Consider the following 72,089-nt stretch of genomic DNA (forward strand, 5'->3'; position numbering starts at 1 on the left):
TCATTTCTTTGGGATTGTGTAGTTTTTTTTATTATAGGTATGTGTAGCTCATTTATTGTTTAAGGACTCAATTTATGGGTATGTGATTATCTGTGACTTTTGGTGCATATATGTTGACAGTTTTGTAAAATAATTGATTTCAATGTTTTCTTTGGTGGGTTTTAAAGGTAGAATGAGAGAAAAGCTTGACACTATGATAGATTTTTGACCTAAACAGAAAGAGCGACTTTAATTTTTTTTTGTTCATAGTTATTTATTTATTTATTTTTTTAGAGGTCCGTAGTTATTGATTTTTTGTTTGTTTTCTTATTATTATGCTATCTACGTTAACCAAGAGGAGTTTGGTTGATGGAATTGCCTAATTTTAATTTTGGTGTCATTTTGAAAGGAAAAATGAGTAATATTGAATTTTCAAATTACTTTCCAATTAACTTTTTAGTTTTCTTCTAATCTCATTTTCTATCGGCTTTTATTTGTTGAGCAGTTTTTTAGCTATTGTGTTTGAGTGATCTAATGAAAATTACTGTTTTTGCTTAGGACAGCTTAATTGAGCATAGTCTATTGATTGCCTTTTTTTAGCAATTACAGTATTAATTTTTAATCATAATTATTTTCGAACTCATAACCCATTTGATATATTTATTTGAAATCATACAAACAATTCATGAGATACGGTATGCAAGAATTGATAGAAAGCATGCTTAGATATTTTTTTTCCCTTTCCTTTTGGAATGTTTTTAGGCACAAGTCATTCGCTAATTGTCTTATATGAAAATGAATTAAAATAGCGAATGACCCGTGCTTGATTGGGGATAAAAAGATCTTAGTGTCTTTGTAGAATTTTCACCAAGATTGCTTACGAAAATTGCAGGGTAAGTCATTTTTTTTATATTTTTATTTCTTCGCATCTTGATTGTAACCCATTAAGTATTTTCTATCCGTAACACTTAATTACTGGAATTAATTTCGGAAAAATTGCAAATCAGTGGTAAGACCAAAAAAAATTGCAAAATCATGGGAAACTTTATCACTTAAATTATTAAAGTTGATAAGCTTTACTATTGATTTGCAATTTTCCTATTAATTTTTAGATTTTATTATCGATTTTGCTATCAATGGTTTTATTTCGAAAAGTGGAGAGATGAGTTGACTTTTTGCTATTCGTTTTAAATTCTCAAAAGATGTACAAGTGATTTAGAAAAAAATATTTGACTGCTATGTATGGTTGCTACTTTTTGTAAGGTTTTTATTTTTTGTACACGTGATTTAATATTTTTCATGGATGTACAAGTGATTTAGTATTTTCACGGATGTACAAGTGATTTAGTATTTTCACGGATGTACAAGTGATTTAGTATTGCTCAAAAAATGTACAAGTGATTTAGTATTAATCAAAAAATATTGTTAATTGCTTAATGACCCAATGTCTAGCTTTATATTGAACTGCTTAGGTATATTAGTTGTTTCTCAACTTAATTAGTTATATCTGAAAGTTTTCATAACATTTGTAGGTTTTTGGTTGATGTCAGGTTGTGTGGGGAGTACATTTTTCTCATGTCACATTGTTTGTAGGCAAATTAAATTATTATTATTTTTCTTAGATTTTTCTTACGTAGTTTCAGGTTTATAATTTGCAATGAACTATTACAATGTGATTTGCAACAGTAGCACCAGCAGGTATAAATTGCTTGGTATTTAAATTATTTTTTTTAGATTGCAGAGCACTGGTTGGTGTGCATTTCAATTTTAATTTTCTTAGATTGCAGAGCAATAGCTGGTGTGCGTTGGTTGGTATTTAATTTTAATTTGTTTTTTTTTTTTTTTGAATTGGAAAATACTGGTTGGTGTGCATTGTTTGGTGTAATTTTTTTTGAATTATAGAGTGTTAACAAATGTACAATACCTTGGTTTGTATGTTTTGTTGTCTTTATAATTTTTTATTAACTTGCATAACAAGGGTGCTTTTATTTTTAATATTTGCATTGATATGAAGTTTACACTTTAGAGTCATAAAGTTTTTTTAATAAAAATAAAATATTTATGATTGCGTTACTTGCCGTACTTTAAATAGTTGATTGGGAAATATTTATTTTCAAAATATACAACCAAAAATATTTTCAAACTTTTTTAATAAAAAATCTTTTCAAAACTAACCAGACCTTCATTCATATTTTGACTTCAAATTTTTAGCAACAAATGGGATAAATTACCTTTTAACCCAATAATTTTATATTTAATTATATTTTGATCTCATCATTATTTGCACCGTGCCTTTAGGCACGAGCATACATTAGTATATATATATATTTAGGTCAAGTTCGGCATATTGCAAAAAAGCCAAAAAATTAAAAAGTTATACAAAAAGTTAAAAAGTTAACACTATTCACCAAAAGTCAACAATTGTGGCTGCATAACTCCCGATTCTAATTTTTCCCTACAAATCAATTTTTACAATTTTTTATTACACATTTTTTCATAAAAAGTTAAAAAGTTAACCCAAACATCCATATTTTCTTCCTCAATTTTTTAGTTAAAAAAGATAAAAAATGTACTTATTTAAGACAACCAAAAGAGTGAGTTGGGCCCATCAATCAAAGTTGCTTTTTGATTTTTTTTTTTTAATCTTTTTACAAGAGAAAGAAGTGGATTAAAAATTGAGAAATAATTTTTAACCCATTTTTCAAAATAATCCAAAACTATAGTGGCGCACCATAGTAGAAAAGTCACCTGGCCTATTTGGAAAATTCCACCATGATGTTCCACCATGCTTTTCGCAGTGTATTACTTTCTTTTATTTAAATTTTTTTGAGTTTAAGAAAATTTGAGAGTCCATAAAGCTCATTGGTTTTAATAATTTAATCATTTATTTTTTGTATAATTTTTAATGTATATTATATATTAAAAAATTAGTTTAATTTAATAACCATAATTTTTTATTTTATTATATTTATCTTTGAAAAAATAAACGACAAATATATTTTTAGAAAATGGATCATTTACTTTTCTGGAAATAAATATAATAAAATAAAAAGATTACAATTATCGAATCGATCTAATTTTTTTAATAAATAATATGCACGAAAGACCTTATAAAACGAATAATTCCGATCATCAAAACATATCTCATGATGGACTTTGTGGGTCCCTCGAGTTTAAACTTGGGCAATATTTGTCGTAAAAAGTTAAAAAATATATTTATTTAGATCATTCTAAACAATTTTTAAAAAAATCTAATCCTATTTTCTTTATGTCAAAGCATTTACAATTATTAAATTATTTTTAAAATTTATAGAAATTAAAATTCTAACAAAGAATCCTTAACCAACATTTTCCCCCATTTCCTGGAAGTATAGCCGAAAGATGCAGCTTTCAATTGCATATCAATTTTCAATGCTCGTGTTTTTGACTAATTTGTGAAGAAATTATTGACAAGGTTGAACTTTTGGATACCACACTGTTTGATTTGAATGGCAGTTCTTGGAACCCAAGTAAACTAGTTTTTGTAATTTTTTTATTATTATTTATATTTGTGAGATTTTTTATTTTTATTTATTTATTTTATGTTAAATTGTGTCTTTGTGGTTATCATCACACAATGTGGAGTCAACATCGTTATCAAAAGAGGAGTATTACATGCATTAATTAATATATTAATATATATTATGATATTATTATTTTTAAAATTATAAATCTTATATATTATATAAATTATAAAGACTCGAAATTTTTAAAATTATATTATTAATTGATATACTAAGGCCTTATTTGGAATGAGTGTTTGGGCTAAAATAGTTAGATAAGACAAAATAGACTATTTTAGTTAAATAAGATAAAATGTCACATCTAACCCATAATCATTTTATTTTTTATCTCATAAAAGTCAAGAAAATTAAAAAATATATTCCAAACGAGGTTTTTTAACTTCAAACTAAAAAAAAATTAAAAATTAACTCACATCCCAAACGAACCCTAATTAAGGCGTATAACTTTATTCTTATGAAAATGGTTGGGCATATTATTGCATTCATTGACTGTTTGGTTCTAAAAAAAAAGAAAAAAAAAAAGGAGTATATTACAAAATATTTAAGACTTTTACCCGGCAAAGAGTTTTCTATGATTTTTCCTTTTATTTTCCGAAAAACATTTTATCAGAAAAATAGCTTAAAGTTGATCATGATTCGTTTGGGGAGTGGGTTGGTTTTTTCTCTATTTTAACCTAGGGCTAAAAAATCTTATTTGGGAAGGACTTTTTGATTTTTTTAAACTTTTATGAGAGAAATAATGTAATGATTATGAGTTAGATATAGTATTTTATATTAGACTAAAAAGCTTACTTTATCTTTTTGTAACTAAAATAGTCCCGATCTTTCTTCCCAAACGAAGCCCATATTAGTCATAAACTTTTATGCATTTTGAAACAACACCAAAAACCTCAAATTGTTTTTCTCAAATCTCTGTTTTTGTTTCTACCCTCCAAACATAGTCTATATATATTATTATACAATCTATAATAACGAAGGCAAAATTGCAGGTTGAAACTAGTGACCATAAATGGTTGATAATTAATGGGTAAACAAATAAATATCAAAGTCTTTTGCATTAAGGAATTCAAAAAATTTGGGCGACAAGAGAGAGTAAATATTCAGTCCATGTGAAGCAGGTGATTATTTGGTAGTTGGGAGTATGGTCATGTGGTACTCTATGATAGTATGATTAGTAGAGAAGGTGGAGTATTGATTATTTATGTTGGGAGATTAAGGTACATAAATAAACATAATGAATGGTAGTTGGTGAGAAAGTATGACTACATGGTACTCTGAGACTATAGTATATTTTTTCACGTGAAGTAAGTACATAAGGTGTAGGGGTGTAAAAATGACCCGCGGCTCGGTTAGGCCCGGTTTCAAACCCAACCCGAGACCCTAGGCTGTCATTTTGAAACCCAGCTCGGCTCCTAAGCCCATCTCGTGGCCTAACCCATCAGCCTGCTCAAAACCTACTCAAAGCCCGACCCAAGGATCAGCCCACCTAGTTCATCCGAGGCTCAGTGTCATTTTTGGTGGAAAAGAATAAAAATTTGGTGAAAAAAATAAAAATAAAAAAGTTGAGGCCCACCCAGGCCTAGGCTAGCCCAAGTTCAAGCCCAGTCCGAGATTCGACCCTCCGACCTGCCCAAGACCTGAATACCTCCAAAGATTGGATCTAGGTCTAATTTTTTGACCCGTGGGCCGGCCAGAGCTTGGGTTTAGGTAGGCCGAGCTGGGCCAAATTTACAATATTGAGCTATTCTAATTTAATAGTTGTTTGTGTAAATAGTAAGTTTATTAATTTTGTGTTCTTATTTTAATAAATAATTGGTATAGAATATTGTTTTGGAAGTATTTAATAATTATTCAAGAAATCTTGTTTATGAAAATGAGAAGATAATTAATTTTTTCCTAGTTTTCCTACCTATATGTAGTTCCCCCACTTGTTAATTTAATGAGTAATTAAAATTAGAAACTTATCAACATCAAGGCAAATTAATATATCTTTAAATGCACTTTAACTAGTATCTTTGGGCTTGTTAGTATTAGCCTTTTAGCTAAGACTTTTGGTAACATATGTCCAAAGACCATATGTTAAGAAATGCATTTGTGGGGACATAATTTTTGAATGACAACACGTGGTCGAGGTGTCACCGAAGTGTCAGCCGAGGTGCCACGTGTCATGGTCATGATGCCGAGATAATCTCGGTTAGGCCGAGGTTATCTGCGAGAATACCGGAATCCGAGATAAGCGGATAAGGGACAAGAGTCCTAGAATGGGAGAAGACTACAGTTTGGGAAAAGATGAGACTCTTAGAGAGTTTATCCTAATTCTACTGGGAGTCCAAGATTAGCAGTAATCCTAAGTCCATTAGAGCTAGGTTTCTATTGGGACTAGGATTATGTTGACTATAAAAGGGAGGCACCCCCATGGGTCTAAGGTATGCTTTTGATATTCTGTCTAGTAAGTTAAGCACTATTAGTTATCTTTGAGAGATATTGAGTACTAACTTGATCGTCGGAGTGCCCCTGGGTGGACGAGCCACCGCCGGAAACTCTTCTTTCTGTAGCAGGTCGTTCAGGCTTAATCTATTCTACCGGTGCTCTCCAGCTGGGTACCTGTTTGGCAGTGTGGTCAGAAAATCACCCACACAACATTAATGAGTAAAATTATTTCAATTTGTATAGGAAGTGAGAAAAGTTTTTAAAGCTGTTATAATAAATGATTATTATTATTTTTTTGCATAGAGACCAAAATATGCTCTTTATATTTCCCTCAATTTTATTCATTAATTTGGCTTCTATTATTTTATTTTATTATTATTAATATATGTTCTTTAATTTGTAACACGTATAGTGATTATATAATTTTAAATAAAGTATTTTTATTTACTTGGTTAATTATTTTTTGGAATAAATTGAAAAGTATTTTTATTTTTTTGTTGTAATATTATAGCATCAATGGATTTTTTTTGGGGGGGTTCTAATAAACTTGTTTGATTTCAGTTTTCAAAATTCACCTTTTCAGAAAATTTTATTTTTTCATTTTTCGTAATTTTTTTGTTTTCACTAAACTTTTTTAATATTTTAAGAATTTTTATTTTATTTTTAGACACACCTTATTAAATACACTTAAAAAGTAATATTTGTGAAAAAAAATCTTAAAAAAATTCACTAAATACCAAAAATATTAAAATAAAATAAAATAAAATATGAAGTATATTTTTATATTTTTGTGTATTTATTAATTTTTAAAATATTTTTTCACAAATATTTTATTATTTAGATACATAGGTGCATCTAAAAAAGTAAAAAATTGCTTAAAATTTTAAAAATATTCATTAAAAATTAAAAATAAAAACACGTAAAATAAAAACTCAATTTTCAAAAAACTGAAACCAAGCACACTGAATGGATCAAAATCTAATTGTGAGTGAAATTCGTCAATCTGTTTGAAAGAATTGTTTCAAATTAAATGAGTTTCCAAATAAAGAAAACAATATTATTTTATGTGATTTATAAATTTATTTTTTATTTATAATGAAACATAATTTTTTTTTTTTTTTGTTGATGGTACTATCATTTTTTTCTTAGATTTTTTTATTATTTATAAATAAGTCAATTTCGTTATTTCAAATGGAAGGACATTTTCATCTTATGTACCAAAATATCTAAGTTTTTGAAATCATCATATTTATTTTTATTTATATTTTATATTCTCCTATACAAGTGAGATAATAACAATAATTAAATACATTCTTAAAGCAGACCCTTTAGGTAATATGGAAGTTGGTATGGTCATAGAAGGGCGTGTCTGGAATATAATATAAATAATACAAATTTAAAAATAAAAATTATAAATTATAAATTATAAAAAAATAAAAAGAACCATCAGCTAGAAAATTATTTTTAATTTTTCATTTTTAGTTCCAAAAAGATAAATTATAAATATACCTCTTAAGATTTATTTAAAATACAAATTGTTCTTTGTCGTTTTGGAAATTACATCTCATTCCTTTAAGTTTTTAATCCTATAAGTAATCATTTTTGTTAATAAATTCTCAAGTTAATTAACAATTTTAAATGATGTTATAAATATATTTCAATTAACAATTTAAATAATTTTATTATTGTATAGAAAAGTTGTTAAGAATTCTATTTTTTCTACTAATTTTGTTAAATAATAAGGGGTATTTTTATTTTCTAAAATCACTTGAGACAATTCGTATTTTAAGTAAATTTTAAAATATGTATTTATGATTTATCCAAAATAAAATAAAAATCACAAAAAATAAAAATAATAAAAAATTATTTAATTTTTTATTTTCAGTTCCTAAAACCGACAATAAAAAACGAAATCGTATTATGCAAGCCTTGAATCCAAGCAGAGTAACACATAAAAAGGTATTTTGAAATGATGATTAAAAGTCATCTTTTAGCTTTTAGCCTCCGTTTGAAAAGTGAGTTGACTTTTTGACTTTTTGACTTTTTGACTATTTTAACCTGTGTTAAAAAGTTTGGTTTGGGAATGATTTTTTGACTTTTTTGACTTTTTTTGTGAGAGAATAGTGTAATGATTATGGGTTTGATGCGATATTTTGTTTTTTGTAGCTAAAATAGCCTATTTTGTCTTTTGTGACTAAAATAGCTAAAAAAACCTAGAAAAGCTCTTCCCAAATAGCCAAATAATCATATCATCATTCTATTTTTTACACGTATTTTTAAAAAAATTCCAAAAAAATTAAAAAAAAGCCAACTTTTAATCATTTTTTCAAAACAATCCAAAGTGGACCAACTTAGGGTTGGTTTGGGAAGGATTTTTTTAATCTGCTTTTCAAATTTTTTTGACTAATTTACCTCTATTTAAGAACAATTTTTTGGACTTTTTTTATTTTTTTAAAAAAATAAATATAATAAGCCTCTGTTTGGCAAGTTGGTTCTTGGGCTTTTTTGGCTATTTTAGCCACAAAAGACAAAATAGGCTATTTTAGCCATAACAAACAAAACATCACATCCAACCCATAATCATTATATTCTTCTCTCACAAAAAAACTCAAAAAAGTCAAAAAGCCAAAAAGTCCTTCCCAAACCAAGCTTTTAAGCCCAGGCTAAAATAGCCAAAAAAGCCAAAAAGCCAAAAAGCCAACCCACTTCCCAAACGGAAGCTAATTATGATTTAAATGTGATATTTTATTTTATTAACTTATTTAGTTTATATATATATATATATATATTTTAGCCCCAATCTAAATTCAATACACTTGTCAGACGGAGACTAAAAGTGTAGACCATTTGATTTTTATTATTATTTTATGTGCATTAGTGATTTATTAACTGACCTTTCAATTTTATTATCTATATATATATAAGTATAAGACTTTTTTTAAGTGTGAAACTTACACCTTACGCTTACACCTTTCTGTTTGTTGTCTTGTTTTATGTTTATACCTCCCATTTACCCCTTTTGTATTAATTACATATTGCACACCATAACAGTACCCATATATATATATATGGTTGCAAAATAGGCTAATTGGTCACCTGGTCAATTAAGGAAGAGCAGAACATTGTCGCTGGTGATCAGAACACAATAGAGATGGTATTTGTAAACTGCACTTGTAAATAAAATAGAGCCTCTTTGGAAATAAGTTTTTTTTTAAGTAATGTTTTAGTTTTCTAAATAAAATATGATGTAAAAAAATTTATATATTTGAGATATTTTTTTAATTTTTTACAAAAAGATGTACAATAAAATAATATAAATAAAATAAAAAAGAGTAAATTAACATTTTAATCCTTCAATATTGCTGTTAATCCGTGACAATGTGACTTCACATAAAACAAAATGGAACACATATATAGGCTTAGGTAATATGGGGAAATAAACACATATTGTTATCTTGACTCATTTTTTTATGTAAAAAATATTTTTTAAAACAAAAAATCTACAAATTGGACTTTACCAATTTGTAATTTGAAAAAAAGTCATAAAAAAAAAAATTATTGCAATTTGACGTCTCGTTTGGCATGCATTTGTTTTAGCTTAAAAATTAAAAAGTTACTAAAAAAATCAAAGATTCTGGGTATGTTTGGTTTGTGTTTGAAAGATGTGTTTTAGAGATAAAAAGTACGAAAAGTTGTTTGGTTTGGTTTTTTTCAAAAGATGTTTTGGAAAATTATTTTGAAAGAGAGTTTTGAAAAAAGTAATTGATTTGATGTGTGTGAGAGAGAGATTTGTTTGGAAAACTTGTTTAGTTTACAAGTTTTGAGAATTTTTTTTGGAAAAATTTGTTTAGTTTGATTACTTTTAAAAACTTATTTGTAGAGAAAATTTCCCCAAAATTTTTTAGAAATACAAACCAAACGAACCCTCTATTTTTTTCTCTACTTTTTGTACATCTTTTTGTAAATAACAAAAAAGTCATTCCAAACATACTAATTTTTTTTACCTTATATTTTAACCAAAAAACTAAAAAATTACTAAAATAACATATTTTCAAACGAAGCCTCATGAAAATGTTTTGTTATATATTGTCTTTTGTAATAATTGTACTAATTTTTTTTTCAAAACTCATTACGAAACAAGTTTTACAACTTCGTTAATAATTATACATCTGTCTAAACTGTTTTCAAATCTTCATTAAAAACTCATGAACACATCAATACCAAAACAAATGCAAAACGCTATTTTCCCCCAAAAAATATATTAAAAGAAATCAAATATTAGACTTCACCAATTTGGTATTCCAACAAAAGTTCCCATAAGAAAAATAAATAAATAATTTATGAAAATATTATGTTGTAATTTGCAAAATGTAATCAGTTTGTTTGGTTTAGTTTTTCAAGATTCATTTATTAGAAAATTAGAATTAGAAGCATTCCGTACTTTTGTTTTGCACTGAATTATTTTCATATTGTAAGCAAAGTATTATATACATCTAACATAAAAACACTGAAAAAAAGAATATGTATGAAAAGAATTGTGAGAAAATAAAATAGCAACAATAAAAAAAATTTAATCAATACAGTACATTTTCTGTGTTGTTGTGTAATTATTATGTAATATATTTTGTTACAAATACTGTACTTTGTAGAAACATGTACAAAAACAGGTTTTTCAGAACAAAACATAAAATTTGTTAATTGTAAATGTATTCACTCAAAACCCAAAGGAGAAAAAAAAAAGAAAAAAAAAACATGGAAAATAAAAAACAAACTATATAAGGGCTATGTTTGGCATTGGTTTTTTTTGATTATTTTAGTTACAAAAAGATAAAATAAGTTAAAAAATTAATAAGATAAAATATCACATCTAAGTCATAATTATTTTATTTTTTTCTTTCACAAAAATCAAAATGTCCATTCCAAACGAGACTTTTTAGCCCTAGGTTAAAATATTCAAAAAATTAAAAAGTCAAAAAATTAATCCACATCCCAAACGAAAGCAAAATAATAATTACTCAAGCTATGTTGAGACAGCTTGAATCTTTGTGAGGACAAAACTCTTGCATTGCATTAACATTATTTGGTGAATTTTTATCTGATACTTGATTAGTCTATTTGGGTTGTTACTTATTGAGCCGAGACTTTAGAGCAAAATAATAATTACTCAAGCTATGTTGAGACAGCCTGAATCTTTGTGAGGACAAAACTCTTGCATTGCATTAACATTATTTGGTGAATTTTTTTTTTTTTTTTTTTGATCAGCAAAGAAAAATTTCATTAAATAGCATGAAATTAAAAGTATAGGAAGATGAGATGCATCAAGAGAGATTCGAAAGTATAAAAATATCCCTACTACTGCTATTCGCATCCATACAACCAACCCTAAACCTCTCGATTTTTTAAATTATAAGTTAAGAAGAACTTAACTAAGAAATTTAAATACATGAATCCCCACAAAAAACCCACACAAACACCCAAAACAAACTAAAGAAACAAGACAAGACCCACAACACAGCTGCTAAAACAAACTAAATAACAAGAACTAAACTAAAACACCCAAGCAGCCCGAAGCTCTCCAACCAACGTCCAATCAGCAACCCACGTCTAATCTGCCAAGACCCACGGCTTAGCTGCTACAACTCCCCATGCCTCACGCCTCTGCTGCATCAACTGCTACAACTCCCCACGTCTCAGCTACTACACCACCCCACGCCTCCCAACTCCCAATACCCACTCCGGCCGAGAAAACACCAGTGCCACCACCGGGAAGAAAACTTCAGCTCCACTGCTGCATCAACTCTACTGCCGCATGAAAACCTCACCTCCCCATGCCTCTGCTACATCAACTCCACTGCTTCATCAGGTCTTCACACCCAATACCCTCTGCCAAACTCCCAAAGCCCACACCAAGATGCTACTACTCCTCTCCCTATAACAAATCCTAACGGCTGAGGTTTAAAAATACCCCACGCCTCCCACTCCCAACGCCCACTCCGGCCGATAAAACACCAATGCCACCATCGGGAAGACTACACCTCCTCTGCTACATCAGGTCTCCTTCTAACTCACACCCAATACCCTCTGCGAAACTCCATAACCAACAGGTCTTCCAACTCACGCCGCGGATCCGCACACCCACCGAACACCGACCACCCACTGGGACACTTCCATACAAATGGTAGAACTTCACCACTCAAACTCTCACTCAAGGAAGAGCGCTCGAGTGACAACCGGACAGAACTGGACCGCCTACGATCCCCTCGTTACCGCCCAAAAAGCACACCCCTCAAACTCCTACTCGCCAAAGAGCGCGCGAGTGAAATACCAGGACGCCCCTGCTGAACCAGCTACTACGGCAAGGTGGAAACACATGAGTACAAACTGATGACAAAACCTGGATACACCAAAAACTCTCCCGCAACAACGAAACACTCCTAGGTGGGTAGAAACGGGGGACTCAAGTTTATTGAAAAGAAAACTAACAAGACAAAGGAAAACACGAGCTAGGCCAGCCGACCGCCATAGCCAAAGGCGGCGGCCAACCGGCCCAAAAAAGAGGCCGGAGAAGGAGGTTTTTAGAGAAGGAAAAGAGAGGTTTTTAGAGAGAGAAAATATAGAGGGAAGGAAAGGAGGTCTTTCCGTTCAAATTACCATCATTTGGTGAATTTTTATCTGATACTTGATTAGTCTATTTGGGTTGTTACTTATTGAGCCGAGACTTTAGATAATTTAGTTTTAGACTATGGGCTAAATTAACAAATGAACTTTGTGCATTCGCTTGTTTTGAATTTCAATTTGAAACCGTACCTACGCATTTGCATTTGAATGCAAAGATGTATCATTTGAATGAGCACAAGCTTAACCAATTCGTAACCATTGTAGTGCATTGCACATTTAACATAGGAATGGTGTGCTTGAATTAAGACAAATTAAGACAAATTAACTCAGTCTCGGTTAAAAGTTATTTTTTTGGCTTTTGAACCTTTTTTGTCATATCACATTTCTACTTTTTATACATTTTTTTAACAAAAATAAAAAAATTAATTTTTAACCAACTTTTCAAAACAAGCCAAAACAAAAAAAAAATGACAGTTATTTGCTCAAAAAGAAGACCTCCATGAAATGATTTATTGCAAACATTTTATAGATAAATAAGAAGAGTCAGAAGAGACAGGAGCCGTCCCCTCATCCATAGAAAACGAAAGGAAAGTACCAAGGAGTGAGAGTTTCAAAAAGACAATTAAAATTAATGATAAATTTTATAAATATTAATAATTAAAATAATAAAAAAATTTATGTATCTGTAAATATTGTTTGAAACGTACACTAATTTGTAATTCTTCCCATGAAAAAAAAAAAAGAAAAAAAAAAGAGAGGAAGATTCAATTGTTTTGACAGATGACACGTGGTGTGTTAAAGAGGTTTATCATTCAAGATGAAATCAATATTTGAATTTGGTTATGCACTATGTACAAGGATCCCTACTAAGCATTCATGACTGATGTAGGCCAAAAAATATTACATTGAGATCACTGAAATTATATTTTTAGTCTTTTAATATTATTTATTTAGTGAAGATGATGTGTTTTGTGCACTTATATACATTTGGCAGGTAACACACAAATTCGATCAAAAAATGCGAGACAGTAGATTCTCTAAGGGAGAAGTGAGAAATCCGAGCCGACCAGACCACCGCACGTGCGGCCAAGCCCCACTGCACGTGCGGCCAAGCCCCACTGCACGTGCGGCCCACCACCGCTCGAGCGGCCCACCTAGGGACATGTGCGCATAATTTTGGGTCTGTTTTGCTAAGAATAAAAGGAAGAAAAAGAGGCAAAATTAGGGTTCAAAATTTATTTTGAAGAAAAGGGAGACTAGGGTTTTAAAGAAGTGATTTCTTCTCAAGCTTAAAGGAGACTTTCATGGGGGCTTCTTCTTTCTCCTCTTCCTTTTCCTCTTCCCACTCCTCCATAAGTGGCTAGGTTATTCTTTTCTAGGGTTTTGATAAAACCCTAGCCATGTAATAAGATTTTTCATATGTTTTGATTGTGATTCGCTTTGAATCAATATATGGATATTTTAGAAGTTTTTAATAATCATTCTTTTTATCTCTTTCAGTATTTTACTCTCTGTGATTGTTTAATACTTTCCATACATTAGTTTTCTTTGTGTTTGTGCTCAAAGTACGAGACGAGTCATTCTACAAGAGACGGGTTGTGGTGCTACCGTAGTTTAAAGCAAACGCCTCGTGCTACTCAAGATGACTCGTGCTTGTACGTTGAATGCAACAACCCTCTTGATCAATATTTCAAACTTGTAGTTGTGAAATATTGAGTATTTCAAACCGAATTACAATTGATAGCCGATGTTTAATCTCGTTTATATGGTTAGTGGTGAATTCTATGCCCTAGGATTTTTCCCAAAAATTAATATCTCAAACCCTAATACTAATTATCAATTTAATTTCTTAATTTCATTTAATTCCTTTTTAGTCATAAAATCTCTCAATCTTTTTAATCAAAATTAATTTAAGAATTTGGTGATTAAATTAGTCTAATTTCATAATTGTCCATGTGGATCGATACCTAGACTTGCCATTATTCTAAAAGAATTTGGTATAGTTTAGTGTTTATTTTTGATGTGTGTAACGACCCATCAAATTTTGGCACCGTTGCCGGGGACTTCTGGTGAAATTAATTAATTTAAAGTTATATTCTTATTTTAATTTTTAGTTTAGGATTTTATGCTTTCGTGTTACTAAGTGTGCAGAGCGGAGCCAGCCGAGCTTTTAAAAAAATAAAAAAAAATAAAAAAAAAACCGCAATACTAAAGTGCTTAAAAAAGAAGCAAACACTCGCAAGCAAGGCACCAAAGTGCTACAAAGAAAGACAACGCTTAATTGGAGGTTGGAGACAACGTCTACACGTCAAGCACCAGCAAGACGAGTAAAGTATTTTCGTTAAATCGCTGTGAGTATTCTCTTCTTTGGTATTTTTGCTTACATAACTTAGTGCACATACTCAAAACTTAGTGTGTGTGAGTGAGTAGTGTATGCGCGGGCGCCATTTTTGTCGCCCTGAATTGTGGGGTTTGGACCTTGAACTAGAAAGGACCCTTAAGAAACTTAGAGCCTTTGCCCGTGTTCCTCGACTTGAATATTCATATCCATACTTTGAGCCATTAGAGATGGAAAATCCAAATGTCCCGAATGGGCCCAACCGGACCCTTAAGGATTATTTCACACCCACTGCATATACATCACCATCATGCATCCAATTAACCGATACCACTGCTGCTCATTATGAGATTAAGTCCAGTACCATACAAATGCTCCCATCATTCCATGGACTAGCTCATGATGATCTTTATAAACATTTGAATGAATTTCTGGAAATGTGCTCTACAGTGAGGATTCAGAATTTCACAAATGAGGCCTTAATGTTGTGATTGTTCCCATTCTCATTAAAGGATAAAGCCAAACACTGGCTGAACTCCTTGCCTACTAATTCAATCACAACTTGGGACCAATTACAACAATGGTTCTTGGAGAAGTACTTTTCCATCGGTAAAACCAACCAACTTAGGCGAGCCATCACCAATTTTGCTCAAATTGATGGCAAGCAATTTCACGAAACATGGGAGAGACTTTGTGACCTCCAACAGTGTCCCTACCACCAAGTGCCTGATTGGCAACTTGTTCAAACTTCTTACTATGGCTTAAATGGGCCTCACCGCCAAATGGTGGATTCATTCTGTGGTGGGACATTCATATCCAAAAATGACGTTGAGGCATGGCAATTATTTGAGAACTTAAGTGATAATTCCCTTCACCATGCCACCGTAGCCCGGTAAGTCTGGCAACCAGTAGTTGGAGCCCCAAAGAAAGGAGGCATTTATGAGGTCGAGAAGTTAGCCCAACAAGTAGAGGCATTGTCTTACAAAATGGTCCAATTATTAGCTGCGGGATATGCCCCTACACAAGATCAACCTCAATTTCACGAGGCGTGTGCTATTTGTGTGAGCTCTACTCATGACTTGAGTAAGTGCCCTTCGGCATTACAATTTTCGGAGTTAGTCCAAGAGCATGTGAATGCGGCTCAAGGATTCTCCAACCCGGGTAATGACCCATACTCCAACACATACAATCTAGGATGGAGAAATCACCCTAATTTTTCATGGAGACCTCATTCACAAGATAATTCTTACAACCCTCCACCGCCAAGCCAGAATTTTAATAATTTTGCCAACCAATCTTTCTACCAACCACCACAACCTTACCGACCCCCACAACCTTACCGGCAACCACAACCCCCACCTATTCCTCAAGGCAACTCTGCATTTGAGACTCAGGTGTTAAAAGTTCTCTTCGAACTTTAGGGGTTAGCACCATTAGTTCACTCCCACACTCACTCCATTGCGAAGCTAGAGGCCCAATTAGGTCAAATGGCTAACAACATGAATAGAAAAGATGAGGAAAAATTACCGAGTTAGACCGTGGCCAACCCTAAGGGTCAATACGAGGCAGAGGGTTCGGGTGGGAATGGAAAACACCATGAGCAAGTGCAAGCTGTGATTACCTTGAGAAGTGAGAGGGAGTTAGAGTCCCAGCCAGTTACGTCTGATGTAACTAGAGCTAAGAATGGTGACCACGGTGGTATACCCAATGAGAGCAAGGGTGAGGAGGAAACACCTAAGAGGGATGCCTTAGTCCCTAGCACTTCACATGAGCCTAAGGCACCCTTTCCGAAATGCCTTGATACACTGTCCCTTTTCAATAAGAAGACGACATCTATGGAAGCGATGATGAAGGTCTTTAAACAAGTAAAAATCAACTTCCCCCTGTTGGAGGCAATTAAGCAAGTACCCTCCTATGCTTAATTTCTGAAGGACCTTTGTACGCAAAAGCGTAAATCTTGGACACACGTATCCCAAAAGGTCATACTCACAGAGCAAGTAAGCTCTATCTTATCAAATGACACATCCCTTACGCTTAAAGACCTGGGTACCCCAACCATTGCATGCATTATAGGAGACCATTTTATTGATAGGGCCTTGTTAGATTTAGGGGCTAGTGTCAATTTGTTGCCGTACTCTGTGTACAAAAAATTTGGGCTTGGCGAGTTGAAGCCCATTACTGTTACTCTCCAGTTGGCTGACCGGTCCCTCAAAGTGTCACGTGGCATGATTGAGGATGTGCTATTGAAGGTCAATAGGTTTTACTTTCCTGTTAGTTTTTTGGTTTTAGATATGGAATCAGCAGTTAGTTCTAGGAAACAAATTCCGATGATCTTAGGTCGACCTTTCTTAGTTATGACCAATGCATGCATAAATTGTCATACTAGGTTTATGGAAGTTTCATTTGGAGATATGCAAGTGAAACTTAATGTTTTCCAAGCATCTCAACAACTCCATGAGAGAGAAGAGTGCTTATTTGTGGATGTTGTGGATGGCATTGTGGAGGAAACTTTACCCTTCATTCTTGTAGAGGACCTTCTAGAGGCTTGTTTAGCTCATTTTGGGTTTGAGAATTTTGATATTGACGGGTCGCTTGAGGAGGTGAACGCTTTACTTAATGCTTCTTCTACACGGGATTTTCCTCCGTGGAAATCCTGGTTTGAGTCACTTCCTCCTCTGTTAAGAGAGCCCACCATACCATCTTTGGTCACACCACTTACACTTGAGTTGAAGCCACTCCTGGCCACACTCAAGTATGCATTTTTAGGGCCCCATGATACTTTACCAGTCATCATTACATCTAACTTGACTGCAGAGTAGGAGAGTCAGTTAATGAGAGTTCTCGTAGCACATCAGAGTGCTATAGGGTGGTCGGTGGCTGATTTGAAAGGGATAGATCCCTTCGTATGCATGTATTATATACACCTAGAAGAGGACACCAAACATTCTCGTGAAATGCAATGGAGGCTTAATCCTAATATGAAAAAAGAGGTATTGAAACTGTTAGATGCGAGTATTATATACCCCATCTCAGATAGTAAGTGGGTGAGTCCCACACAAATGGTGCCCAAGAAATCGGGCATCACTGTTGTTGAGAATGAGAGAGGAGAGTTAGTCCCCACACGAACCACTACTGGATGGCGAGTGTGCATTGATTATAGGAGACTGAATTCCACAACTAGGAATGATCATTTTCCCTTACCTTTTATTGATCAGATCCTATAGCGGTTAGTGAGGCAGGGTTTTCATTGTTTTCTTGATGGCTACTTGGGGTATAATCAAGTCCCGTTGTACCCCGCTGACCAGGAAAAGACCACATTCACTTGCCCTTTTGGCACTTTTGCTTACAGGCGCATGCCCTTTGGGCTATGTAATGCACCGGTGACTTTTCAACAGTGTATGATAGCCATTTCTCTGACATGGTGGAGTAAGTTTTAGAGGTTTTCATGGATAACTTCTCCGTGTTTGAGCCATCTTTTGAGGAATGTCTCCAGAACTTAACCAAAGTCCTTATTCGTTGTGTGGAGACAAACCTGATTTTGAGTTTGAAAAAAAGCCATTTTATGGTTCGTGAGGGTATAGTGTTGGGACACATTGTGTCCCCTCAAGGCATAAAGGTTGACAAAGCTAAGGTTGACCTCATTACAGGCTTTCCTCCACCCAATTCTATGCGTCAAATTAGGTCTTTCCTAGGGCATGCAGGTTTTTACCATAGGTTCATCAAAGACTTTAGTAAAATATCACGTCCTTTGTGAAGTTTACTTGCTAAGGACGCGCCTTTTATCTTTGATGAGGCATGCTTGAAGGCTTTTGAAACACTGAGAATGACCCTTACCACTGCCCCAATCATGAAATCACCGGATTGGTCACTTCCCTTTAAAATCATGTGTGATACCTCAGATTATGCTGTTGGGGCTGTGTTGGGTCAAAGGGTCAATAGGGCACCATATGCTATATACTATGCTAGTCGTACTCTCTCGAATGCATAATTGAATTACACTACCACCGAGAAAGAGTTGCTAGCTGTGGTCTTTGCCTTAGATAAATTACGGTCCTATCTCTTAGGTTCTAAGGTTATAGTCTTCACTGATCATGCCGCTTTGTGGTATTTACTATCAAAAAAGAGACCAAACCTAGGTTAATTAGATGGATTTTGTTGCTCAGGAATTTGACCTAGAGATCCGAGATATGAAAGGATCTGAGAATGTGGTGGCAGATCACCTCTCCTGAATCCTTGTTGAGTATACTAGTGACCCTCTAATTTTGCATGATTCGTTTCGGACAAACAACTCTTTGTGGTGTCATGAGTGAGCCCCCCGAGGTTTGCACATGTTGTGAATTACTTGGTCATTGGGCAAATTCCTCAAAATTGGTCTAAGCAAGACATAGACCGATTCTTTTCGCAGGTCATGTATTATTTTTTGGAGTATCCGAAGTTGTTTAAATATTGCTCCAACCAAGTGATTCAACGGTGTGTGCCAGAGAGTGAGGCACAAAGCATTTTTGTCATTCTTCTGCATCTGGCGGTCATTTTAGTGGGCATAATACGACCGCCAAGATTTTACAAAGCGGGTTTTATTGGTCCACAATTTTTAAAGATGCCTATCAATTTTGTAAAACTTGTTTGCGCTGTCAGCAAATGGGTTCGATATCTCGGCGTGACATGATGCCAATGTCCCCTATTCTTGTGGTAGAGATCTTTGATGTTTTGGAGATTGATTTTATGGGCCCTTTTCCGTCGTTGTTCGGGTTGGAGTATATTCTCTTGGCAGTGGATTATGTGTCTAAGTGGGTGGAGTCGATAGCTGCTCGAACAAACGATCATAGAGTAGTAATCAAATTTTGCATGAAAACATCTTTAGTCATTTTGGGTTTCCTAGAGCCATAATAAGTGATCAGGGTACGCATTTTTGTAACCGGTTCTTTGAGTCGGTAGTCAAGAAATACTCTATCACTTATAAAGTTGGAACTTCATACGACCCTCAAACTAGTGACCAAGTGGAAGTCTCTAATAAGGAGGTGAAGCACATAATGGAGAAAATGGTGAGGCCAAATAGGATAGATTGGTCAAAACGTTTGATTGATGCATTATGGACCTACCGCACTGCTTATAGGACGCCCATTGGGATGTCACCATATAAGGCGGTGTTTGGCAAAGCTTGTCATCTCCCAGTTGAACTTGAGCATCGAGTGTTGTGGGCCATAAAAAAGTTTAACTTTGATATAGTTGCAGCTGGGCTCAACCGGAAATTGCAACTCAATGAGTTGAAGGAAATTCGGAATGATGCATATGAGAGTTCGAGAATTTGTAAAACTCGAACTAAGGAATTCCATGACAAGCACATTAATAGAAAATCCTTTGAAGCTAGCCAAAAGTATGGCTTTTTAACTCAAAATTGATACTCTTTCCGGGTAAGCTTAGATCAAGATGGGATGGTCCCTTTGTGGTTATTGAGGCATTTGTTCATAACGTCGTTGAGGTGCAAGATCCAAAGAATGGCCACACTTTCAAAGTGAATGGCCAAAGACTGAAGCCATACATAGAGGGGATTGGGAATGGGGATATGATTGAGCCTATTGCTTTGATGGACCCTTTTTACTTTGATTGAGAAATTGAAGTCTTAATCTCTTTTCTTTCCTTTCTATTCTTTTATATTTTTTTTTCTTTTTTTGTTGTGTATTACTTTGAGTCTAGGAGAGTTTAATTCATCTAAAGGTGTAATTCCTTTGGTGCTTGTCGTGCTTGAACGGCATCTGACGGTCTGGTATAACCACCTAACTGTGTTTGTAGTGAGTTCCTAGGAGACCAACTTAGACGGTGGAAACTAGAGTTCGAATGACAAAGCCTAGAACGCAAAGGTTTGGAATTTCCGAGACTAGAGTCTGGTTTAAATACCTAAGGGTGTGGAGATTGCTTCAAAACCAACCTGGCTTAAACTCTGTATGGCAGCCCCATAGGTCGAGTTACCTTTATGCGCTTCGATTCTGAATACCGAATTAACCTAGTCTGCCACCTTGTTGGAGAATAGGGAAAGTTACACACACAGTTAGAGAGAAAAGTAGAACTCGTGGTTTTCGCGTGAAGATTATACTTTTGTTGCGCATTTTGATATTTTTGATGTTCTATTTATTTATTTATTTTATTTCAAATGTGCATTAAAGATAGAAATTGTTTAAATTTTTATTTGGATGGTGATTGGGTTTTTATTAAAATATATATAATAATAAAAAAAACAAAAAACAAAAAAAAAAATTGGGCTGTCCTTGGGTTAGGGAAAAAAAAAAAAAAGAAGTGACAAACTGCACGTGCGGCCCACATTGGCGCACGAGTGGAGCCTTTAAAATGGACCTGCTCGTGGCTCGCACGAGCTTCCCAAGCGGCCCAATTCCGCTGCTAGAGCGGCCAAAAATAGGCGCTCTAGCGGCCCACTTGGGCGCATGAGCGGCTCAAGTAAAAATATAAAAAAATAAAACCACCGCACGAGCAAGACCCGCAGGAGTGGCCTACATGGGCATATGAGCGGCCTGATTTAAAAAAAAAAAATGAATATATATATATATATATCAAACTATAGATTTTGTTTATTTATGTTTATTTACTTATTTTTTATTTCATCAAAATATATATATATATATATTATGCAGTTTTATATATTTATTTATTTACTAATTTTATTCTACTTTATTCAAAAAAAAAAATTTATTGGCAAACCCTAGATCCACTCTTTTGACCATCACTTTCCAATACTCTCTCTCTCTTTACCTTTCATCATCTTCTTTGTTTTCTCTCTTTGTCTCTCTCTACCCCACAAACCCACACACCCACAAACTCCATCTACACCACCATCACCAACTTTTTCTTCCTCCTTCTTTCTTACCACCATCTCACCGCCGACGCTCTATTTCCTTCCCGTCCGTTGAATCTCCGACGACCACCATTTTTTCTGGCAAATCATCATTTCTTTCTCCCTCTTTCTCCACTTTTTCAAGGTAAACTTTCTTTTCTTGTTTAGATTTGTGGGTTTAGGAGTAGATAAATAGAGTTTTGTTTTTATTTTTGTTCCAATCATGATCTATGGTTCATCCTTTAAAAAAAAAAAATTATAGGCAAGCAACAAACAAATCCACCGCACGTGCGTCCCCCCCCCCCCCCCCCCAAAGAAAAAAAAACCTCAGAAATAAAGGTAATAATCATAATAATAATTTAGCTTATTTTTGTATACTGTAGTTGTTTAGTTTAAATTGTTTAGTTAGTGGTTCTTGTTAGTTTAATTGGGTAGTGGATTGTTTTTATTTTTATTTTTGTTTAATTGTTTAGTTAGTGATGTAGTTTTATTTTTATTTAGTGATTTAATTGTAGTTTAAATGTTTAGTTTTTATTTTTATTTTTTGCATTTTTATTTTATTTTCTTCTACTAACTTAGATTATTTTATTTTATTTTCTTATTTATTTATTCATTGTAGTTCATATGTGTGTTTGTAAATTTGTCTCATGCTAACTTAGTGTAAGTTAATTTTCTGTAGTTAATTTAATAACATATTAAATAAATAAATAATTTCCGGTGGTGTGATAACGATGAGGTTTTGAGTAATTTGTGCATACATGCTGTATTTGATAAGTGCTGATATAATGGTTCCACATTTTTGGTTGTGTTAGTTGAATTATTTTGTGTAGATATGTCTTCATCATCCTGCTGAGCACCCAAACGGCCTCGCAATGCCAACATTGCATTTAAAGATGTGCCAACCGACGCTTGGGCCAACAAACTAGTTGTCTGTGATACATCCTTTGATGTGGAATACTTCCGACCCCATCAGCCCACTGTGTGGAGTGTCTGGTAACTTGAAGATCGGGGCCTCTTGGGTGTCTACACCATCACTGAACCGGCGTATCCTCACATTGTGCAAGTCTTTTATCAAAATATGTACACCAGTGACGATGCCCCGGAAGCTCTTTTGTCCATTGTTGACGGGATGGAGTTAGCCGTCACACCAGCTTCCATTGCTGAGGTTCTCTACTGTTCCATGGACACTAACAATGCAGAACAGTTCCCGATATTCACTCGGGAACTCACCATCCTAGCACTGTTAACTAAAATTTATGAGAGGCGACAGGATGATGACAACCGTACTAGTATCTGGCGAGCTAACTTACCACGCCGCCTTCTCTTCCTCGATGTGGTTCTCAAAAAGAATATCATCCCTCTAGTCCACAAGGAAGAGCGGCGATGGGACTTTCTCCGTGCCTTGCATCGATTTGACTTCGGGTTTTGGGTTGACATCCTTACTTTGATCTACAACCAGATAAACCGAATCCTTAATGAAGTCAAAGTGCGCAACACTCAAGGCAGTTCTACATGGGCTCTCTTTTTCGCTAACCTCATCATTGCGCTTATAAAAGCGCAAGGGACATACTCTTTCGAATCCAATGAGGTTCAGCTTCTATCACCCATACATTATGGAAAAACCCACTGGCGCCAAACCACTTCTCCCTTGCCGCCTCCACTACTCCTCCCCAAAGCCCCGGCCAATCCTAATGATGCCCCGGTAAAGCCCGCCGCCGCACCAGTGCTAGTGCCAGTACCATTCCGTATGACGAGGGAACAATATCAGGCTCTTTTGGATAATCAAGCTGCTATTCAGCAATTGGTGGTTGATCCCCAAGCTGACTATTAGGCCTATCGAAATTACTCATAGGCGAGATTTGATGGGTATCAGCAGTCAGTTGCATCTCTGCAAACTGACTTCTACATATACCGGGACTCGAGTGAGCAACGGTTTGATCAGCTTGGCGCTATGGTTCATGATGAGGCGTTTGAGACTCAGACACTGATGCATGCCTTATTTGAGCAGTATTTCCCACCACCGCTGGATCCACCTCAGTAATATCTGTATATTTTCTTTGTTTTATTTCTTTATTTATTTTTGTTTGTTTTGTTTTATTTTATTTTTCTTTTCCTTTTATACTATATAGTTCAAAAAAAATAAAATGTGTGTGTGTGTTTGGGTGTCCTCGTCTCGCTGGATGTGTGCCCGTGCTATCTGGTAAGATCCTCTCTCTCATTTTACTATCTTATGTGCAATTGCTTACATTGAGGACAATGTTGTATTCTAGTTGGAGGGGTGAGGGTATTTATAATAACCATTTATGTTTGTACTTGTTGCACTTGGTTGCACCACTTCACTTAATGTTCACTTTGTGCCAGTATGGTAATGATATGAGCATATGTTAATTGGGGAACATAGTGGGCTTGTATGAAAAGGGTTTATTGGGTAAATATTCACATGTGATGTTTGCACTAGGATAGTTGTTTGTGTTTGTGGTATTAGTATGCTTAAATTCACATGAACATACTATCATAGCGATGACCTCTTTATTATAATCCCTAGTGTACATCATTGATAATGGCTAGGATTACAAAAAAGAATAAATGAGTAACCAAGATTCTTTAAAAAAAAAAAACACTTGACTTGTTTGGGTTCGTAACATTTTTAACTCGAGTTATTAAGCCCGTAGCTGTGTCTCTAGACCTAGTGCCCAAAAACCGTCTAGTTTGGGAGTCATTGGCCCAATACTTGCTACATGGGTTAATTAGAAAGCTTAAGGGACTTGGAGATTGCACAGTTAAGAAAAAAATAAGGAGAATGACTTGTTCGGATTTATAGCCTTGTCAACTTGAGTTATTAAGCCCGTAGGAGTGTCTTCACACCTAGTGCCCTAAAACCGTCTGGTTTGGGAGTCATTGGCCCAATGCTTGTTACATGACTTGATTAGAAAGCTTAATGGATCAGGATATTGCATAGTCATAAAAAAAAAATAAAAAAATAAAAAAATAAAATAATAATAATAATAATAATAATAATAATAATAATAATAATAATAATAATAATAATTTTGAGAATCTTGGCTGCAATAGTTTAGTTTTTCTGTATATGTTGGGTGTTATTATGAGTTACACTAGGCTATTATAGGGAACAGTTAACTAATATGGGGATTGCACTTTACACCGAGGGTACTGATGATGTGTCTACTATAATGCACAAGTGCAGGGGACTTTACTTTTGTATTAACTGAATTGTAATTTTGACTCAATAGATTCCTTCATGCTTGTCCATTGTGCCTTCAATAACTCATCATGTCTTAATATCACACTGTAGTGGCACATAAGTTGATTGTTAGGTGGAGTAGTATGGTTAATTGTTGTTGAGCGGATATGAATATGTTGATATTTGTGGGTATCATTTTTGAAAACCCTCATGAGACTGAACTCGTCCACTAGGGGTAATCGTATGGTTTAAAAGCTTGTTGCATATGGTAAATGCAATCGTGATCCCTACGAAAGTGGCTTAGAGTTATTTTACTTTTCTTATTTATTTTGTTTTGCTTAAGGACTAGCAAAATGTAAGTTGGGGGATGTAATGTAGGCCGAAAAGTACCACATTGAGGCCACTGAAATTACATTTTTAGTCTTTCAATATTGTTTATTTAGTGGAGATGATGTGTTTTGTGCTCTTGTACAGATTTGGCAGGTAATACACAAATTCAATCAAAAAGTGCGCGAAAGCAGATTCTTTGAGCGAGAAGCGAGAAATCTGAGTTAGCCAGACCACCGCACGGCCCACCACCGCTCTAGCAACTCACCTAGGGGCGCGTGCGCATAATTTTGGGTCTGTTTTGCTGAGAATAAAATGAAGAAAAAGAGGCAAAATTAGGGTTCGAAATTTATTCTGGAGAAAAGGGAGACTAGGGTTTTAAAGAAGTGATTTCTTCTCAAGCTTAAAGGAGACTTCTATGAGGGCTTCTTCTTCATCCTCTTCCTCTTCCCACTCTTCTATGAGTGGCAAAGTTATTCTTTTCTAGGATTTTGATAAAACCCTAGCCATGTAATAGGATTTTTCATATGTTTTGATTGTGATTCAGTTTGAATCAATGTATGGATATTTTAGAAGTTTTTAATATTCATTCTTTTCATCTCTTCAAGTATTTTACTCTCTGTGATTGTTTAATGCTTTCCATACACTAGTTTTCTTTGTGTTTGTGCTCAAAATACAAGACGAGTCATACTACGAGAGACGGGTTGTGCTACTACCGTAGTTTAGAGCAAACACCTCGTGCTACTCGGGATGCCTTGTGCTGTACATTAAATGCAACAACCCTCTTGATCAATGTTTCAAACTTGTAGTTATGAAATATTAGGTATTTCAAACGGGATTGCAATTAATAGCCGATGTTTAATCTCGTTCATATAGTTAGTGGCGAATTCTTTACCCAAAGATTTTTTTCAAAAATTAATATCTCAAACCCTAATATTAATTATCAATTTAATTTCTTAATTTCATTTAATTTCTTTTTAATCATAAAATCTCTCAATCTTTTTAATCAAAATTAATTTAGAAATTTAGCGATTAAATTAGTCTAATTTCACAATTGTTTCTGTAGATCGATACTTGAACTTGCCATTATTTTAAAAGAATTTGATATAATTTAGTACTTATTTTTTGTGTGTATAACGACCCATCAATGGCTGAATGATTAAAGTGCCCAACCCATAATTGGGAGTAATGTTATTTTCGCAAACAGAAGGCCACCATGAAATGGCTTTATTGCAAACATATTACACATAAATAAGACTACATTACCAAAATTTTACATAAACTTGTGCATCATTGCAGTAGATCCTGCATAGAATGTAAACTAACATATGACTTGGTTTTCCATGACCAGTTTTTCTAAAATAGTAGAACAATTAAATTAAAAAGGGATACTCAACCCTCTAGTGCAAAATGCGTCTGGGATGCTAAGCATTGCGTATTTTCTGTCATCATCATCGAAGCTCCGAGTTTAATGGTTCCCAATAAAGGTCTGACCTTCAACTGTTTGCCGACTTTTTGAAATTAGAATTTGACCTTGTACTTTACTCTGCAACAAGCTTCGCGAACGAGGATGACTTATTTTCAAGCAACTTTGTTGGAGAATCAAATTCCTCAATAAGTCCTGCACCACAACAAAAGAACAAAAATAAGAATGGTAAAAAATTAGGAAGATCTCAAAGCAAGAGTCTTTTTTTAGCAATAGATGGATAGGGTTTATAAGAACCGTGATCTAACAGTAGAACCATGTCACTATCAACCACAGATGTTATCCTATGTGCAATTGTTAACACTGTACAATCCGTGAAATGTTGCTTAAGCGTTTGCTGAATAAGATTGTCAGTCGCTGTATCAACTGACGCCGTAGCTTCATCAAGCACCAAGACCTTGCTCTTCTTGAGTAGCACCCGGCCGAGACAAACCAGCTGCCTCTGACCCATACTCCAATTCTCCCCATTCTCTGTAACTGCAAAAATTACCACACTAGGAGGTAAGAACTTGTCTGCCATATAAGTTAAAGATACATATATTTTTAAATTTATAATAACTGTGTGAGAATAGTGGATGAAAACCTGCTGAATCAAGCTTGCCTTCCTTCTTCCTGACTTCATCTCCAAGTTGGCACTTATCAAGAGCCTAAAGCAATGAAATAGATACTTTCAATGTAATCCAAACAAGAATTCAAATATACAGGAGAGAAAAAATTCCCTTTATCTTAGTGCCAAACAGCGAAAACATTTAGAGGAAAACAACCCACCTCCCAAATCTGTTCATCTGTGTGCTCTTCAAGTGGGTCCAGGTTGCTTCGAACTGTCCCCTCAAACATGGTCGGATCCTGTGGAATGATGCTTAATCTAGATCGTAAATCATGTAGCCCAATTGAGGAAATGACGATACCATCTATCAGAATCTGACCAGCTGCAGGTTCAACAATGCCAAAGAGTGTCTGTATGAGGGTTGATTTACCACTGCCCGTCCTCCCCACAATTCCAGTTTTCATTCCTCCGGGGAAAGTGCACATAAGGCCTCGTAGCACAAGTGGCATGTTTGGGGCATATCGGACCTACATTCATGTTCAAGGCATCCGGTATAAAATAACTCCACAAACATGAAACTCATTTGCTAATATGGAGGAGAGTGAAAATTGGCCTCACCTGTAGATCTTGGATATGAACATCTCCATCTGATGGCCACTGACTGCCTGGTCTATTTTCTTCTATCACAAGAGGGGACTCACTTTGGATAGATGTGTATTGAAATATTCTTTCAACTGATATGATTTTATTCTCCAGATTGCAAAGATTCCATATAACCGATACTTGTAACATGTTCAGATTAAGCCCGTATGTCACTGCTAACCCCGCAACACCTATAAATCAAAAAATGAATTGGTCATCAAACTTCGAACACTTGCAGGGGTGTGCAAAACAAGGATAGTGATAGGGAACGGAAAGGAGTTGGTTGCAAAAATAGGGTTTAACAATTAATTTTTGACAATATTTTTATTTTTTGGCAACTTTTTAATTAGGGTTTCTAGAATGCTTATAAATAGACCATCATGTAATATGTTAATTTAGCTTTGAATTAATGAGATATTGAGTAGGTTGCGACCATTGTGAGATTAGGGTGTTATTCTTCCTATGTTCTTATTGATTTTTTTTATCTTTCTCTTTTTGATCAATTCTCTCATATATTCCTGTTTTGGAATCAATTGAATAGTTGAAGGGATTTCTTAATAGCAGTTCAACATCAAGAAGTCAATAAAGACGGGGGGGAATAAATTTACTTGGATCAATTGCTCCTGTTGGCATAGAGATCAAGAAAACCAAAGAGAAAGCGAATGTAATAGAAGACAACACATCCAACCGGAAGCAAAGCCACTCCATTGCAGCAGCGGAGTAGAACTTTGGCCTAGAATGCGCATCTATCAGTTTCATACTCAACTCCTTGAATCTCAGTTCGTGATCAAAGCTCCTAATGGTTGTTGATCCTGAGATGGTTTCAGCAAAATGCTGTATAACTGGAGCTTTGCATACTCCAACTAATCGTGCCAGTTCTCGCGCTGAAGGTATGTAATATTGCTGCAATAAATTAGAACTTTCATTAATCTTACATGGATATGACATTTGTGTTTGTGTAACTCTGAAAATTGGAATAATAAAATTTGAATTATCTAGTAAAATAAAATCACAAAACTATTACACATCCAGAAATTTCTATGCTTTCCACTAATTTTCTCTACCTTGTTTTCCCCCTTATTCCAAGCAGCATTCTTGTAAATATAGTTATAATATAGAAAAGAACCTTAAAAACTCAACAAAAAAAGAATTTGGAAACAGATAGAAGAAAACCATTAAATTTCAAATGGTATGGAACAAAGATAGACATGAATCAAAAGCTTTAAAACCCTGAAGTTAGAGATTGTAGTAACAGACCAACACACAAGATTAAAAGACTGACAATCTTATTGACAACGCTTTGATATCCAAATTGAACACTATACTATGACAAAATGGATCAATTCTCTGTGCTTGAGATAGATAACTACCTGTAACCAAACACAGGTTGCAATCAAGGAATAAAAATTATGAAGACCTGCCACGCAACCTGCGACATTACTGCAATAATTCCAAGGAGCTGTATCATTGAGAAGGCAAATGACCCAACTTGAAACGGAATGTTCAAATCCTCTGCACTTTGATCTGTTGATGCCTGCAAGAGGAAAACAAATTGATCAACTAGAATTCCAAGTCATCTAACCACACAAAACCACCAATCGCACTCTATTCAATCAAAAGATGGAGGGAAAACTCTATTCATATATAAAATTCATACAAAAAACTTCACAAGAATGATGTGACAATGCCATTATTAATGATGTTTTGTTTTGAAGTGAAAGGTTCATAATAAGTCACCTCATTATAAATGGAAATTATGTATGAATTTTTTATTTGTATAGCATTACTCAAGATGGATACACTTACTCTATTTAAGATTCGACCACTTGGTGTGGCGTCAAAGAACGACATGGGAGCACGAAAAATGCATAAATGCATTTTATTGAAGAGTGTAGTGGCAGTCTTGTACCCAGCCGTTACGAGATGTACAGATCTGGCCAAAACACAGAAAGAACTTCCAATTGCCAAAGTCATGTAGACGATCGTGAGAGTAGAACCTCCAACTGGAGCCTCCATGTCCTTCAACACAGGCATTGCCCAAGCCATCCAATAGTTGCTTCCTATTTGAAGCACCTGAAATAAAATTTGTGCCAACAAAACGAAGGGCACGAGAGCTCCTCCGTATGCTGTTGTTATGTATTTCCAGTAGATCGAAAGTCCAACTCTGCCTTTCTCTCTTTCTTCTTCTTGAACAATCTGTCCTTTTTGTCCTGCTGTATCACCTGGTTTACCATTTTGACCATGTCGGGCTTCCTCTTTCTGGACAGACTTCTGAACACTCCCCAAACCACCGTCTTCCTCGCTGATAGTCAATTTTTCTGAGCATGACTCAGCCACCGTGGAATCTAGTGCTGATAAAGCTTCCTTATGTGCACAACAAGTTCCATAAAATCGCTCCCTGAATTGAGAATGTCATTGTATTTCCCGGGTTGAGTGATCCTTCCGTCTTTCATGACCTAATGACAAAGTTAATCCCTTGAGTTGTGAATTGCTAGCACAAAGAAATGGAAGAAACAAGAGATGAATAGCTCACCAGGATGAGATCTGCAGCTGGTAAGAACTCTACTTGATGAGTAACAAAAATCACTGTTTTTGAATCCAAAAGCCCCAATAAACATTGCTGCGATACAATGATTAGAAGAAGGCTTCAGTAAATAATTATCTAAAGAAAAGAATAAACAATTGAGAATGAAATAGAGCAGATGAAATTTATATGGCAAAGATACACAATGACCTTAAACCATGTTGCCTTTTCAAGGACAAGAATCTAGTATGCATATTGCAATATTAGTATAGATTTTGACCCAAAAAAATCTAGCCTTTTACTATAAATCTATGTTGTCAAACAATTTATTAAAAAACAAATAATAACAATGTACAGAAGGCAAATAGTTGGGAGTAGGGATAAAAGGTAGTCACCTTAAAGAGATGGCTGCTGGTATGAGCATCCACAGCACTAAATGGATCATCAAATAGATAAATATCCGCATCTTGGTATAGAGCGCGTGCAATCTGTATCCTCTGCTTCTGTCCCCCACTCAAATTGATTCCCCTCTCACCTATGACTGTCTGATCACCAAATGATAGAATTTCCAGGTCCTTCTTCAAAGAACATGCTTCAAGGACCTTCTCATACCTTTCCCGATCCGTCTCCTCGCCAAACAGTATATTCTCTTCTATCTTCCCGCTCTGTATAAATGGCGACTGAGCAACATAGGCCTTCGTTCCACAGAGCTTAACCGTGCCTGATATTTTTGGAACTTCTCCCAAAATACAGGAGAGCAAGCTCGACTTCCCCGAGCCAACTGTCCCACAAACAGCAACCCTCATGCCGCGAGACACTTTGATGTTTATATCTTTCAATGTTGGATTAGGAGAAGACATGTCCCAAGAGAAATTCCCATCAATTATCTCAATTGCAATGTCTGAACTACCTCTAGGAAGTTTCTCTAGAACATCATGTGGTAGGTCATCAAGGTGAAGGAACGAGGCGATCCTATCAAGGGAAACTTTAGTCTGAATCATCATTGAGATTGTTTCTGGTAGGCAATAGATTGGCAGTTGAAGGATTCTAAATGTTGTGAGCGCAGATAAGATCTTCCCCGATTCAAGTGGGATCCCCAGAAGCAAACAAGCCTCGAAAGTGATAACTGACACGAATGTAGGTGCTCCCCAGAAGGCAAAAGTTGTCATGGCTGCAGTGTACATGTATTTTCTTAACCACCCTTCTTCAGTGTTCCTGAGGTCAATAACTTTCGACAAAAACTTCATTTCCCAAGCCTGAAGCTTGAGAATCCTCATATTTCCTCAACATTTCAGATGTTGCCTTCATTCTTTTATCTTTCGATGCCATTAACTTCTCTTGAAACTTCTCCTGAAATCTCCCAATTGGGACATTCACCAACATCACCAACACGGTGGCAACTAATGCAGCAATGGATGCAACGCCAAGGTTTTTATACAAGATCACCAAGGCCAGACCAACTTGCAGGATCACCAACCATGGATCATGCATGTACCAACTGAAATCTGCAACCCTCTCAGCATCGACAGACATGAAATTGATGATCTCCCCACTTGTATGCCCCTTTTTCAACTGGCCCGAAATGGTCAAACCCTTTTTGTATATCATGGCAACAAGTACAACCCTGGCTCTAATTCCAGCCTTCTGCAACATAAAGGCCCAGTGCCTCTGCGACAAGCACTCAACAAGCTTCGCAATGAAAAATGCAGAAACCAAAGCCAACCCTTCGTTTTCAAAGGTTTGATGCCCATTAAGATACTGAACAAAGGTGTCAATGAGGTATGGACCAACATAAGAAGCAAATGCGTAGACAAGTGCTAAAAGAGCTGTTATCAGAATCTCCTTCCATGTTGTGAAGATCACAGCCTTCACAAGCTTGATTGTGGTGATTTTACTATCACTACCACTGTCAGACTCTGCTAGCTTAGTTCTAAAAATTTGAAAAGCCCCTTTGACACTGTCGACACCATCGAGTTGAGGAACATTGTCAAGGTCTAATGCTTTCTTGTAACCGGTTCCGATCAAACGACCCATCCAAGAGAATGTGAGGATACTAAAAATACTAGCATTGGAACAAGGGGCAACAATTCCACCTACACTAGACTTGTTTGACTCTCTGCCATTACTTGTTAGATTAGAACTAGCATTCAAAAGGGGTTCTTGAAGAAGGGTTTCTTCACTTGCCTTCTTCCCCAAAAGCCCACAAAGCAGAGGAACAGCCCAGAAACTGTGGAAATCACATCAGAGACCAACAACTGAGTTGGAAAAGACTGGTCTTCTTTCTTAAAGAAGAAGTCTATAACAAGGGAATAACAAAGATTAAGAAGTAAAAGCCCCACCAAATTCTTAACGAAATTGGGAGCTTTGGTTCACCCGAATTAACAAAATGGGTGTGTAAATAAACAGAGATTGATAACCAAGCGAGTGTTCTGAGTACTGAATCCAAAAGGGTTATAACCTTTTCATCAGACCAACCGTTTCTATACCAAAAAAAGTAATTCAAAAAACAAAGGACGAGATTGAAGATTGAAAAACCCAAACAACAAAACAAAATTGGATTATAATACGAAAATCTAGATTTCCTAGTACTCTGTTTCGGACCTTCATTGCGAGGACCCACCCTGATTTCCTGCAAACCCATGAGAGAAACAGAGAAAGCAACAAAACCAGGTGCAATAAACCAGAAAAGCCACGTAAAAAGATGGGTTGGAGGAGGAAATCAAAATCACTGGGTGTGTACATCAAAGAAGATGAGTGAGAAAGGAAAATCGACATACCCATCTTCGGTGATTTCAGAAGCTCCGTGTTTGTGGGGGTGTTTGGCTTCTGAGAAAGATGAGGTATGCCTGAATTTTTTGAGAAGGATTTTGATCTGATAGACTGATTTCAGGTGGCATAAATATAGCGATATATAAAGTTGAAGATGGTGTTGGAGGCAAATTCAATTATAATAGCATTTCTAACCGTCGTTTTATCTATTTAAATATTATTATAAAATATATATTTTATTTTATCTATCAATTATATCACGTTTTTATTTTAATTATGTTCTTTATTTTAATTATTTATCTATTTGTTATTAATTTTAATTTTATACAATGTCACGTGATGGAAAGAAATGATCTTAATGATTAAATGTATTTTACCTAATCATAAAGATTAGTTACATATAACTAGTAAATATAAATTAAATTAAATAATCTAATTATATACCTAATCATTGAAGTTAAAAAAAATAAATTATCCTAAATATTTTAACTAACAAGCGTGATACATATAGTGGTTATTATGCCCATTTTCGAAGTTTAGACAGATGAAGGGTCAGAGAGAGAGAGAGAGAGAGAAAAAAGGGGTTATGGTTTTCAATTGACTTTTAAAAAGTTTGTTGGTTATTAAAATTACAATTGTCCTATTTTATTTTTGGATTGTCCTATTTTATTTTTTGAAAGATAGTTAGGGGTTGGTTTGGAAGGTATATTTTTTGATTTTTTTTTTTTGTAAAAATAAGAATAAAAAAATAAATAAGAGATGGTGATTGATGTGATCTGAATAAATATACTTATGTAAAAAAATGTACTTATATAGTTTAATCCAAACCAAACTAAATACTAGTCATTTTAACTTAGGGGTTGTTTGGGGTGTCCTAAATAAGTATACTTTTTGTCTTTTTGGACTAAAAAGTTGAGAAAAAAAATATGGATGTTTGGATTTACTTTTTGACTTTTTATTAAAAAAAATGTATTAAAAAAGTATATAAATAAGTGTGCAGGAGAACATAGGGTAGGAGGCCGTACGGATTGGCGGTGGAGTCTGCCGAGTGAGTAGATAAGAAAATATTGTCTCTTTCTCGGGTTTTGATTGGAGGGTGTTGTTTGGCCTGTGGAGGCCCACGACGAGTCCCGTTTTTCTAATCGAAACCGTTCAATGTGTAGAACTCGTCGAGTACTATATGCTTATAAAAAATCACGTTGATTGGATATCGATAGCTATCTGATTGTGTTAGTTTTTTTTATTAACTGTTAACTAAAACACCATCCATTTTTATACAAAACTGATTTAATCATGTAGTTAGGAATATTCAATAGACGTGATTTTTTACAGAGATATAGTACTAGACGAGTTCTACAGATTAAACGATTCAAATTATCAAAACGGGACCCATGGTGGGTCCTCACGGGCCCAACTTTACCATCCAATTTAGTGAATATACACATAATTTTTTTTGGGGTCTCTGTCACTGACTAGTTCATCACGTCAGTACCAATCTTGAGCCATCTACTTTATATGTATTAATATTTGTATATTAATTTTTTGATATTTTTTTGGTGAATAGTGATAATTTTTTGACTTTTTAAGTAATTTTTTTGGCTTTTTGACTTTTTCTCAGGTTGTCACACCAGCCCTTAGGCCAAGTTTGGCATACACAAATAATCCATCTTTTTATCTTTTTTTCATCACATCACCTCTTTACTTTTATGCACATCTTTTCGTAAAAAGACAAAAGGTGCACTTATTTAAATCATCTTAGGTTTGACATCTCTTAAAAAAGTCAAAAGATCATTATCCTATTTAAGTCACAACATCTCTCTATCAGATCACTTCAAACCTAACTTATATTTCATAAAAAGTTAAAAAGTACATTTATTTAAAACATCTCAAACAATTCCTAATTATATTTAAAAAGTTTTGTGAAATTCTTTAAATCATTTATATAAGTAAATAACTAAAATAAAGAGTAATTTTAAAATATATAAATAAAAAAGTGATTAAAATAAAATAAAAGATATTTCTTTTTTATATTTTAACTAATGAAATATTTTAACTAATAAAAAAAATAAAGAATGGTGTTAAGAGTTGCTCTGCTTGCGTGGGCGTAGGATAACGTGGTGCGCAAGCTTCAGTTGGCCCAGAAAAACCAACGCCGCAAAAGTGGAGTGGAGTGGGGTGGGGTGGGGTGGGGTAGGGATCTTCTTGAAAAATGAGTGAGAGTACTAATTAGTGCTATCACTAATGATGTGGTAGTGGGTCTCATCATGAATGATTTGATATTTTGACTTTGGTGTTGTATTTTTTTTTTTTATTGAGTGTCATGTCATTAGTGCTCTTTTTAGAACTCCAAAATTAGTGGTCTCTATCATTATTGGATCTTCTTCCTTGGACAGGCGTTAAATTTTTGACAGAAATATATAGGCTTGGTTTGTGAAGTGGATAGGGTGTAATTTTGGTCCGGTCCGGTCCATATCGGGTTTTGTGGGTTCTCGTCAAAAATTGGGACGGGACGGGACGGGTCGTTTCGGCCCACGGGTCAGAAAACTAGACCCAGTCCCAAGGATATTCGGGTTTTAGGCAGGTTAGTGGGCCGAGCCCCTAGGCTTGGGCCTGGGTTCGGGCTTTGGGTGAGTTTGGGTGGGCCTAAACAATTTTTTTATTTTTTTTTATTTTTTCCACCAAAATTTTATTATCTTTCATTAAAAATAATCCTGGGCCTCGGGTGGGCCAAGCGGGCCTAGTTTTTGGGCGGGCCTTGAGCGGGCCGATGGGGCAGGTCACGGGCTGGGCCGATGGGCCGAACCGGAGCTTCAAAACGATGGGCCAGGCCTTGGTCCAAGGCCTTGGGTTGGGCTTGGGCCAGAGCTTTAATGGGCTGGGCCCACCTTAGGCCGCCCGCGAGCGACAAGCTAAAATTATACCCCTAGAAATGGGTTGATTTTTTGATTTTTTTAGTTATTTTAACTTGAGGCTAAAAAGTTTGATTTTAAAAGGGTTTTTAGTTTTTTGAACTTTTTTTGGAAGAAATAATGTAATAATTATGAATTGAATGTGATGTTTTGTCTTATTGAACTAAAAAACTTATTTTTTTTTTATGACTATTTTAACCAAAAAAAACCTCCAAACCCAGTTCCAAAACAGGCACATAAAATGCTATAAAACAATTAGTTTCCAGGGATACACATAATTAACATAAGATTTAATCATTAAAAAATTATTTTAGAGTTCGTTTGGGATGTGAGTTGACTTTTTAATTTGTTGGCTTTTTTATTATTTTAACTGAGGACTAAAAAGTTTCGTTTGAGATAGGCTTTTTTGACTTTTGTGAGAGAAAAAATGAAATGATTATGGGTCAGATGTGATATTTATAAAATAGCTTATTTTGTCTTATATGTCTATTTTAGCCCAAATCTTCATCCCAAATGAGCTCTTAGTGAAGTCATATGGATAAGAGCTTTTTTGGAAAGATGACTAAAAATTAAATTTTGATTTTTAATTTATTTTAAATCATATCATTTCTTTATATTTTACACATTTTTAAAAAAAGTTTAAAAAATTAACTTTTAACTAACTTTTCAAGGATAATATTATATGCACTAATTAGTATACTAATTAGTATACCAATTAATAATAGAGAGCTTTTTTGATAAATTATTTTTTTAAGAGTTTTATTCCATCCAACCCATATTCTTTTTTACTATTCCATTAGGTCCTATTTGAGGTAAGAAGACCAAAATATTATTTTCATCTACTTATGTTTCATTTAGTCCACATTATTTTCTTATGTTTTAATAAGTCCTATGGGTGACATAATTACCAAAATACCCCTAATGTGAATGTTCACATCGTCAATGTGAATGTTCACACCGTCAATGTGAATATTCCTATTTGAGGTAAGAAGACCAAAATACCATTTTTATCTACTTATGTTCCATTTAGTCCACATTATTTTCTTATGTTTCAATAAGTCCTATGGGTGACATAATTACCAAAATACCCCTAATGTGAATGTTCACATCGTCAATGTGAATGTTCACACTGTCAATGTAAATGTTCACACTGTCAATGTGTAGGGGCTCAGCCCAACCCGGGCTGGGGCTAACCCATATAAAGCCTCGTGAGTGCTTTCCAAAATTCGGGCCGAGCCGAACCGGCCCACGGGCCAAAAAATTAAGCCTAGGCCTTAGCCCTAACACAAAGGTATTCAGCTTTTGGGTGCCCCGGTGGGTTGAGCCAAGGGGCTTAGGCCTAGACTTAGGCTTGGGTCGGGCTTGGGTGAGCCTCACCATTTTTTTTAATTCTTTTTAATTTTTTCTCCCAAAATTTTATTATTTTTCACAAAAAAGACACCGGGCCTCTGGCGGGTCGAGCCTTAAATGGGCCTTATGCGGGTCGAGCTTCAAAGTGATGGCCTAGGTCCTATTCTAAGTTCTCGAGCTGGGCTCGGGCCCGGGCCCAAACGAGCTGGCCCCGGGCCACGGGAGGGCTTCGGGTGCCCCACGGGCCGCGGACCAATTTTACACTCCTATCAATGTGAATATTAACATGTTAATGTGAATATTCACATTGTCAACAAGTCGAACTCGTTCCGGGCCGCGGGCCAATTTCACACTCCTATCAATGTTAATGTTAACATGTCATTGTGAATATTCACATTGTAAACGGGCCGGGCCGAGCCGGACCTGCGGGCTGGTTTCGGACCGCCTACAGGCCGCGGGTCAATTTTACACTCCTATCAACGTGAATGTGAATATGTTAATGTGAATATTCACATTGTCAACGGGCTGGGCCAGGCCTGTCCCAGGCAACCCACGGGCCGCGGGCCAATTTTACACTTCTATCAATGTGAATATTCATATTGTCAACGGACCGGGCGCGCTCCGGCCCAGGGGAGAGCTTTGGACCACCTATGAGCCACGGGCCAATTTTACATTCTTACCAATGTAAATGTTAAAATATGAATATTTACAGCTCGCCCTGCCCCGAGCAACGGGCTGGCTTCGGGCCGCCCACGGGCCGCGGGCCAATTTTACACTCCTATCAATGTGAATGTTAACATGTCAATGTCAATATTCACATTATAAACGGGGCGGACCGGGCCCGCGGGCGGATTTCGGGCAGCCTACGGGCCATGGGTCAATTTTACACTCCTATCAACATGAATGCTAATATATTAATGTGAATATTCATATTGTCAACGGGCCGGGCCGGGCCCGCCCCGGGCAACCCACGGGCAGCGGGCGGGTTTCGGGCCGCCCACAGGCCGCGGGCCAATTTTACACTTCTATTAATGTGAATATTCACATTGTCAATGGACTAGGCTCGCCTCGGCTCGGGGGCGAGCTTCGGACAGCCTACGGGCCACAACCAATTTTGCATTCTTACCAATGTGAATGTTAAAATATGAATATTTACAGCCCGCCCCGCCCCGGGCAACGGGCTGTCTTTGGGCCGCCCACGGGCTGCGGGCCAATTTTACATTCCTATCAATGTGAATGTTAACATGTCAATGTGAATATTCACATTATAAACGGGCCGGACCAGGTCCGCGGGCGGGTTTCGGGTCGCCTACGGGCCGCGAGTCAATTTTACACTCCTATCAACGTGAATGTTACTATGTTAATGTGAATATTCACATTGTCAACGGGCCGGACCGGGCTCGCCCCGGGTAGCACACGCGCCATGGATGGGTTTTCGGGCCGCCCACGGGCGGTGGGCCAATTTTACACTTCTATCAATGTGAATGTTAACAAGTCAATGTGAATATTCACATTGTCAACGGACTGGGCCCGCCCCGGCCCGGGGGCGATCTTCGAACCGCCCACGGGCCATGGGTCAATTTTACATTCTTACCAATGTGAATGTTAAAATATAAATATTTACATCATAAAATTGCTAACCGTTCAAAAAATATTTGTAAGGGTATCAAAATTAAATATAAGAGGATAAGAGTCTAAAAAAAGAGTGTAAATTAAGAAAAATGACTTTATAGAATAAAACTATACATACATGGGACCAAATGAGTTAATAAATTTCTTCATGGACTTTTTAGATTAAAACACTTCTAAATGAGATTTATCAATAAAAATCCCTTAATAATATGATACAATTTAACAAATTTTTAGTATTTGTAACGTTATTAATAAATGAATTCAATGATAAAGTTATAATTTGTATATGTAATACTATTGAACTTTCCGAACAATTCTAAATTTATGTACAGTCATACTAAGAAATAACTATTTATGTTCTATTATATTTAATGTGTTTTGAAATTTGTTAAAATATTATTTTTATATATAAAAAGTTTAAATATTAATTACAAGGGTTTTGTCACTTTTTAAAGATGCATTAACTCATCTTAATCAATCACACTATCCTCGAAACTTAAATTAAAATACAAAAATGCTAGAGGTCCCAAAAATTCTACCAAAAGTTTTACCAAATGTCTCACATGGGTGTGGGACCCACATGGGACCCACATTGTGTGGGTTCCACACCCATGTGAGACATTTGGTAAAACTTTTGGTAGAATATTTGGGATCTCTAGCATTACTCATTAAAATATTGTATTCACTACAAGAAAAGGGGTCAAACAACACGGAAGCAATAGTGACGGCGCGCCTCCCGTTGCAAAAAATGGTTTTTTGCGACAGCAACTTATACCGTCGCAAATAAAGGATTTAGCGACGGCGTTTGTCCCATCGGTAATAAAACCACGCGGATAGTTAGTAAATGCAGAATTATTAGCGACGGCGTTTTTTACCGTCGCAAAAAAAAAAAAAAGTTTTGAGATAGCATATGTTTGCTGTCGCAAACAGTGGCCATTTGCGACGGCAAACTTCTGTCGCAAAAAGGGGTTTATTAAAACGGCGCCGTTTTATGATGTAATTAGTAACCATCGGCGACGGTGTAAAACGAACCGTCGCAAAAAGTTAAAAAAAAATAATTACGCCCTTCCCTTTCATCTTCCCGCTCGATGATTTCAGCCAAATCCCTAAATCTTCGAAACATTTTTTTTTTACCCAAATTCCTCAAACGAGCTACGGTGGTGCGGTGGTGCGGCGGCGACGACAACGGCTCTGGTTGGTCCGACGACGACGACAACGGCTCTCTCTGTGTATGCTCTCTCTCTCTCTCTCTGTATATATATATATAGATGAATGTATATTCGACAACGACTCTCTCTGCGTATGCTCTCTCTCTCTCTCTCTCTCTCTCACATAATGTATGGATTTCTTCAGTTTACATGTTGCAGGCCTCATAAGAATTCATTACTCAGTGTTGTGTTAATTTCTTCTGGTATGAAAATTTGAAAAAGACTTGATACAGCTAACAATCATAGGTTGAGACCTAAATGAGGTTATACATTATTTTCTTTGGGCTAAGAGTAATGGTAACTTAAGTACTAATGAGATGAAGTTATGTATATTCGGCAATCTATACATTGTGTAAATCAGTAATATTGCAAAAAATTATAAATTAGTGATAAGAAGATTTTATTTATAAATTTTGTTGGTGATAAGTAGATTTTATAGTGATGTTTGTCTATTTATCTGGTTTAACTGACAAATTTTAATTTACTTTGCGCTAAAGTTATATAGACTGTTATGGAAAATTAGTGAGAAAATAAAAACAAAACATGAAAAATCTATTAACAGCTAATAAAGAATTCAAAGTTTTTCTCTTTAAATTTGAAGTTTTCAAATCTGGGGAAAGAATTTGAAACTTGGAATCTTATGACAGGTTGGGTGAGCCTCTGTTGGATTCAAATATTCTTCTTTTTCTCCCAACTTGTAATATGCCAGTTTCTATTCATATTATTTTGATTCATGCTAACAGAATATATATCTATATATTTTCAACTTTTTGTTGAAGATCAGTATTGGGTTTATTTGATTGTGGTCATTAGGTAAGGATCTAGTGTTTGATACTTGTCATGTGGAGTTGGATTTGTGATGTAGCTCCTGAAGCTTGAAATACTTTGTTTAGTATATGGTTGTTCAAGTTCAAGTTCAACTTTTTGATTTTCTAGATAAAAAATAGCATCTTGGTGAAATGGTTAGAAGCACAATCTTGTTCCTTGCAGTTCTGTGCTTGTATTTTAGGATTGAATAGAAGTGCATTAAAACTAATATTTGCATATAGTTTGTAAATTGTAGCTACTACATGGTATGCAGTTCTGCCCTACTGATGTTCTCCCATCAAATCGGTAAATAACTAACTGGGATAAGACCACCTACCTATTTGAGAGAAATTGGACGGATAGGTATCATGGTACATGAATACGTAGGTATTATATTTAGAGTTACTTTAATGAGATATTTTTGTGGATGTGTACAGATGATGGATAAGAGTTGGATTGATTTGCCAAATAGGATGTCGAGCGAATACATTAATGAGATTGATGAATTCCTTGTGTTTGCCTACACCAATACGGTTGAAGGTTCGATGATCAGTTGTCCGTGTAGGAAGTGTGAGAATCGATACTGTTTTGTACGAGAGGGTGTACGGGAGCATCTGATTTTGAATGGTTTTTTTAAAAAATACAAACATTGGATAAATCATGGGGAATTTTACGTATCTCTGCATAGTAATCGAGAGAATAAAACATTAACTAATTTAGACATTGGGGATGATATGATTGGAATGATACAAGGGGCTATGGGAAATCCACATGCCGGTATAAGTGTTGAGGGTGATGAACCACAGGGGCCTGATCCCCATGCATCTAAACCCCAGCTCAGTCCAAATGCAGAGACTGCAAAATATTTCAAACTTGTTCAAGATGCACAAAGTGAATTGTATCCGGGTTGTCAGAAGTTCACATCTTTGTCCTTAAGAAACTTGAATTCGAGGCGTTAATGCTCCAAAATCACCAAACGACGTCGGTTTAGCAAGAAACTTGGCACACGCGACCGCCTAGGCACGAGAGACTTGTGGGAGAAGACGGGGCTCGAATTGGGTTCCCGGTTTGGGAGTTAGAGCCAGATTTCACTTTAGGCAAACTAGTTCCTTAAGAAACTTGAATTCGAGGCGTTAATGCTCCAAAATCACCAAACGACGTCGGTTTAGCACGAAACTTGGCACACGCGACCGCCTAGGCACGAGAGACTTGTGGGAGAAGACGGGGCTCGAATTGGGTTCCCGGTTTGGGAGTTAGAGCCAGATTTCACTTTAGGCAAACTAGTTCCTTAAGAAACTTGAATTCGAGGCGTTAATGCTCCAAAATCACCAAACGACGTCGGTTTAGCACGAAACTTGGCACACGTGACCGCCTAGGCACGAGAGACTTGTGGGAGAAGACAGGGCTCGAATCGGGTTCCCGGTTTGGGAGTTAGAGTCGGATTTCAGTCTAGTCAAAATTATTTACTAAACTATCTTTCTAATTATATAGTAGTCAATTTTTTTTTTTATATTTTTCTGTAATTAAAATATTAACACCATTATATGGTTATTAATTATTTTTATCTTGTTTTTTTCAGATATTTCCTGAGTAGCAGTTTGCTTCTTGTGGAATGCGGGCGTATAAAGATTATGACCAACTTTTGTTTTTGTAACCCACGAAAGAATCAAGACGAAAACTTTTGATTTTGATTTAGATTTATGTTATTTAAATTTGTGAACAACATTATGTATGTAGTATGCGACATTATGTAGTGGCATAATTTTTATTGTTATGAATTTTTATTTATGTATTGTTATGAATGGAACAACATAATGTATTTTCATTATTTGTCAATTTTTGTTTATGTATGTATTTATATTATTATGTAATTTTTGAATTTTTTTATAATTATTTTTCATTTAATACAGGTTATTTTAATTTTTTTAATAATTTTTTTTTTGAGACGGCATAACAACCCGTCGCAAAAAAATTCTACGAGGCTTTTGCGATGGCAAACATACTGTCGCAAAAGCTATGGAATGTAATTGAAAATAAAACCTTTAGCGACGGCTCAGGTTGCCGTTGGCAATAGTTATCAGCTACGACACTTTTAGCGACGGCATTCTTGCCGTCTCAAAAAACCCATTTTAGCGACGGAAATACTGTACCGTCGCAAAAACTCAGATTTTCTTCCATTATTGGTGACAGAACATTGCCGTCGCAAAAAAGGCAGTCTCCCGTCGCAAAAAACAATGGCGACGGCACTTACCGTCGCTAAAGCCCTTTTGCAACCCCCTTTGTTGCGACCCCCCACTTGCCGTCGCAAAAAGCCAAATTACCGTCGCAAAAAGTATTAGAGACGGCGTATGGACCATTTGTGACGACGTTTTGCCGTCGCAAAAAACACTTTTTTTTGTAGTGATTGTTAGAGTCCTGATTATCCTTTTCTTTAATTGTTTCTATTATTATATATTTTTCATAATAAAGTTTCTATTATTATATAATTTTCATAATAAAATATTTTTTAATATTTTTTTTTTTATAAAAGTGAATGTCTTTTAATTTTAAATGAAACATTTGTGGCTTTAAAAAAAAATTAAATGCCCTTTTTAAAAATATATATATATATATATAATGACATTTTCCTTACACCATGTAATTTAATTATAATTGAAAATAAAGGGTATTTACAAAATTTTTTTGAAAAAAATTTACAAAATGTCATTTAAAAATAAAATTCCTTTGTTGATTAATATTATGGAATTTTTATATTTGTTATAATTTTTAGATTTATTTTTATTACACCATATAATTCAAGTATGATTGAAATTTAAAAATTAAAAAAAAATCACAAAATGTTATTGACAAAAATAAAATTCAATTTTATAATTACAAAAATGTTTAAAAAATTTCCATTATGAAAAGTATATAAAAATAGAGACAATTAAAGAAAATGGTAATTTGGTCTCTAACAATATAACATTTATAACTTATTCTCAATTTTCTATGATAGTGGTATAATAGGTAAGATTCATAGTTTTGAAGTGATAATATTATAACAGATGTTGGTATACTAATTATTATATCAATTAGTACGTATAGTACCACTGTTATAAATTAGTTGTATACAAATTTCAAAGTCATTGAAACACTCTATAAATGTATTTAATTAATGGGTGACTAAAAATAGAAACTTATTAAGAGAGAATTACATGCAAGTGAGAGAAGGGAAAAAAATTACATATACATGAGGGTGCAAATGTGTTTGTGGTGAGGTGCAAACAAAATATTGTAGGGGTGTAAGCGTCACTTAGAGCATCCGCAGCAGTTTACTTAAATTTTACCTTAAAATATTATTAAAAAATTCATTCCCTATTTTAATAATCACTTTTTTATCTACTTCCTCCAACAAACTCCCTATTCTTTCCCTAAAATATTATTAAAATATTCTTTCCTTACTCTTTCACTTTTTCATCTTCTTCTTAGATTGAAATTAAAGATATGAACATTGAAGATACCAATTCCACTTCTATACAGAAAATGTCTTGAGAAATTGATGTACAGAAAAATCCCAATCTAAAGTCCTCAAAACGTATAGAAAAATCGAAGCTTCCACAAGAACACACCCCATTATAAAAATTAATTGCAAATATACATATACAAATATATATATAAATACCCAACTCATGTATAAATCAATTGAATATGAAATAAAAGAAAATAAGTGGAAAGATTGACAATACTAAGTACCCTCTACCACAAGCGTTAGAGGAACAACAATGGCTAGCAGATCTCTGACAAACAGTGTCAGGCCATTGAAGAGCCAAAGCGAAGTAATCGAACTCTCTCTGTTTTCTTGTTTCTACAATCCCACCACTGATATATCGAATTCAACCTAAGTTGAATGTCATCATTTTTAAGCTCATCTATCAGAACAGCTATTGGGTACAATGGCTCACATCTATCTGCTTTTGGTGTCTTCTTCTGAGAGCAGTGATTAAGGGGGTTGACCGGTCGGACGTTCGGGAGGTCGACCAGCCGGACGTCCGGGTGGACGACCGGCGAAGCAATTTTGTTAGATATAAGGGAGTTACAGTGACTCCTTATTTGTAGGAAGTCACTATAACAAATATTAGTTTAGGGTAAGGGATTTGATGTGATGGTATAAAGGAGTTCCAACCCCCTAAACTAGGTATGGACATGGTTTAGGTGCTCTGATAGGGATGCTCTTACACTCTTTCATGTGTTGATAATTTTTTTTTTCCTTCTCTTATCTGCGTGTAGTTTCCCAACTTGTTAATTTAATGAGTAACTAAAATTAAAAACTTATCAGTTTCAACGCAAATTAATATATCATTAAATGAACCCAAGGGTGTTTTGCAACTTGGTAAAGGCTTGGGGGTTAAGACCCTAAGTCTCAAGTTCAAAACCCATTGGGCCAATCTCCTGGATGTAGCGCAGTTGGTTAGGAGGTTAGCCTCAATTTGTTGTTATCACAGCACTTAGTATGGGCCTAATGTTCGCTCGCTGCGCAAATCCTGACTTAAGCAGAGCTTGTTTTGGGAGGTCGGGGCAAGTTCTCAGGTTATAGTCTCCTTACTCGGAACGAACAATAGGACACCTTAGTGATCTCTGCAAGGGGCGCTGTCTTGAACCTACGAGAGAGTGAGAGGATTTTCCAGTAACAAATATATATATATATATATATATATATCATAAATGCACTTTAACTAGTGTCTTGGAGGCACTAGCATTAACCCTTTGGCTTTTTGCCTATTTTAGTCCGGGGCTAAAACGTCTCGTTTGGGATAAACTTTTTGACTTTTTTTAGAGAAAAAAATGAAATGATTATAGTTTAAATGTGACATTTTACCCTATTGGGCTAAAATAGTCAATTTTATCCTATATGACTATTTTAGCCCAAATAGACATGCCAAACATAGTCTACAGGTCATATGTTAAGGAATGCATTAAATGCGTAAAATTATTTCAATTTGTATAGGAAGTAAGAAAAGTTTTTTTAAGAATTCGTTTGGCATGTTAGGCTTTTTGACTTTTTGGCTATTCTAGCTATAAAAAGATAAAATAGGTTTTTTAGCCCAATAAGACAAAACATTACATCAAATCCATAATCATTTCTTCTTTTTTTTTTTTCTCACAAAAGTCAAAAAAACCAAAAAACTTATCCTAAACGAGGCTTTTTAGTCTCAAGCTAAAATAGCCAAAAAAGCCACATCCCAAACGAATCCTAAAACTGTTATGATTAATATTTTTTTTTTAACATAGATACCAAAATACTCTCCTTATATTTCTCTCAATTTATTCATTAATTTGGCTTCTATTATTTTATTTTATTATAATTAATATATATTCTTTAATTTGTAACACGTATAGTGATTATATAATTTTAAATAAAGTATTTTTATGTATTTGGTTTATTATTTTTTGGAATAAATTGAAAAGCATTTTTTTTTTGTTGTAATATTATAGCATCAATGGATTTTTTTTTTTTTTTTTTTTTGAGTTCTAATATTATAAAACTAATAGATCAAAACCTAATTGTAAGTGAAATTTTGTCAATCTGTTTCAAAGAATTGTTTCAAATTAATTGAGCTTCCAAATAAAGAAAATAATATTATTTTATGTGACTTATAATTTTTTTTATTTATAATAAAATATTAGGAGTAATTTTTTTTGTTGATGATACTATCATTTTTGTGGAGAAGTAGGTTTGGATATACTCTTGGATCTTGAAGCACGTCCTTGATTCTCTGATCGTCACCTGAAAAAAGGATTAATACTCCGATCGGGGATGTCGGAATTAGCACTCCGACGGATAAGTTAGTGTAAGTCTATTGTTTGCTTGAGGCTTAAGTTTTTTGGATTTGTTCTCACGTACCTTTCTTTGGTTGATGCTCCTCTATTTTTGTGTGAGTGAATTTCTGACCACACTGCCAACTTAGTATTCAACTAGAGAGCACTGGCAGAATAGATGACGCCTGAATGACCTGTAACAGAAAGAACAGATTCCAGCGGTGGTTCGTCCACCCGGGGGCACTCCGATGATAAAGTCAGTTATCTCTTAAAGATAAAAATGTGCTTAATTCACTATTCAGAGTACAAATTGCGTACCTTAGATCCATTAGGGGTGCCTCTCTTTTATAGCCAACTCAATCCTAGTCCCAATAGAAGCCTAGCTTCAATGGACTTCTGCTCAGTGCTTATCTTGGACTCTCCAATAGATAAAGATAAACTCTCTAAGAGCTTTATCCTTATCCAGGCTGAGTCCTTCCTCATTCTAGGACTCTTGTCCCCTATCCGCTTATCCCGGACTCCGATATCTTCGGAGATAACCTCGGCCTATCTGAGATTACCTCGGCTTCACGACCAGGACACGTGGCATCTCGGCTGACACGTCGGCGTCACCTTGGCCATGTGTTGGTACTCAGAAAATATATCCCCGCAATTTATATTCCCTTTTGGGCCCCAGGGTCGGGCCCACTCTTAATCCATCGTATGATTGTTCATTCGGCCCCTTCTGTCGTATGCCAATTCTCACTCGGCTTTTTGTTTAACTGGTTCTATGGCCGATTAGATATTCGGCGTTTGGATCGTACAGGACAGAGTCGAATATAATATATATCCTGATTTTCTAAGTGTACCCCGCATCTCTACCATCATCGATATTCGGCTCCCACAATTGCCCCCCAAACATCCCACTAACACCAGTTAGTCGGCGTGTTTGGTTTCAGACTTGAAAAGTCAACAAAAATTTGGCGGTTAACCTCATTCCAACGTAAGTGTCAGAACGCATACGCTTTTTGGTCATCATTACAATTTCCCGCCCCTTCGTATGCTTCCTTCATTTAATGCGATTTAGAACTTTGTCCCTTCGAATGTATGTTTTTGAATACTCAAAGTTTTCCATTCGCGTCTCAGTATAACACCTTCTTTTCACGACCTCTGCAACTTCCTCCCATTTCTCATTGTCTTCTCTGCTTCTTGTAAGTTCTCTTTTCCCCCATTTTGAATCCCATTTCCTTGTTTGTTTTTAGTTTAGCATACTCCCTAAACTGGATAGGATGGCCAAACATTTGAAAACCCTTCTTTCTGCGAATCGAGTCACCGGTTTTCGACACTATTTTGCCATTCCTGACGACATCCACCTGTCACTCGTGGTAGAGAGCACACTTAATATGGAAAGGATTGATGAGAGTACAATCATCTTTCATCTCCTATCAATTACTGAGGGCGGAGTCCGTTTCCTCCTTCACCCATGTCTAAGGGCCGTCCTTCGCCACTAGGGTCTAATTCCTTCCCAACCTAACATAAATTTTTACCAAATCGTAATGGGAATTGTAGAGTTGAACCGACGCCTTAGGATCAATCTTGGTATCCCTGCTATTCAGTATTGCTATGCCTTGGCCAAATCTTCTGGCCGGTAGGGGCGCTACTTTCTCGGGGCTAAGGATACCGACCATCATTTGGTGACTATGCTTGCCAGCTCTGGCAAGCGAGTTGACGATATTATGGTCGTTGTCTAAGGCAACTGGGAATTTAGCGAGGGTGAAGATCTCCTAGATCCTGTGCCTAGACGAAAAGGCAAACCAGGTGGCCGTAAAGCTTCTTACATGTATTTGATATATATTTAATCGGTTTTCCTTTCGTGTACTTACCGCTTTATTTATGCAAGAAACGATTTGAAGAAAGTTTTTGTTTCGGTTGACGACGTTGTGCTTGCGAAAATCAAAACTGCACTCCAGTTTTTTGGCCGTCCAAACCTCTAGAAGCAAAGGAGGGCGGCTCATATACTTCTCAAATACAAGCTAACTTACGTAACCTTTTTGGCCGCAAACAATATTCCGATTCCGAGGGGTGAACAGCAACTCACGGCTCTTATCTTCTCCAACTTCAAAAACTTCAGGCATATTGGTTTGGAAGCTTCTGACTTGGAGCAGGCGGAAGAACCAGTAGCCAAGGAAGTCGCCGAACAACCTAATCAGTCCACTTTTGGAAGGCGAAGTTGACGAGGCTCTAAACTTGGCTTTTGAAGAAGCCGACCTTAATCAATCCAACCCTCCATCTACTTCAGGCCGAAGGGACGCCTCTTTTGTAGACATTTTTACCGACTTAGGGGACCTTCTCGGTGCGTACCTTGACAACATGGCTAGGGAGTCGCTAACGCAGATGGCCAGAAGGAAAAATATCGAACCGATGGCCGCCCAGAGGAGGGCTAAGACTAATTGATCCGATCCTCCTCCTGTTGTCGTGGTTGAGTCTTCTCCGCCGAATACCGAAACGGAGCAAGTTGAAACGACTCAGGTTGAAACAGTCGAGATGGAACAAATTATTGAACAGTTGGATCAGAAGGCCAAGCAGAGGGGAGAAAAGCGTCCTGCCGAGCGCGAAGCCGACCTTGAGGAAACACTTACTGATAAACGGCCACGCTTGGAAGAGTCGGACTCGGTCATGCCATTCATCGTCCAACCAAGGATAAAGACTGTGTCGATTGCATTCGATACGTCGGCTCTAAAAGATCCGGCTGTGGCCTTGAGCATGGCTTCCTCAATTTCCCTGCTGGTTGATAGAGTAACTTTTCGGGCGGATCCAGATTTGTTGTCAATTGCCTTAGCCACTCAATCGCCCATATTGGTACGTGACTTAACTTATCTGTAGTCTTCCGTCTATATATATTTTTTATTTTTTATTATGACTTAACTCTAATTCCTTGCTTTGCAGACGGCAGGCAGGATAGCTGAGATCGGCCGCTGTCAACATGATGTTATTGAACAGATCGTCTTGTTGAAAGTCAAAATTGAAAATGAGAAGAGCAAGGCCGTGGAGGCCTCTCAAAGAGCTGAATCCGAGTCGGCGAGAGTGGCGGAGGAGAGTGCAAGAGCCGATGCCGAGGAAGAGAAAGCGAAGAGTTCTGACCAACTCAGATTGGTCGCCAAAGAGAGGGCAACCGCGAGCGAAGACGCACTCAAGTTAGCCAATGAGGTGATTGCCAAATTGGAAGCTGATTTGGAAGAGTCGAAGAAAGCTAAAGAAATAGCCAACTCTGAGGTTTCCAAAGCATTCCAAGTTGAGAAGGACACCGCCTTGGAGAACTATGTCGAGGAAGTACCCAAATTCGAGAATCGGGGCTTCAAACACGGCTGGCTCAAAGCCCTCGCTGCCGCTAATGTGACATTGGCCCAGCTGATTCCATATGAGCAGGTGGACGTTGAGCCACTGGAGCTTGACCCTGAAGATTGACTAGGGTGACATTCTAATTTTTGTTAGGCATCTTCCATGTATGGTTCTTCTAGATTTTTGTTAGTAAATTTTGTTTAGTAGATTTTTGTTTATTTAGGATAATTTTCATATGTAAAATGACTACAATATGTACTCAATTTATTAATGAAAATTTCCTTTGCTTTTTACTATTGTCTGTTGCGTGTACTAGCTATCAATCTAGTAGGATGTAAGATCATGAGTAAATTAAACATCCGATTAAATATCTGCCGATTAGATAACTGCGTATCTTTTCAATTTAGCTGAATGAATTAATGAATATGCCCTTGCAATAGCTAATGAATGAACTTGAACGCCGAATATCGGTGGTTCATGGAGTGGCTGGGGCACATGAAACTATCGGCGCAAGGCCTTTAAATTTAGCGAATCATTAGCCATTAAGATTAACGAATCTGCTCTTGCCCTAGTTAAGGAATGAACTGGAACGCCGAATATCGGTGGTTCATGGAATGGCTGGGACACATGAACCTATCGGTGCAAGGCCTTGAAATTTAGCCGATTAGATTAACGAATCTGTCCTTGCCCCAGTTAATGAACTGGAACGCTGAATATCGGTGGTTCATGGAATAGCTAGGGCACATGAACCTATCGGTGCAAGACCTTGAAATTTAGCGAATCATTAGTGTAGACCGCCCGAAACTCACTCCGCGCGCGAGGGCGCGAATTGGGTTCTAGCTACTATAGTTCGGACTCCTGTCACGATTCTGAATCTAATCTCACAAAGTGTAATGTAAGACTGATAAATCACCAAAGAGTCCAAATCCGGCAAATCATTTTGAAAAATCAATTTTTATCAAAAAGCGTCAAACATGGACTGCTTTGCCAGATTTTAGAGTCGCCACCCAATTATTTTATTTTGGAAAATTTAGGAAACCCTGACTCATGCTAAGGCCACGTATCTGTCATCACCAAAGTTGCCTCGGCTCGGGAACTTGGGTACGAAGGGGGAAGGTCATGAAATGAGCACCCCCGCTCGGCCAATCAGAGAATTGGCCTCTACTAAATATGATATGTTATTTTGAAAACACTTGTGTTCTTATTCCGATTTATTAATCTAAAACTACTATGTTATGCGCACAACATACAAGTATAGACTAAATCGCTCGATTTGGAACAAAACATCTCATGTTTGTTTTTCAAAAATGGTTTGAAGATACTACTCGCAAGTAGGCCAAAACGTGGATTTTCCACCAAATAAGGTGGGCTTAGAACATGATGATTTGCCACTTCAAATGGGCTTAAAACTCACATTTTGATGAATTGTTCCAATTCAAGCAATGAAGCCTTCATCCATTGGCATTCATGCAGTTATAACAGTTAAGCAAATAGCCTCATAGTAAGCATGCTATCATGGCAATCACTTACACACATGCAAGGATGCTAAAGCATAAGCACTCACTGAGTACTCCGAGCCAAAACAGAAGCTAGTTAGTAATCGATGCATGATCCTAACTATGTCAACAATGCCTAATGCAACACATGCAAAATGCAACTAAATAGGCTCGGCTATTCTAAGATGACATATGAGTGCAACACTTGATAACATGCTTTGAAACACGTATTCAAGTAAGTATTGAAATTCAATACAGTTTGAATGATGCGCCGAGCCCCGTGCATGCAATACGAATGAATGATACACGCATACAAAGGATAAGTATGCTAATTGAAACATGCCCTAAAACTAACCATCAAAAGCTGGTAAATAAAAGGGAGAAAGACGTGAGGTTGGAAAACATTCACACACACACACACACACACTTATTACAGCATTTTCCCTCTCGATGGAGGGTCCGAATGAAATGAAAACTAACTAGCTACGCTAATTAAGATACTTATTACAAATCAATTAATTAACTAACTCTAGCTAACTAATTTCAACACAAATCGATTAGCTAAGTACATTAACTAATTAAGTACAAAACCGACGAATTAACTAGTTAATCAAACAGTTAAAAGGAGCATCGGGGCGAGGAATGCATGCATGCTCGGTTGCTTCTTCCCGAAATCTCGTCGTCTTGCCACCGGTTGCCTCTGTTTGCATTCGCTTCGATTTTGAACACCAAACCAATTCCCAGACTGTTTCTGCTCCAGAACCAGAATAACTTTGAACCATCTTCAAACTGGTGGACTACCGGCCACCAGGGGAGGCTGTAGGCCACCTGTCGGCCACTTAAGGAGGTTGTAGGCCACTTAAAGTGGCTGGTCAGCCAGTTGCTTCTACACACTTCGATTTTGCTGCAAACAGAGTTCAACAAGGGCAAAGCAAGGCATTTGCAGGGTATGTGTGTATAACCACCCTCCTTATCATTTCTCAAGCTCAAATGAGTGCGGTACTCGACTCTCAGGCCACCAACCGAGCATCACAATGCACGATAGCCGAGAAGCAGAGTTTGTACAAGTTAATGAATGCACAAGTAACACACAAGACTCAAGAGGCCTCCACCCTATCATGCACAATCAAGGGGGCAGTGACTAAGAAATGAGGCACGTTTCATTACTTCAAGTATGAAATGCCCTCGTTTCTCGTGTTTGGATTAACGTTCGATCCAAACACATACAATGCATCACACATGCAACAACATGCTTATCTATCAATGCTAGAGTGGCATGCACAAGGCTCTATCATGTAAGCAATGCATGCAAAACATGTTTAGAAGCTAAGGCATCAAAGGTAGTGAAGAACATTACACATGAGGCATGCGCTATCAATCCCAAACAGTCAAACCACATATGGACAGACCTATTGTAACGCCCTCAAAATAAACCCATTTATCATACATTCTTGACATGCTTAGACGAAAGAGAATAAAGCATAATTTCATAAATCAAAGTATTCTTTACAAAATGTATTACATGTTGACAACAAAAGTAAATACCCTATAGGCTTACAACTTTTCAAGTCAACACTTGGTTATAAAAGGAGAGTACTAACTCTACACAAAATAAGCCCTTGGCTTGATATACATGTAATATAACAAAATAAAACAAAAAGAGTCTTTGACTCCCACTGCCATCCAAGCTAAGACCTCGGAGGCGGCATACTACCTGTACTTGAAAATAGTGTCCCATATAGGGTGAGCCAACGCCCAGTAGAGATATGCTAAACATAATATGAGCAATAACTAAAAGATAAGCATTTGATAAATGTTTAACTCACATAAATCAATTCATAACCCATTTCAATTGTGTCCATGTTTCATTCCATTTCCCATTTCTTAACCAATTTCTCAATTCATTTCCTGGCTCAGAACCTGACCACATACTTTAAATGAGATTATATCTCATATCAATAATATTTCCATTTTAATAATTCAAATGAGAGAATAACTCATCTCAAACACTTCCATAAGCCTCAATAGATACACACATTTGCTGTATCAATAACATACAAAACACTTCCATACTTCACAAATGATACACGGATTTGCTGTATCAATAATTTAAGCGATACACATATTTGCTGTATCGATGGAGTTCATTCCCTATCTCCTCCTAAATAATATCCTGTTTAGGAGTCCATCCCCTATCTTCCCCTAAATCGTGGAGTACATCTCCTATCTCCTCCCACACAATACAATGTATATAAACACATATCATATACATAATCAATCAATACATAAATTTGATGTATTATTCCAACCGTCATATTTGATGACTTATTCCATTGATTAGTTTTAGTTTGCCTAATCATCATACATTGTCTACAACAATCAAGACTATCCTCCACCGATAGCCCAAGCAGTTATTTCTAAATAGATAATAAATGCCTCAACAGATAAATAATCTCAACATTTACAAAGTGAGCGATTAATAAATCCAACTCCACCATTTTATCTCATAATGAGCCAATTCCTTTATTCCCGACTCAATTTCATAATTTCATGGTAAATGTCATTAATTACACTAATGAATCAAATATACCCAAACATGGCATTTTTTTCCTTTTTTTCAATATTGACCCAAAGGCTCAAATATCATCAACAACATCAATAATCTCTTTTTAGGACTCCATATATATATATATATATATGAGTCAAAAGGACAAAACCTCTCTTTTTCAATATAACACATTACAAACCCTAACTTCCCCAAACCAAACCATTTATACAAAAAGCCCTACATTTAGGTTAAAGATCACAAAGATGAGTAAGAATCCCTACTTCAAGAGATGAAACCGATGGGGATGATGGAGAAATCTCAAAATGCTCCAAACCAAGAAATTTTCGGATAGATAGGTGGATCTCAACAAGCTCTACACTTTTTGTAAAGGCTCAAGGGTAGGGGATCACTCTAACTAGATCAAAGCCTAGAGAGAAGGCAAATTCTAGATAGAGGAGCTCTTAAAAATGGCTTTTTAAAAAGTAAGAGAGAGAGTGGAAGTTGAAAAGTGATCTAAAAAGACCCAGCTGATATCTGATATACGTATGACCCGCTCGAGTGGAGAATAGGACGCTCGAGCGCAAGTTTACCCGCTCGAGCGCCAAGACACAACTGCAAAACACACCCGCTCGAGCACAAGGGAAAGTCGCTCGAGCGTAGATTTCCCCCTTCCAGTACTTTTACAGACAATGAACTACCCGCTCGAGCGCCAAGATACCCGCTAGAGCGCGATCCGCTCGAGCGTAAGAAAATCCACTCAAACGTGAAAAACCCACCTGCAGAAGTTTTGTAGAGGCACGAAATACTGAGAGTGTGTAAAATCCGCTCGAGCGCAAGAAGACCCGCTCGAGCGTACAACCAAAAATATCAAACCCCGCTCAAGTGCAAAGGGACCCGCTCGAGCATACCACCAAAATTCTGGGCAATAAGGAATGGGACAAAAGCTCAACCAACCTGTTTGAAACACGCCCAATACATCCTAAAACTCAAACACACGGAATTAAAGGATAACAACAAGATATACAACCACCAACTCCATGGAACTTAAGTTCGAAATACAACAATCAAAGGAAGGGAAACCGGGATCGCTATACTATACCATGCCAAAACAGTGGCAAAGTCATGTTGGAAATGAAGCACCAAAAGCTATAACAACATACTCATGCATTGGCTCGCAAGCTAGGCATTAAACACAACTCTCAAACACAATGAAAGAGTAATGAATAAGAGAGTATGGTAAGGCTATATGCTCTGAAATAACATGTTAAATGATGTCATATCACATGAACGTCGCAAATAAAGCGTGCTAGAAGGCCTAAAGCATAAGGCTAGTAAAGAGCACTACTCAAGAATCATGCAATACATAGCACAAATGTCCAAACCAAACTCGGACAGAGCTCAGTTAGGCCAAAACAAAGATCAAAATATGTTGAAATGATAGCCCAAAAGCTTAGACAAACATGTATGCAAGTTGGCTTACAAGTGAAGCATAAGGCTCAACCCTCAAACACAATGAAAGGACGATCAATGCAAGAATATGGCAGAGGTACATGGTCTGAAATAACATGCCAAATGATGCTATGCCATGCAAAAAGCTCAAATATGACATGCTAGAGGTCTCAAAGTGCAAGACTAGGAAAGCCAAATGCACTATAGCTATGCAAAACCAAGCATGCATGACCAAAACCACTCAAATTAGACCTAAAGCATGCTAAAACATAGCCAAAAATGTGCTGGGGCAGAGCATACATATGCTAGATCAATAAGCTAAAACACCAAATACACTAGGCCAGTGAACAAAATTGTACTACAAGTGTAAGAAACATGCAAGAGACAAACAAACCAATCAAAAACAAAGTTATGGCATGGCAAATCAGTGGCAAAAACATGCTGAAATAGAGCTAGCATGAGCTAGAATGAGAGGCATAAAGCATGATGCATGTTAGGCCAACAAGGAGGATTGCACTACAAGTGTGTCAGGCATGAAACCAATGATCAAACCAACCCAAAACAGAGTTAGGGCAGGTCCAAAAAGTCACAAAAACATGCTTGGACTAAGCTAGCAAATGAGAGAAATACATCCTCATGTATTAGGCCACCAACACAAGACATAAAGGCATAACTCTTAAACATAATGAAAGAGCGATAATCATGAGATTATGACAGAAGTTTATGCTCTGAATTTACATACCAAATGATGCTATATTACACAAATGTCACAAATAAGGCATGCTAGGGGTCCTAAGACACAAGACTAACAAAGGCCACTACGCTATGGCCAAACAAGGCAAGCCTCAAAGGGCCAAGATCATTCCAAACAGAGTTTAAGCAAGTCAAAACAAGGTTAAGAACCTGCTGGAGCAGAGCTAAAACAAGCTAAAATAATAGGCCAAAACATCAAGTGAGCTAGGCTAGCATGCAAGATTGCGCTACAAGTGTGTGAAGCATGCAAGAGGCAACCAAACCAACCCAAAACAGAGTTATATCATGCTAGAATAAGGCCTAAAACATGCTAAGATAGAGCCTCAAGAAGGTAGAAAAACATACCAAAATGTTAAGCCAACAACACATGCAAACAAAGCACAAAAGGGGGGGACCACCCCCATCCATTTTGGGTCTCAAAACACACTTTCCACCACTAAAATTCCTCTGGAATTCAGTGGTGAAAAGGCCAAATAAAGATGATCTCAAAGGTGTCAAAGGATAGCTCAAAACAAAGCAAAATAAGGCATAAAAGGGGATAGACCACCCCTAACTCAAACAAGGCCTCAAACAAACATCTTAAACACTTAGAAACAAGGGTTTTTGCAGTTGAGAGTAAGGCCCAAAAGGGCATGCAAGGATGGCCAAATACGTAAGCGAAACAAAGTTTAAAGAGGGTAACTACTCACCCTTGAAGAACCACAGTAAAATAGCAAACTCTGAGGCAAGAACCAGCTTAAAACCACTCAAATAAAGCTTCCAAGTACCTCAGCAACAAGAGGAAGGTGGTTGAGTAGGTGTTTGTGTGCAAAAGCATGAAGAAACAACACTTTAAGGCACAAATATATATATATATATATAGAGAGAGAGAGAGAGAGAAAGAAATATAGAGAGAGAGTAAACTTTTTGCTCTTCAAAATTTTCTGAACCCTGGAAAAGGAGAGAGAGCTTCCCTCTTATAGAATTCCAAGCCTCAAGCTTGTTGGACAAGCTAGAAGCTTGGTGCAATCTCTCCATACACGTGTATGGAGGATGCCTTTCATGCCCAACAGCTGGCACAACTGGCAATAAAAATATCTGCCAAAGCAAGAAAATGGCCGCCAGCTACCTCAAGTGGCCTACAGGGAGAAAAAGTGGCCTACAACCACCAAAAGTGGCCGACAGCCTCTCCCTTCCCTCAAGGCAAGGGGGAACAGGGTATGGCACAAAAACAAACCAAAAGGAAGAGAGTTAAGAGGCCACAAGACAAGGCACTCATTCGGAAGCCCCGAAAACTGGCCTACGGGCAACCGCAAGTGGCCTACAAGAGAGAAAAGTACCCTACAACTACAAAAACTGGCCTACAGGCCTCTCTCTCCCTCCAGGCAAGGGCACCAAGGCATGGCCCAAAAAGCAAACCAAGAAAAAGAGAGTTAAGAGGTCCCGGGACAAGGCGCTCATCCGAAACCCCCAGAAGCTCGAAACGAGCACAAACATGCACGATCATCGCGTGCACAAACGATGACGTCTGAGTCTTAAGGTCAGTCAAAAATAGGGTGTCTACAATTAGCCGTTAAGATTAACGAATCTGCCCTTGCCCCAGTTAAGGAATGAACTGGAACGCTGAATATCGGTGATTCATGGAATGGCTGAGGCACATGAACCTATCGACGCAAGGCCTTGAAATTTAGCCGATTAGATTAACGAATCTGCCCTTGTCCTAATTAATGAACTGGAACGTTGAATATCGGTGGTTCATGGAATGGCTGGGGCACATAAACCTATCAGCACAAGGCTTTGAAATTTAGCCGATTAGATTAACGAATCTGTCCTTGCCCCAGTTAATGAATGAACTGGAACGTCGAATATCGGTGGTACATAGATTGGCTTAGGCACATGAACCTATCGGTGCAAGGCCTTGAATGCGAGCATTGATGAGATCACCATGGGAGTGCTGCCCTCGTAATCAATAAATAGGGCAGGGGCTGCGTAGGCGGAGGTGCCATTGTTGCGTTCAAATCCAACAAATTGGGAGAGGAAAAAAGAAGTGTAGACGACTGTGGATGGCAAGGAGACTATTCTTCAATAGCAGAGAAGAAGGTAGGACACTCGCGGAGCTGGACGCAGAGATGAACCGAGGTGGCGAGCCTATGTGCATGGGGAGTAGGACGTCGAGGGGGCACGAGAAACGCCAATCCCCAAGTCACCGAAGTAGGTCACCCAGAAAGGAAAGACAGCAACAAGGTAACTCCCCTTGTTCGAGAGGTGAAGCCAGTGCGACACCGCGCCTGTTGAGTTTTTCGATTTTTGTTAGGAACAAACTGATGACGGAGGTGGATTCCATCATTCGCGACCCAAATGTAGCAGTCAAGTTCGCTCGACAAATTTTTTTGCCAGAAATTCAGCAATCCATGGTCGGCCGGGCTGATTATGAAGTTTTTTGGGAGGGTGTTCATGGAGCAGTAAAGGGTTTGTATACCTCCTATGAAATCAACATGCGTCTACGTGCCGCATGAAGAGAGATAGAGCAAAGGGATGCTTGCATTCAGAGCTTGCAAGCCTGTACGGAGAAGGCCGAAAATAAGTTGAAGAAACCTAACCTCTCTATGACTCATTTGGCTAGTCAAGTGAATCTGATTGTCGCGGAGCGAGTAAATCGCCGAATTCTAGATCACGCGATTGTCGACCAAGAGACAGCTAGTATGTTTGCAATAGAATCTGCCAAGGCTAGGTCTTATGAGAAAGGCTTCCATGAGGGCCGAAAAATTGGAATAGAGAAGACGAAGGAGAAACTAGCCGAGGAGGTCTGTCGATGTGAAAATTGCGGGTTTAAGCATGAATGGACCAAGGCTCTATAGGCCGCGGGCGTTGATCCGGCGTCACCCTTATATCAGAGTTATACTTTTCCGTTCGAGGCTTCCGAAGCCGAGAAGACTGATAACGAGAGCGGAGCCAAATAATTTTGATGTGTTATTTTATTTTTATTTTTTGTTGTTGTAAAGCATGTACTTATGATTTATTGAATAAAACATATTATTCTGAATGTCTCCAAAAGAGTAATTTCTTTACTGAAAATAAATATTAGTTTATCTGATGTTTGTAGAAAGTAATCAATCTTCCTTGCAAATCAAGTATTCTAATACTTTACGTCAATCATAATATCCACGAAAGAAGCTCCGAATTCGGAGGCTTAATCGGCCCAAACGTCATTCACGAAGGGCGCTCCGCATTCGGAGGCTTGTTTGTGTTTGGCCCAAATGTGTCATTAACGATGGGCGCTCCGAATTCAGATTCTTAATTGGCCCAAACGTCACAATGGGCGCTCCGAATTCGGAGGCTTATTTGTATTGGCCCAAGCGTCATTCACGAAGGGTGCTCCGAATTCAGAGGCTTAATCGGCCCAAACGTGTCATGCACGAAGGGCACTTCAAATTCGGAGGCTTAATTGTATTTGGCCCAATCGTGTCATTTACGATTAGCGCTCCAAATTCGAATGCTTAATCAGCCCAAACGTCATTCACGAAGGGCGCTCCAAATTCGGAGGCTTAATCAACCCAAACGTGTCATGCACGAAGGGTGCTCCAAATTCGAAGGCTTAATTGTATTGGCCCAAATATCATTTACGAAGGGCATTCCGAATTCGGAGGCTTAATCGGCCCAAACGTGTTGTCATGCACGAAGGGCGCTTCAAATTCGGAGGCTTATTTGTGTTTGGCCCAAACGTGTTATGCACGAAGGGCGCTCCAAATTCGGAGGCTTATTTGTATTGGCCTAGATGTGTCATTCACGAAGGGCGCTCCGAATTCAGAGGCTTAATCGGCCCAAACGTGTCATGCACGAAGGGCGCTCCAAATTCGGAGGCATAATTGTATTGGCCTAAACGTCATTCACGAAGGGCGCTCCAAATTCAGAGGCTTAATCGACCCAAATGTGTCATGCACGAAGGGCACTAAAAATTCGAAGGCTTATTTATATTGGCCCACACGTCATTCACGAAGGGCGCTTTGAATTTGGAGACTTAATTGTATTGGGCCAAACGTTATTTACGAAGGGCGCTTCGAATTCGGAGGCTTAATCGGCCCAAACGTGTCATACACGAAGGGCGCTCCAAATTCGAAGGCTTATTTATATTGGCCCAAACGTGTCATTCACGAAGGTTTAATCGGCCCAAACATGTCATGCACGACGGGTGCTCCGAATTCAGAGGCTTAATCGACCCAAATGTGTCATGCACAAAGGGCGCTCCAAATTCGGAGGCTTATTTGTATTGGCCCACACGTCATTCACGAAAGGTGCTCCGAATTCGGAGGCTTAATCGGCCCAAACGTGTCATGCAGGAAGGGCACTCCACATTCGGAGGCTTATTTGTATTGGCCTAAACATGTCATTCATGAAGGGCGCTCCAAATTCGAAAGCTTAATCGGCCCAAACGTGTCATGCACGAAAGGTGCTCCAAATTCAGAGGCTTATTTGTATTAGCCCAAACGTGTCATTCGCAAAGGGCGCTCCAAATTCGGAGGCTTTTGACACAACCAGAACTCACTGGGCAACACAACCAGAACTTAAGAGAAAACATTGTATTGAAAAAAGAAAGATATACACGACGTAAAATCAAAACAAGCTGTCGTGCCGTACAAGTTGACTTAATGGTAAAACTTGCGCAAGTGTGTGGAATTCCACGGACGTGGCAAGCTTCTTCCATCCATGTCTTTGAGCCAATATGCCCCTGTCCTTGCGATTGAGTCAATCTGATAGGGGCCGTCCCAGTTAGGACCCAATTTTCGGTTATCCGGATTCCTAGCAGTGGGAAGCAATTTCTTGAGGACCAATTCTCATGGTGTATAACGGCGTAGCTGAACACGTTGATTATACGAGTTAGCAAGCTGTTGCTGCTACCGTGCCATGGATGCAAGGGCGCGATCTTAGCGTTCTTCAATCAGAGTCAAGTCTAAGGCCAACATCATGTCATTTCGGCCCATGTCAAAAACCTTTGATTTCAAGGTTGGGAGGCCGATCTCCAGGGGGATGATTGCCTGGGTTTCGAAGCATAGGGCAAACGGCGTTTCCCTAGTGGATCGTCTCGGAGTAATGTGATGAGCCCATAGCACACTAGGCAACTCTTCGACCCATCTACCTTTAGATTTCTCCAGCCTTTTCATGATGCCGTTCAAAATAACCTTGTTGGTGGCCTCCGCTTGATCATTGCTTTAGGGGTAAGCTGGCGAGGAAAAGTAGGGTCGGATACCATAAGTGTTGCACAATTCTCGATACACACCGCAATCAAACTGGGTACCATTGTCAGAAACAAGTGCTCGTGGTATGTCGAACCTTGTTATGATGTTTTTCTATACAGAACACTTAACGTCAGAATCTCGAATATGTGTTAATGCCTCCGCTTCGACCCATTTTGTGAAATAATCCATCGCAACAATTAAGAATCGCCTGTTGCTTAGGGCCCGTGGTAACGGTCCAACGATATCGAGCCCCCATTGAGTGAACGACCAAGGATTAGTGATAGAATTTAACTCCTCGGCTGGCAGATGAGTTAAGGGGAAAAACTTTTGGCATTGACCACATTTCTTGACATAACTCTCGACATCAATTCGCATGGTTGCCCAATAATACCCCCGCGATACGGCGCGATGAGCCAGAGAACGTCCGCCCGAATGGGCACCACAACTGTCTTCATGTATTTCAGACAAAAGTTCCTCGATTTTATCTGGGTGAACACACTTTAAGTACGGCCCGGAGAGAGATTTTTTGTAGAGCTTCCCCTGCGGATCCAAATAGTATCGGAGGGCTTTGTTTCGCAGTTTGTGTGCTTCTTTCTTATCCATCAGGAGCTATTTTGAAGATAGGAATGCGGCGATAGGGTCCATCTAAATCGGACCCGGTTCGATAACGTTAACCTGAACTAATTCTGAAGAGGCAATGCTCGGCTCGGGGACGAACCCTACTTCAATTGTCCACTTAATTTCTGAGTTGGTTGCAGAGACTAAGCAAGCCAGAGAGTCTGCATACGTGTTTTGATCTTGGGTTATCTGATTCAGTTCGTGGTGATCAAATTTCGCGAGCAAAGAATTCGCCTTTTTCATATAGGTTGCCATGCGGTCATTTTTGGCTGCATATTCTCCTTTCAACTGGTTGATTACTAGCTTTGAGTCACAGAAGACAAGCAGACATCACGCACCGAGGTGAAGTGCATTTCGCAGGCCGGTCAACAGTGCTTCATATTCGGCCTCATTATTTGATGCGTCGAATCCCAATTTGATGGCCTGTTCGATTATTGCCCCTTCGAGGGTCATGATTACTACCCTAGCCCCACTGCCACGCTGGTTGGATGACTCATCGCAATACATCTGCCAAACGTCGCCAACATACATTCTTCAATTGGGCTCAGTTTGCACTTGATCAGACTTAAAGTCGGCGAGGGATTTTGTGAACTCGGCTACAAAGTCAGCAAGCACTTGCCCTTTGATGGAAGTTCTGGATAGAAACTGGATAGCATACTAGCCGAGTTCAAGAGCCCATTTCGAGACGCACCCCGACACTTCTACACTGCGGAGCGCTGACCGGAGGGGATATTGCGTTGGTACCCCAATGGTATGCCCCTGAAAGTAGTGTATCAATTTTCTTGTAGCCATAAAGAGAGCAAGGATAAGCTTTTCTAATGGAAGATAACATGTTTTGGCATCGCCCATAGCCTTGCTCACATAGTAAATTGGTCGCTACTCCCCAAGTTCTTCCTTTATCAGTACGGCGCTGACTGCCCAGTCGGATATTGCTAGATACAAGATGAGTGGATCGCCGGCCGCTGGTGTTGCCAAGAGTGGTATTGATTGGAGATAAGACTTCAGGCCGCTTTAGAATTGCAGTGATTTGCCTCGAATTGGCTTTGATTCCGCGGTGGTTAATTGTCACAACCCCATTCTGCCCCTAGTAGAATGGTGCCGTGATGGCCAGTAATCTGAGATTACCAAAGGCCAACTTACAAAGATTCGCACACAATCAGAGTATACCTATGGGGCTTACATGTGCGGAAGTAATAAATTTAAATCTAAGTAGTCAATAAGAGTTGTGCATAGATCAAATGAAATGACATACATCTTTACATGATTTTACAACTTGAATACAAAATAAAATGGCGTACATATTACATCTTGATCAAAAGGCTTCTCAAGCCGAAATATACAAAAGAAATGAATTACAAACTAAGAAGCATAATCTTCAAGATGATACAAAACATGAATCGAAACATCCTGCAAATAACATCTTAGGCGTCACCGCCTTCTTGCTTGCCACCTACATATATATAAAGGGGAGGGTGAGCTTGGATACTCAGTGAATGATATTAGTAATAAAGGTTTGAATGAATGATATCCGAGATCTTTATCAAAACAATACATATCATAGCTTGTAACAAAACATGAGATGAATCAATTTCATCAATCAAAGTCTTTCAAAGCTTCTTGGATGTTAATGACATCTACATAATACCAAAGGATGACATTACGGACAAAACAAGGGAATAACCGTCCCGGAATCGAAGCACACCCGTTCACGACTGTCGGTGGCCGACCCGGAATCGGTTAGACAACCCACGCAGAAAACCGTCAGTGGCAAAACAAGGGAATAATCGACCCGGAATCAATTAGACAAACCCACATGTACAAGACCGTCGGTGGTAAGGGAGATATCTCAAACAAGGGTACTAGTTGCATTATAGTCCCCTAGCACTAAGGACTTTCCAAGAATGTCATCAAAACAAACATAATACTTGATACAAAAACTAGGGATAATCATTCATACTTGAACAAATACTTTTCCAAAACGGAACAAAGCAAAGCTTTTATCAAAACATTATAACATAGCTTTGTTAAAAATACCACTCACATAGCTCTTCGGGTATAGGGATTAAAGCAAGAATCCAAGACCTACAAGTACATAATAAATCCCATTGAATACACTTCAAGAAGACAAGAAGACAAGAAGAGATGCTCAAAGATGGATATGAAATGCATTCTCAAAATAAGTTTTACGTAAGTGCAAATGATCCCAGCATTTCTTTCCAAAACCAAGTCAAGACGTAGCTTGATGACGAGGGGATCAGTGCGGGGGTGGGTCACTCCAACTAAATCACTGTCATTGAAACTAATCCTTCCAGTGTCGTGTGGCCATTTCGCTGGCGTCAAAGTGCTATGAGTGCTAGACGACAACTAGATTGCGTGCATCTCAGGTGGCGCCGGCAGGCTGTATATCATATGAATTACACCAAGAGAAGGTGACTCTAGCCGTAGAGCTACTATATTTGTTGAATTGTTCTTCCGGACGTATTGCGTAAGACGACCGTCTTGCACCAATTCTTCAAGATGATCTTTTAATAAATAACAACTATCAGTGTCGTGACCATAGTCTTTATGATAGTCACACTGTTATCTTGTCTTCTCGCATCTAGAGGTCCCGTCATCTTGGGCGACCACTTGAAGAACGGAAGGTGTTGTATTTTCAACAGAATCTTATTGATCGGCTCTGTTAGCTCCGTGTATTTCTTGCCTGAACGCCTTTGCGCCTGCTATCCACTTGATACTGTTCATTAGCTCGATGTGAACACTGGTCATTTGATCGGCGTGAGTCATGCCTTTTATCTTGTTTAGGTCGATTCCGCCGCTCGAGGCTTCTTGACGGCACGGCGTTAATCAGCTGAACAATTCCCGACGTGGCCGTTTCAACGGCTTTGTGTCCGGCTTTGACTCGAAGGGCATCGTCATCCACTTTGCAGTATTCTTCGACTTTTTTCATTAATGCCCAAACGATTTTGTGGTTAATGAACTGCGGAGGGGGCTATCAGGATGCAATCCCATCTTAAAGGCGGTGATGGCCATGGAATCATTGCAAGCATCATCTACCAGATTAAAGCACTCCCAATAGCGGGCCGAGTATTCATGAATAGTTTCTTCCGGTTTAATTTGCATGGCCCAGAGAGAATCAGCTTGCTTCAGTTGGACCTCATTAGTGATGAATCTCACCCTGAATGACTTTTGGAGTTGGTGGAAGCTCTTAATCGATGTCGGCTCCAGTTTATAGTACCACCTTTCGGCCAGTGGTCCCAGACTGCTTGGAAATATCCGACACATGAGGGCTTCGTCGTCAGCATGGAGCGTCATCGCTTGCTTATAATGATGAATATGATCAGTGGGGTCTAATTTTTCGTCATAGAGAGTGAATGACAGTGCCTTGAACTTTTTGGGTAGCACAGCCCTGGCAATTCGTCACACGAATGGGTCATGTTTATCTTCTTCATCCGAATCATCGCTTCTCCTTCGTCTATGCTGTACGTATGGACTTCCTTCAGACGAGCTAGATACATTAACGCGCCCTTTCTTTCTGGGCTCCAGAGATGGTGAGTTTGAAACACTATCATTATTGCGTTTCTGAAGTTGACGTCGGCAACTATCCTTCTTTCCTGAAGGTCGATCCTGGTCTTGGCATGTGGCTTGTTGGGACTTCGCCACCTCCAAGGCCAAATCCTGACGTAGGCGCTCATTCTCAGCCATCATGTTCTCCAGCCACTGTTTATTTTGCTTTGCCTGATCCATAATCATCTGCATCGTCTCATGTATTGAAGTTGAGGGTGAGGTTTGAGCTACTGAATCAAAGTTCAAGGCACGTCGCGCAGCAATATTCTCCGGTCCCAGCATGTTTCTTGGAGTGAGGTCATCTCTTGGTGTAGTTTCGTCATCGACTATCGGAGGATCTTTCGTGACGTTTGCCATAAATAAGCTTGAGTATTTCCACAATGGCACCAATTGTGGAGAAGTAGGTTTGGAAATACTCTTGGATCCTGAAGCACGTCCCTGATTCGCTAATCGTCACCTGAAAAAGGGATTAACACTCCGGTCAGGGGTGCCGGAATTAGCACTCCGTTGAACAAGTTAGTGTAAGTCTATTATTTGCTTGAGACTTAAGTTTTTTTGGATCTGTTCTCACGTACCTTTTTTTAATTGATGCTCTTCTATTTATATTCCCTTTTGGGCCCCAGGGTCGGGCCCACTCTTAATCCATCGTATGATTGGTCATTCGGCGCCTTCTGTTGTATGCCAATTCTCACTCAGCTTTTTGTTCAACTGGTTCTATGGCCGATTAGATATTTGGCATTTGGATCGTACAGGACAGAGCCGAATATAATATATATCCCAATTTTCTAAGTATACCCCACATCTCCGCCATCACCGATATTCGACTCCCATAATTTTATTTTATATATATATATATATAAATAAGTTAATTTCGTTATTTCAAATGTGAGGAGATTTTCATCTATGTACAAAAATATCTAAGTTTTTAAATTTATGTTTTATATTCTCTCATACAAGTGGAGATAATAAGGATAATTAAATACATTCTTAAAGCAGATCCTTTAAGTAATATGGGAGTTGGGCGTGTTGGAAATATGATATAAATAATAAAAATTATAAATTATAAAAGAACCATTAGCTACATTATTTTTAATTTTTCCATAAGTAATTATTTTTGTTAATAAATTCTCAAGTTAATTAACAATTTTAAATGATGTCATAAATATATTTCAATTAACAATTCAAATGATTTTATTAGTGTATAGAAAAGTTGTTAGGAATTTTATTTTTTCTACTAATTCTGTTAAATAAAAATATATAATAAAGGGCATTTTATTTTCTAAAATCATATAAGACAATTCATATTTAAGTAAATCATAAGATTTGTATTTATGATTTACCCAAAATAAAAATAAAAAATCACAAAATAAAAATAATAAAAAAAATCCATTAGGTAAAAAATTTATTTAATTTTTTATTTTCAGTTCCTAAAATATAAAATGAAAGCGGACAATAAAAAACAAAAACGTATTATGCAAGCCTCGAATCCCAAGTAGAGTAAAAAGTCAATTTTTAATCAATTTACCAAATCACCCAGGTTCAAGTGGACCTCAGGGTTGGTTTGGGAATGATTTTTTTAGTGTGATTTTTTAATTTTTTAATTAATTTAACTTGATTAAATTAATTATGTTTAAGAACAATTTTTTGACTTTTTTTTTATTTTTTTGAAAAAATAAGTATAATAATTATAGTTTAGATGTGATATTTTATCTTATTAATTTATTTAATTTATTTTAGGGTGATGCACCAATAAATTCTAAATTTTTATCTTATGACCCATTTGGTCCTATATTTTATCTTATGATACAATTAATCCCAAGCTATTGTTAATGACAAAATACCTAGTGTTACACTATGTTTTGCGCTTTTTAGTAAGGGTAAATGAGGAAAACCCCAACGTGGTATTGACTGTAATGCCCAAAACTCTGTAGATGTTTGTTTTCCCTCCAAACAAACATCAACAAAACATAATCAAAAACATCAACAACATCAAACATTAAAACATCAACAAACATCAAATATCAACAAAACATCATCAAACACATCAACAACATCAAACATTAACAAAACATCATCAAACATCAACAAACATCATCAAAAAAATTGTGAACATCATCAACATCAACAAACATCATCAACAAAACATCAACAACAAAATTGTGAACATCATCAACATCAACCAACATCATCAAACATTCGAACATCATTTCCCTCAAATCAGATCCATGATGGCAAAGGTGTTGAGTCCGCCTTATTTCACCATCTCTTCACAGCGAGGCCACACGGCAGCGGTCAATTTCACAATCGCGCCTCTGCCGCCACGGCCACTGAGGCCTCGTCAAACTGCTCTCTCCGCCTCTCTCTCTCTCTCTCTTTCTCTCTTTGCGTCGCTCATCTGCCGCTGCTCCTCCGCCCTTCTTCGTTGTTCTAATCGCTCGCACCCTCATCCGCTCCTCCAACTGCGAGATCCAGATCCACCACCACTGTGAGATCTTAGTTTCACCTCCGTCAAAGTCACCGCTGATGTGGATCGGCTCATATCCGATGTTGATATAATGAAATCAAAGCACTAGACTCATACACAACTCTTTGCAACTCCTTCGAATCAATGAATCTATCTAGTTGCGCGCACACACACACAGAGAGAGAGAGAGAGAGAGAGAGAGAGAGAGAGAGAGAGAGAAATCACACCCTCAAAAGGGTATTGATGTAAAAACAAATGTAATCAAACCACACCCTCAAAAATCTGGCAATACATTAGGACTAAATGGTATACAAAAAAACTTAAAGGACTAAATGGTTTAACTTTTTTCAGGATAGCATTTATGGGTAATTTTTCCTTTATTTTATCCTTTTATATTTTTTTAATCTCCACCTAAATCCAATTGACTTGTCAAACGGCGACTTAAAAGAGTAGACCATTAGATTTTTTATTATTATTTTATGTGCATTAGTGATTTATTAAAACAACAATGGTTGGAACTTTTTTTTGAGCCCTTGTAACTCTTTTTTTTTAAGATCTCAATTATTGTTAATGTGAGCTCTATATATACATGAATGGATCTCATATATATATATATATATATATCAATACTTAAGATTAAAAAAAATTGTTAAATCAAAAAGAGTTCCAAATATTTTTCTTATTAAAATTGACTCGTCAATAATAGGCTAATTGGTCACCTCGTCAATTAAGGAAGAACCGAACATTGGTCCGTTTGGTAGAGCTATGGGAAAGTGATTATAACTTATAGCTTAACAACTTATAGCTTATAGCTATGAACATAAGCTGATTTTTGACTTATAAATTAAGCTTCTCCTCCCCAACTCAAGGAATAAGTTGATTTTTGACTTATAAAAAGCTATAAGCTGTATTGTTAAGCTGAACTAAACACATTAAAATAATTTAAATTAAACTAAAAGCTGAAATAAGCTCTACCAAACAGGGCTATTGTCGCTAATGATCAGATTTTAGGATCATTCAATGAGGCACGTGGGTTGAGGGCTATGCAGGACAGAGGGTAAAATGACAATTTTATTCTTTGAAATTTTGACTAACAAATTAACTCAAAAGTCCCATCACAAATTTGTCATATTCCTCTCGAATCCGGATCCTCCGTCGAATTCCTCTGTAGCTCTTTCCTGTCGCCCTCCAAAACGACGTCGTTTTGGAGGGTTTTTTTTTCTTTTTTTTCTTCTTCTTCTTCTTCTTCTTCTTCTTCTTTCTTTCTTTGTTTCTTTCCAACACTGCTATGTCTCTCTCTCTCTCACTGATAACTCTCTCTTTCTCCTCATTTTAGATTGCAAATTGAATCGGAGAGAGGAGCAACAATTATCGACCCTTCTTCTTTTTCTTTCTTATTTTGATTTTCCCCTTTGGTTTCTGGGTCTCCAGATCCGCCTCTCTTCTTCATCTTGTTTTTACCCACAAACCCAAGAACTAAAATCAAATTTCATCATCATCATCAAACCCAGATTAATTTCAAACCTAGAATAATTTCTCTGCTTCATCTATTTTTTTACCCACCCAAAATTTCAAACCCAAGAACTAAAATCAAATTTCATCATCATCATCATCATCAAACCCAGAATAATTTCAAACCCAAAATAATTTCATCACCATCATCAACAACAATAACTAAAAAAGAGAAAGAAAGAAAAGAGCAGAATAATTTCTGGGTTTGAAATTGATGATGAAAGAGCAGAAAAAGATGAAAACAAAAATAATTTCATCTGATGTGCTTTTGGCAAATCCAGAATAATCAAAACAAAAATAATTTCATCTTATGTGCTTTTTGCCGCCCTCCAAAGCAATAAATTTTTTTTTGACCCATTCTTGTTTTGCTTTCCCCCTTTTCGTTTTGAACCCTAGCCTCTAAGAGAGAGAGAGGTGATCTGGGTTTGAATTCTCATGGGTTTGATTTCTTGGGTTTTCTGAAGCTCCGAAGATGAACAAGAAGATTGAACACAGCACCTGAAATCGCCGAAAGTTCTGGAACCAGAAATCGATCACAAAAAAAAAAAAAAAATGAGAAGATCCTCCATCGCTTGATGGGTTATGTGGTATAATTCTTGTTCAGACAAATCACAAACTTCACAATAAACTTCAAAAACAGAGATGACAAAAATCCCCAAAAAATAAAAAGAATCAAGAAATGAAAGAATTTAAATAGAATTGAAAGAGACCTAGAAAATGGGTTTTGTGAAGAGAGAGAGAGAGAGAGTGGTGAGTTGTGGTGTTGTTGGGCATGTGATGTGTTGGTGCCTCTCTCTGTGTTGTGAAGAAGAAACGGCCTCAACAATCGAAACCCATCAACAGAAACAGAGAGAGAAAGGAAGAAAGAAAGAAGAGAAAAAAAAAAAAAAAAAACCCTTCAAAACGACGTCATTTTGAAGGACGACAGAAAAGAACTGCAGGAGAGTGCGACGGAGGATTCGAATTCGAATTCTATTTCTCTCGTCTCTCTCAAACAATGCTTCCCAAACGGGCACGGCTGGGGACCCAGTGGAGTGACCCCAATGCCCCCACTTTCACGTGGGGTTGTGTGAGCAAGTTTAAAAAAAAATAATAATAATAATAATTTTTAGTCAATCAAAATTGAGGGGAGGTGAGGTCACCCACTGGGTCCAAGAGATTTTTCCCTTCCCAAACAGTTCTTGGCCTGTGCTACCCGAATAGTGTCACGTCAGCATTTGCTTTTATTTTTTTTTTAAATGATGAGCTCTAATCAGTAACAATTCCTAACTGTCACGTCGGAGTACACTTTTTTTTTAGAGACTCTTTGGTCATTTGATATCACACCATCCTTTCAAACCTATATTTCAATACAACTATTCAACCAAAAAAAATTAAAATAAAATTTATCCTTTTTTTTCAAATATAAAAATTAAAATAACTTATTAATATAATCAAACAACTAGCCACACCCACATTAGAGATGTGGTACTTGCGAACTGCACTTATAAATAAAATAATATATATGTTAAAACTAGGATTCTCCAATTCTTTGTGCGGCAGTTATGATAACGAGTCACATTTATTTTTAGTTCATTTTGTAGATTAGATGGTATTATTACATCTGTAAGTTTCATTATGAATTCTGTTTCGATAATTTGAATTGTTTAATATGTAAATTTATTAAGTACTTTATTTTTATAAAAATCACATTGATCGGATATCGATATCTACTTGATTAGATCAAATTTTAGTCAATAATTTATTTTAAAAATTATATTTACCGTTAACAGAAATGTGATCCGATCAAGTTTCTATCGATATCTGATGAACATGATTTTTTTAGAGAGATAAAGTACTCGACGAGTCCTACATATTGATGGCTCGGATTATCAAAATAAAATCTGTAGTGAGCCTTCATGGACCCAACAACAAACTTAAATCCAATATCAGATTAGAGAGAAGTCTGCCCCTATTAAAATTGACCTCTCCATTTTTACAAATGAAGTTATTGATAATATTAGCCTTGGTTTGGGATACATGAAAAAATTCAAAAAGTCAAAAAATTACTCAAAAAGTTAAAAAGTTATCACTATTCATCAAAAAAAATAAAAAAAAAATAATAATTTTGCACTTAATTACTACAATTGGTGCCGGTCTCTCCATAGACTTTGCTGACTTTTTGGGAAAAATTACACATGCAG

At 37.0% G+C, this 72,089-nt stretch overlaps 1 pseudogene across 1 annotated transcript; it reads right to left on the reverse strand.

The window, feature by feature from the left end:
- Positions 1-26,457: 26,457 nt before the first annotated feature.
- Positions 26,458-33,405, reverse strand: LOC114261081 (ABC transporter C family member 3-like; annotated as a pseudogene). Its single transcript, XR_014338918.1, has 10 exons — positions 30,896-33,405; positions 30,510-30,596; positions 29,783-30,432; positions 29,347-29,510; positions 28,585-28,879; positions 27,953-28,167; positions 27,556-27,861; positions 27,371-27,434; positions 27,025-27,264; positions 26,458-26,922 (listed from the first exon to the last, which is right to left on the reverse strand). The product of XR_014338918.1 is annotated as an ABC transporter C family member 3-like (transcript).
- Positions 33,406-72,089: the final 38,684 nt, after the last annotated feature.

This window comes from Camellia sinensis, chromosome 8 (genome assembly GCF_055761805.1).
Source record: "Camellia sinensis isolate YWXY chromosome 8, ASM5576180v1, whole genome shotgun sequence".
Classification (NCBI taxonomy): domain Eukaryota; kingdom Viridiplantae; phylum Streptophyta; class Magnoliopsida; order Ericales; family Theaceae; genus Camellia; species Camellia sinensis.